The 60,948-nt window shown below is 42.8% G+C and overlaps 4 protein-coding genes across 6 annotated transcripts in view; all 4 read right to left on the bottom strand.

Moving 5' to 3' along the window:
* The window catches only part of LOC120049782 (FACT complex subunit SPT16), a 21,024-nt gene extending 13,858 nt beyond the window's left edge, over positions 1 to 7,166 (bottom strand). The window contains exons 1-2 of one of the 2 annotated variants that reach the window (XM_038996196.1): positions 6,731 to 7,166; positions 2,692 to 2,784 (exon numbers count right to left, since the gene is read on the bottom strand). In XM_038996196.1, the coding sequence (XP_038852124.1) occupies positions 2,692 to 2,784; positions 6,731 to 6,796 (159 nt within the window). In that variant the 5' untranslated portion in view covers positions 6,797 to 7,166. The remainder of the gene's footprint in view (positions 1 to 2,691; positions 2,785 to 6,730) is intronic. The other variant, XM_038996195.1, reaches the window with a different exon arrangement.
* A 5,467-nt stretch (positions 7,167 to 12,633) lies between these two features.
* On the bottom strand, positions 12,634 to 22,644 carry LOC120049283 (TOX high mobility group box family member 4-B-like). The gene is made up of 9 exons (XM_038995532.1): positions 22,042 to 22,644; positions 19,176 to 19,244; positions 18,576 to 18,872; positions 15,713 to 15,973; positions 15,200 to 15,517; positions 14,988 to 15,068; positions 14,179 to 14,823; positions 13,850 to 14,004; positions 12,634 to 13,221 (listed from the first exon to the last, which is right to left on the bottom strand). The coding sequence occupies exons 1-9, from the start codon at positions 22,138 to 22,140 to the stop codon at positions 13,167 to 13,169; spliced, it is 1,980 nt and encodes a 659-aa protein (XP_038851460.1). The 5' UTR covers positions 22,141 to 22,644; the 3' UTR covers positions 12,634 to 13,166.
* Positions 22,645 to 26,292: 3,648 nt separating this feature from the next.
* On the bottom strand, positions 26,293 to 40,791 carry LOC120049783 (H/ACA ribonucleoprotein complex subunit 3). 2 transcript variants are annotated; one of them, XM_038996198.1, is made up of 2 exons: positions 40,564 to 40,791; positions 26,293 to 26,955 (listed from the first exon to the last, which is right to left on the bottom strand). In XM_038996198.1, exons 1-2 carry the CDS (start codon positions 40,666 to 40,668, stop codon positions 26,815 to 26,817), a joined length of 246 nt encoding a protein of 81 aa, XP_038852126.1. In that variant the 5' UTR covers positions 40,669 to 40,791; the 3' UTR covers positions 26,293 to 26,814. The 2 variants fall into 2 exon arrangements, with proteins under 2 accessions (XP_038852126.1, XP_038852127.1); XM_038996199.1 differs by lacking the exon at positions 40,564 to 40,791 and adding an exon at positions 29,169 to 29,371.
* A 255-nt stretch (positions 40,792 to 41,046) lies between these two features.
* Positions 41,047 to 59,917, bottom strand: LOC120049784 (lysophospholipid acyltransferase LPCAT4-like). Its single transcript, XM_038996200.1, has 13 exons — positions 59,316 to 59,917; positions 58,646 to 59,009; positions 57,819 to 57,931; positions 57,244 to 57,304; positions 55,309 to 55,367; positions 53,365 to 53,399; positions 53,185 to 53,239; positions 52,911 to 52,993; positions 49,592 to 49,717; positions 45,953 to 46,106; positions 43,619 to 43,711; positions 42,904 to 43,039; positions 41,047 to 41,802 (listed from the first exon to the last, which is right to left on the bottom strand). Exons 1-13 carry the CDS (start codon positions 59,403 to 59,405, stop codon positions 41,585 to 41,587), a joined length of 1,587 nt encoding a protein of 528 aa, XP_038852128.1. The 5' UTR covers positions 59,406 to 59,917; the 3' UTR covers positions 41,047 to 41,584.
* Between the last annotated feature and the right edge of the window lie 1,031 nt (positions 59,918 to 60,948).

The following is a 60,948-nucleotide window of genomic DNA, read 5'->3' on the forward strand; positions in this document are numbered from 1 at the left end:
AGCTGGTGGTTCCTTTTAACATGAGTCTTCAATATTCCCAGGTAAGAAGTTTTAGGTTGTAGTTATTATAGGAATTATAGGACTATTTCCCTCTATACCATTTGTATTTCATTAACCTTTGACTATTGGATGTTCTTATAGGCACTTTAGTATTGCAAGTGTAACAGTATAGCTTCCGTCCCTCTCCTCGCTCCTCCCTGGGCTCGAACCAGCAACACAACGACAACAGCCACCATCGAAGCGGCGTTACCCATGCAGAGCAAGGGGAACAACTACTAGAAGGCTCAGAGCGAGTGACGTTTGAAACGGTATTAGCGCGCTAACTAGCTAGCCATTTCACTTCGGTTACACCAGCCTCATCTCGGGAGTTGATAGGATTGAAGTCATAAACAGCGCAATGCTTGACGCACAACGAAGAGCTGCTGGCAAAACGCACGAAAGTGCTGTTTGAATGAATGTTTACGCGCCTGCTTCTGCCTACCACCGCTCAGTCAGATACTTGTATGCTCAGTCAGATTATATGCAACGCAGGACATACATTTCTTTTCTTTTTTTACATTTATAAAAATACCAATTTCCGATTGTTATGAAAACTTGAAATCGGCCCTTCCGATTAATCGTTCGACCTCTAGTCGAGAGTTTCAAGTTCCTTGGTGTCCACATCACCAACGAACTATCATGGTCCAGACATACCAAGACAGTTGTGAAGAGGGCACGACAAAACCTATTCCCCCTCAGAAGACTGAAAAGATTTACATGGGTCCCCAGATCCTCAAAAGGTTCTACAGCTGCACCATCGAGAGCATCCTGACCGGTTGCATCCTCGCCTGGTATGGCAACTGCTCAGCATCTGACCGTAAGGCACTACAGAGGGTAGTGCGAACGGCCCAATACATCACTTGGGCCAAGCTTCCTGCCATCCAGGACCTATATAATAGGCGGTGTCAGAGGAAAGCCCATAAAATTGTCAGAGACTCCAGTCACCCAAGTTATAGACTGTTTTCTCTGCTACCGCACGACAAGTGGTACCGGAGTGCCAAGTCTGGGACCAAAAGGCTCCTCAACAGCTTCTACCCCCAAGCCATAAGACTGCTCAACAATTCATAAAATCGCCACCGGACAATTTACATTGACCCCCCCTCCCCTCCCTTTTGTACACTCGCGTTTGTTTGTTACCTATGCATTGTCACTTCGCCCCCACCTACATGTACAGATTACCTCAACTAGCCTGTACCCCCGCACACTGACTCGGTACCGGTGCCACCTATATAAAGCCTCGTTATTGTTATTCTTATTGTGTTACTTCTATTATTACTTTTTATTTTAGTCTAGAGGGTAAATATGTTCTTCTTCTTGAACTGCACTGTTGGTTAAAGGCTTGTAAGTAAGCATTTCACGGTAATGTCTACACTCGTTGTATTCGGCGCATGTACACATCGTTAGCATTTAGTTAGCATTCTCTATGGGATTTTACATGTAAGCATTGCTACCCTTCGGATTATAAAGGCTCAGCAGGGGTTGGGGGAAAAAGACAAAAAAACAACAAAAACAAAAACAATTCAGTGCCGTTATTACAGTACATCCCTGTATGGCACAAAGTTGGTATGAAGGTATGAGAATCTGGATTCAACCCAAGCCTCGTTCAGATACTGAAATCAAATGGCCTGCTTTATTTTTTAGAATGAGTTGACAATTCCTTCTATAAATTGTTTTTAATAGTTATTGCACATTTATAAAACACAGACTTGACAGCTAGTATAACAGTCTTTGGCTAAAATGCTGCTAGCCGTACGTGGTACCGCAATGCCACAAACTGAGCATACATTTTCCAGAATCAATGTTCAGTGATACTCCCATTTTCGTGGTGTCGGCTCTGCGCGCAATTTGATGAGTTGAGACAAAGGGTATCATTATAAAGGTTAACTTCTCCATTACAGTCAAATGATGTCTCAATGTGTTTCGGTGTCCATAATATGACCCATTCTGTTGGACTAAATCTCAAATGTAAATAGTGAGTTGAAACCGCTTGTCAGAGAGGAAGAAGTGATCTCTCCATCTTTGTTGTTGTGAGTGCCAGGGGGAGGGGCTTGGTGTGTATGTGAGTGTAAACAGAGAGGAAGAGCCGAAGTGAGAGGTTTCACGCTTGCCAAAATCTGTCAAAAATAAGCCCTACGCATTAATGGGTTTATTTTGGATCTAAGCTTATTGCCTGCCTTGCCGCCGTCGGGACAACGACTCCAATTGTTAGGGCAGAGACGTGAGCATCTCATCGTTATATACAGATATCTGGTGTAAATGGGAATGTGCAAAAAGCACACAAGGAGCGAAGGAGACGAGACCAAGAAGACGACAAGAGCTCAAACGCTCATTAAAACAAAAGTATTGCAGAAAAAGATCAAGTAGAATTAATCAAGTTATATATATATATATATCACCCAGCCTTATGCTTGAGTGTAAACTAGCTATGTTTCGTCATTAGACAAGTCATAACACACATGTAAATGCGCGCGCACGCACACACGATTTAAAGTCAGACTATGCAACAAGTTGTCAAGGAGACATATTTTCCTGACCGGACCCAAATGACTCCAGGCCCCAGCTACAGCCTACAATTGGGGTCCAGAGTTTTCCCTGATCAGCTCACACAGTTAGGAATAACTCCAGGATAGGGGTAAGGTTCATGAGTTTTACCTGCAGGGCAGTGGATTTGGCGTATACAATCTCCTCGTCCACACCAACAGAGACCACCATGGCATCCACTTTGCCAAACTCATCTTCTCCTTTCTGACAGAGAAAAATAACAAAATACATCATTGATTATTAATACAGGAATGTTTTACATAGTTCTAAGTTAACCAATGAGCAAAAAGGTACAGCTAGCCACAGTTGTGAGTTTTGGATGACAAGTTGCTGGTTGTTCTTTTTGAGTGCAGGTGTTAAGTACGGAAAAATTGCTAGCAAGCTACAACCTAGCTAGCTAACCAGTTAAGAACAAACTGAAGTTTATAGCCATCTATTGCTATAGATACAGTAGTATCTCAATGTTGCTAGAGAGCAAGTTGCTAGCTAGCTTCAAATGCAGGGGTTGAGCTTATTCATTGCATGCCCCAAAAATAATAAAAGTGCACTGTGCACGTAACAAATCAATGCCTTGGCGCGATAAAAAAAAGCTAGCTATTGCGCTAGCTTGAACATGTTGATGTTCGATAGTTATAGGGCCGGCACCAGAACGAATCAGTTGGATGGGCATTGACATTTTTTAAATGGGTTTTATAGTAAAGACATAGTTTAACTGTAAAAATGTATTATGTTTTAATATGGCATGAACACAACTAGTCATGACATTTTCACCTGATTGTCAAACAAATCACTTTAAAAAGCAGGTTACCTTCGCACGTTCGTCAAAAATAATTGCAGCATCCGAAGAGTGGCTGAAACTATCTCACCGGAGAAAGCATCCAAGGGAGCGAAACACGCCCCTCTGTTTTACTATAAATAGCCCATGTATCTGATGCTGTCTGGTCAAAAAGAGTACGACATGTCACTCTTTTTGTCCACACAGCATCAGGCTACACATTGAGACAGAGGGCTGCTGTTTCGCTAGCTCAGATTAGGGAAGTCGAATGAATGGGCTGCTGCACAGTCACTATGGGAGCTCTTTCTAGAGCCCCTGGTTAAAATTGTGCATAAGAGCATCTCTAAAATGGTTAAACTAGTGAGAAATGTTTACTATCATCCAAAATCAAGATAATTATTTCGCCATGGGCCTCCCTAGTGGTGCAGTGGTCTAAGGCACTGCATCACAGTACTAGCTGCGTCACTACAGACCCTGGTTCAATCCCAGGCTGTGTTGCAGCCGGCCGCGACCGGGAGAACCATGAGGTGGCGCACAATTGGCCCAGCGTCGTCCGGGTTTGGTCGTCCTTGTCCCATCGCACTCTAGGGACTCCTGTGGCGGGCCGGGCACAATGCACGCTGACAGTCGACAGGTATACGGTGTTTCTTCCGACACATTGGTGCGGCTGGCTTCCGGGTTAAGCGAGCACTGTCTCAAGGAGCAGTGCAGCTTGACGGGGTCTTGTTTTGGAGGACGCACGGCTCTTGACCTTCGCCTCTCCTGAGTCCATACGGGAGTTGCAGCGATAGGACAAGATTGTAACTACCAATTGGCTATCACAGAATTGGGGAGAAAAAGGGGGACATTTATTATTATTAAATAAATAAAAAGAAAATAATAGTTTTTTTGCCATATGTAATTCATGTATATTATGCTACTTTCCATGTCGACAGTACGTGTTACTACATTACACAAGATGACGTTTTGACCACTTCGAATTATGGGGGTTATTACACATTCTTTTTACCTCAGATTGGTGATGTTAGTATAAAAGTAAAGTCAACACGATTATACAAGATCAATTGCTTAAAACAAATAAATATTGTTGGTTTTGTACTGTTGATTTTGTCATACTTGCTCGAGGTGGGGTCGCAGGAGACAGAACGCAACTATAATTTTATTTCTCAAATGGCACTGATCATTCGGACGGTCTCTCTAAAAAGTCGCAGGCCACCACAGGAGGTTGGTGGCCCCTTAATTGGGGAGGACGGGCTCATGGTAATGGCTCAAGCGGAATAGGTGGAATGGTATCAAATACATCAAAACACATGGCTCTGAGGCCATTATTATGAGCCATTCTCCTCTCAGCAGCCTCCACTTCTGGCCACATACCAGTCAAACTATCACTTAAATAGAAGCCAACTGTTGTCTCTGTTGATATCCTATGGCGGGTCGTGATTCGTTGAAGTTAACAGAAAAAGTGGTTTGTTCCCTTTTCTGTGATGCCAGCCTCCTGAAATCAACATCCGCCATTACAAAATATAGATATAAGCCTTCTACAACACCTTGTTCTATTTCAGCGTGATATCGAGAGTTCCTCTGTCCAGTGTCTGTTCTTTTGCCCCTTTTAATATTTTATGTTTGATTGGCCAGTCTGAGATATGGCTTTTTCTTTGCAACTCTGCCTAGAAGGCCAGCATCCCGGAGTCGCCTCTTCACTGTTGACGTTGAGACTGGTGTTTTGTGGGTACTATTTAATGAAACTGCCAGTTGAGGACTTGAGGCGTCTGTTTCTCAAACTAGACACTCTAATGTACTTGTCCTCTTGCTCAGTGGTCCACCGGGGCCTCCCACTCTTTCTATTCTGGTTAGAGCCAGTTTGCGCTGTTCTGTGAAGGGCGTAGTATACAGCGTTGTACGAGACCTTCAGTTTCTTGGCAATTTCTAACATGGAATAGCCTTCATTTCTCAGAACAAGAATAGACTGACAAGTTTCTGAAGAAAGTTCTTTGTTTCTGGCCATTTTGAGCCTGTAATCGAACCCACAAATGCTGATGCTCCAGATACTCAACTAGTCTATTTGAAGGCAAGGTTTATTGCTTCTTTAATCAGAACTGTTTTCAGCTGTGCTAACATAATTGCAAAAGGTTTTTCCAATGATCAATTAGCCTTTTAAAAGAATAAACTTGGATTAGATAACACAACGTGCCATTGGAACACAGGAGTGAAGGTTGCTGATTATGGGCCTCTGTACGCCTATGTAGATATTCAATTTTTTTCCAGCTACAACAGTCATTTACAACATTAACAATGTCTACACTGTATTTTTGATCAATTTGATGTTATTTTCATGGACAAAAAAAAGTGTTTTTCTTTCAAAAACAAGGACATTTTTAAGTGACCCCAAACTTTTGAACTGTAGTTTATATTTACGTTTTTAATATATCAAACTGTTTCTGCATATTTGGTATTAGGAATATAAAATGGGGCTTTCAACATTAATTTCCAATGGGGTATTGTACTTAAAAATCAGGTAACAGCTGCTGAATGAGATTTATTATTTTTTGATATACCAGACATCTCCAAAACGGGTTTGCCCTGCCTTCTCAGATGCTTTATCTGGGATTGATGTGTCTTTCTTTCAGGGAGTGTCTCAGTCAAAGAAATGATTAATATTGAAATATTTTATTTGGATGGGCAAGGAGCTACGGTAGGGCGGGCAAAGAGCTACGGTAGGGCGGGCCATGCACCCTAAGGCCCGCCCTGGATAGTTGCTGTCTGGCTAGTTAGCTAGCTAGCATGTTTACTGATGCTAGTTAGCCATGTGAACAAGAAGCAACTAGTTAGTGAAGATAACCAGTCAAAAAATCCCATGGTACTTTGGCATTGTATTTGTGCCAATTTTAGATGTGCAACCCAGAATATTAATTCAAAATTTGCTAGCTAGCTAACGCTGGCTAGACTGGCAACGAGCTAAAGTGGTTGTGCCACACAGTGCCAGATACTGGGAACTGACTGGCTGGCTAGCTAGCTACGCTAATGAATAGATAACTGCCTGACTTGGTGAATAATATACAATGCAGAATAAGTGGCAATGTTGTAGATATCATTTTTAGGATGTTTAAGATCTCCTGAATGTATTAAATCCACAATAGTGTTTCATGCATGTAAGTCTACCTATATCATCAAAGTGAGGCCTTCCGCTCATTGTTGGGGGCTTTTTGCGCTTCTGTGCAACACCACCATGGCACTCACTCATGCCGAAAACAAAGTCAACCACGCACTTCAAAAACGCGGCTATCCGCCAGTATCAGCAACTAGGCTAGAGGATGATTTTACGAGTTTTACCCACACCTATACAAAAAAAAATATCGTTTCAAACGTGCCGTTTACCTTCCAATTGCCATATAAGCGCTTGATTCGGCGGTAGTACGCTTCCTTGTCCAAGTTTACCGCCATAGCGAGTCTTCTGCACCTTCAAACTTCAGCTCCTGGCTTCTCAGAGTAGCACAGGCCGGATGAGTGTTTGCTGTTTCACGCACTTTCCACGCCTTGAAACCTCTCTATCAAAAGACACTCTTCCTTCCTCCTCGATGTATGGACGATGGTTACGTTCAATTTTTCCCAAGATGTGTCTCTATGGCTATGTTGCTCAATTAAAAAAATCGCCAACAAATGTTTACATTAGATACACGTTTTGTTAAAAATCGATATTTGAAGTAAAAATGTCAAATTCATAATTTTTCTTGAGATGAATAATTGCATAACATCTAGCTGTTTGTTATCCACACTGGTCCCACGCATAAACGACTCGATTATAATTAATACCCCCCACCTTCTCCGTTTTCTCCTCCTTCTCTCTCCCTCCCTCTTCTTGCAGTCTGTCGAGCACTTTACGTGTCAGATAGGTCAATTCCAATACTCAGCCTATATCTGGCAAGCACATTATTTGGATAAAATAATGCGACATGTTTATTATATAATGGTGCACTAGTTTATGACACACACGCAATCTTGGTTTGCTCCTGTTTTCCTCAGGACCGCCTGGATTTCTATCTTTATTCGATGTATAAAAAATAATATCGGTGTATTAAATAGTTGGATGGGGTTTTCAATTTGGGGCATTTCATGTATATTGTTAGATTGTTACAGTGTATCATTTTATTGTTTTACATTACTCGACAGCGCCTCCAGAACTACATCTGAATACCCACCTCCAGTCGGATTGTGCCAGCGACCATGCGCCCCCCCACTACTGTATATTTTCCCGCCACCTCCAGAATTCGAAATTCCTGAACACGTCACGTTGGAAACAAACGTTTCATTGCACAAACATTTAAAACATCTTCTTACGGCTGGAATGAGATGTGCATGGAAGGCTCTTGCAAATAGTTATTTATCATGGTGATAAAATCATAATCTTTAATAGATTAGTTGATTGGATATTTTGCTTCTTTTTTTCTTTTCTTTTTTAACCTTTTAGGGATATAAACCAAAATTCAAACCAAAAATATTACGTTCTGATACATAAAACATTTAATTTTTCCATAAAACATTTTAATCACAATTAGGAGAACAACCTTTTCATTCATTTGTTTTTGCTTTTTTATTATTTATGAACATGTTTGTGCAATTTTTGTTCTGCACCCATAATATACTGACGATGACAACTGGTAAGAGATTAGAAATCAGAACCCATCATTTCTCTTTCACTAATCCAATGCCAAGCAAATCTATTGATGCACGTGGTGAAACCATATGAAAAATAATTACTATTGTACAGAATTACGATTTAATGAAATAATTATATTATCTCTATGGGTAAAACACTGATATTGCTTATTTACACGTCACTGCCATTTTCATAAAGCATCTCAGAGTAGAAGTGCTGATCTAGGAACAGTTGTCTTTTAGATAAAAATGAATAAGATTACATATGGCAGCAGGGGACATGATCCTAGATCAGCACCCCTACTTAGAGACGCTTTATGAATATGGGCCCAGATTGAGATTAAACAGGAAAAAAATAATGAGGTTAAAAAATCAACAACAAAAAAATTCCTTTCCCCTACTGAAATAAAAGTACAAACTGGTTAAGTGTTATTGTGTGCATTGTTTAAATGATTTTATGTATTTTCTTTCAAATACATTTTCCCAAATCTTATTTCACCACATAATGGTTTTTCAAAAACAAACTGTAAACCTGAATGTTCCTAATATGCATACTTTAAAGGAGAGAAGCCTTCCCATTCAACGGGAATCATTTTCAGTATAGAACAACCGACAGATAGAAATATATTATATGAAATATATGTCGTACAGACATGCTTTTGTCAGGTACTAGAGAAAGTAATCATGTCAGTTCTATACATAGCATTGCTATCTGCAACGTTCATAATGTTGCACACTCCTGAACACAGCCCAGAGGTTTATTTTAAGTCAAACCCGGTCCCCTGCTCCGGAAACCAACTGTCTTAACCATTAGACCGAGAGGAAATTCCCACTAGGGCTGAGAGTGACACTGATTTTAAGTTGCAAGCAGGGCTACCAAATCACAATGCATGATTTACAGTGCATTCGAAAAGTATTCAGACCCCTTGACTTTTTCCACATTTTGTTACGTTACAGCCTTCTTCTAAAATGTATTCAATTGTTCCCCTCCCCCATCAATCTACACACAATACCTGATAATGAGAAAGCAAAATTAGGTTTCGACATTTTTGCAAATTTATTAAAAATAAAAAACGGAAATATCAAATTTGCAAAGGTATTCAAACCCTTTACTCAGTACTTTGTTGAAGCACCTTTGGCAGCGATTACAGCCTTGATTATTCTTGGGTATGATGCTACAAGCTTGGCACACCTGTATTTGGAGAGTTTCTCCCATTCTTCTCTGCAGAGCCTCTCAAGCTCTGTCAGGTTGGATGGGGAGTGTTGCTGCACAGCTAATTTCAGGTCTGTCCAGAGATGTTCGATCGGGTTCAAGTCCGGGCTCTGGCTGGGCCACTCAATGACATTCAGAGACTTTCCCCGAAGCCACTCCTGCGTTGTCTTGGCTGTGTGCTTAGAGTCATTGTCCTGTTCAACAGTGAACCTTCGCCCCCCCCAGTCTGAGGCCCTGAGCGAGCAGGTTTTTATTGCGGATCTCTCTGTACTTTGCTCCGTTTATCTTTCCCTCGATCCTGACTAGTCTCCCAGTCCCTACCGCTGAAAAACATCTCCACAGCATGATGCTGCCACCACCATGCTTCACCGTAGGGATGATGCCAGGTTTCCTCCAGACGTGACGCTTGGCATTCAGGCCAAAGAGTTCAATCTTGGTTTCATCAGACCAGAGAATCTTGTTTCTCATGGTCTGAAAGTCCTTAGGTGCCTTTTGGCAAACTCCAAGCAGGCTGTCATATGCCTTTTACTGAGGAGTGGCTTCCGTCTGGCCACTCTACCATAAAGGCCTGATTGCTGGAGTGCTGCAGAGATGGTTGTCCTTCTGGAAGGTTCTCCCATCTCCACAGAGGAATTCTGGATCTCTGTCACTGACCATCGGGTTCTTGGTCACCTCCCTGACCACGGCCCTTCTCCCCCGATTGCTCAGTTTGGCCGGGCGGCCAGCTCTAGGAAGTGTCTTTGTGATTCCAAACTTCTTCCATTTAAGAATGATGGAGGCCACTGTGTTCTTGGGGACCTTCAATGCTGCAGACATTTTTTGGTACCATTCCCCAGATCTGTGCCTCAACACAATCCTATCTCAGAGCTCTACGAATAATTCCTCCGACCTTATGGCTAGGGCTGTTGTGATCATGAAATTTTGTCAGCCAGTGATTGTCAAGCAAATAACTGTCAGTCTCACGGTAATTGACCGTTAATTAACATAAGCACATTTAGCATCTCCTGGTTTCCACACACAGCCCACAAGCCATTTTAAAAAGTTGAATAAATCCATGTAATATAGCCTACACCTTCACAATAAATCCATTATTTATTTTAGACAGGTCTAAAGAAGCATGATAAGAAGAAAATGTAGTCTATTTCAGAAGAAAGGAATAGGATACTCTGAGTTGTCCTTGTGTTAGGTCCTGATGTGGCTATGTCAAATGGCTGTGGGCTACACTACTTCATTCAGCAGACAAGATTTGCTTATAATTCCGTGGCATTATTTTATATTATTTTATAGTATGAAGAATACAATTGAACAAAGCAGAATAAATATAAATATTCTCTCGATTTGAGGGAGTGAGCACATGCGGCTATTCTGTGTTGAGCGGTTAACAAAGAAATAGGTACTCCTATATGCTTAATTTAGAGTTATCAATGTAACTTTAGTTGTTCTACAAACTTTGTAAGGCTGCATGATGAGACTAATGGTGATTTGAAAAAAGTTGCTTGAATGGCATGAGCTCTGCTTTATTTTTTGCGCAGGCTGTACACACTCCAATAGTATCATTCACAATTTAACAAGCACTTGATAATGCCTCGAATTTCACGGTGGCATCCCCTTTGTGGCTGTAATGCACCCTGAAAAAAATCCATGCCTTTTGCGGCCCGGAGTGCTGCGTTGTGCCCTTCTCCCTGAGTGTGCTGCGCAATCTGTCACATGATCGGGTCTTTCTCACAGGCTACAAGTGAAGACAGACATATCAAGGACGCAGCTGCGCGAGTTCTTATCCAATTCCCAGGTACATATTGAAAATATTGTAAAAACTGTCCACATTTACTTTTCGTCAGCCAACAAGATGAGTAGGCCTAACGAACAGCAAAAGCACTAGACTATGTCAAGCTACTATCCCCCGTAGTACAAAAGTCAACCTATTCTATTCTGTGCGATAAATAAATATTCCAAACAGTCTGGGACAGTTGTGGGATGCTATAGAGCCCAAATTAATACAGCCACTAGCATCAAAAAAACGTTTTTAGTGCAATATGACTGACGCAACAGATCAGAATGTTTAGCTTAAAATGTTGATCAACTATTAGGCTATTTCTTCACATTATAAGCGCAGCAATGTGGACATAGTAGTAGGCTATAAGCGCAAATGTTCAATTAGAGGAAAACACCATTATCAAAAGTGACCGCAAAGGCAATTATGCATGTAATGCTTTTATTATAAAGGTGCATTTTTATGGTGAAAATGATCTTCCCCAAACTTGAAACTCACACGCTGCTTATATATGCCAGTTAGGCTCTACACCCCTTGTAAAGCAGATTAATGTGCTTCATTTTAAGAAGTTATTTGGCCACTTTAGTGATACAAATCTTATTAAAACATAGAGGCCTATGGCCTAGGCTACATGAGGTGTGCGACTATGATTCGAACAAGTCGCAAAAAAAAAGGCATTGTTTCTTATGCATCATTCACAAGTGACAGGCTAATATTGTCACCCATCAGACTATTCTTGATTTAATTTTGTCTTTACATATACTAAATAATATATGTGTGACATTTGTTTTGATTTAGAATGGACCATTATCATGCACCTGTATCGAAACAGGGCAGTGGGGAAAAATAAGTCATCTATGCACTTAAATAGCGAATGGAGGACGCTTTTCCCAGTGGTTTATTTTCAGGTAGGCTATTATCCTGTTGTAAATATAAGCAATGTGCTTAACATTAGGAAAGTTGAGAAATGACTAAATATAGTAGGCCTAGCCTTTAGAAAGCTGATGGGATCCTCCTCTTTTTATTAGTGACCATCACTCTGTTTTCTCCCACAATTGCCTAGTCTATAGAAATGTTGCGCAACATGAGCTGATGGGCTCTCATGAAGTTTGATTCGATTTTAGAATACATTTGCATTGATGTCAGAGTGATTAGAGGGACAATAGATTGCTGAGTACCAGGCAGGTAGCATGTTTTGTAGGCTACCAATGACCAGCAGCAGCATCAGAGCTTAGAGAATCTTAATTACCGTGACTAAACGGTCATGTGGAATTTGACTGCCTTCATGACTCGTGACTGCCGGTGTGGCAGTAATATGGTCACCGCAACAGCCCTACTCATTGCTTGGTTTTTGCTCTGACATGCACTGTCAACTGTGGGACCTTATATAGACAGGTGTGTGCCTTTTCAAATCGTGTCTAATCAGTAGAAAGATCTTAAGGATGATCAGTGGAAACAATTTCGAGTCTCATAGCAAAGGGTCTGAATACTTATGTAAATAAGGTATTCCTGTTGTTTATTTTTTATACATTTGCAAAAATGTTTTTTCTAAACTGTTTTGCTTCGTCATTATGGGGTATTGTGTGTAAATTGATGATTTTTTTTCTTCTTCATTTAATCCATTTCAGAATAAGGCTGTAACGTAGCAAAATGTGGAAAAAGTCAAGGGGTCTGAATACTTTCCGAATATACTGTACATACCTTGAAATCACTTGGATACGACAACACTGATACCATGGTCAGGAGAAAAACCGTCATTAGCCGTAGAGTTGGATAGATTAACACAGTCTATTTTTGCATGGACAGCACCATTTGCAAATATGTGCCCTTTGTCCAACTCTATGGCACGAGCTATGAAATGCAAGAGACATACCAGTGGTGCCTGTAGCGTTATATTACATATCACCTTAAAAACATTTCATATAAAATGATATTATTTAAACTTCATAATGTATCAGCACAGGAGTATTGGTCTTCTGCTTGATTATTCTATGAGGACATAGTCTGGTTGTGGAAAAAAGCCAAGTCCCTCTCTTCTCTTCTCCATTCTTCACTCCCCTCTCCTTTCTCTTTAGTCCTGGCTAATCCCTATCATGTCCATATATCACTCTTCTCTCCTCTCACTCCTCTTTGAAGTCTTTGTCCATCTATCACTCCTCTCTTCTGTCCATTCCTTACGTGACAGTGGAGTCCTGCCCTCGGATCGCACACCAGGCCATGAACACATCCCTATAAAGACAATAAATTGGAGAAGGATTTTTTTTTTTTTTTTAAATCGATCAACTAATCAATAATAAAAAAATTAAATCACAATTAGAGCAGAAATGTTGCTTTATCGACATTTTCCTTTCCTGGCTACCCAAACTCCTTGCTACTGCCAAACGCTACGCCACGCCCACGGACAATCGTTTCTTCTCCACAATGAGTCTGGATCTGAGCTGTCGAAACGTTGGTTATTAGGTTATAAATCTATTGCATCGGAGCTCCTAGAGTGTGCGGCTTTCCTTTTCTTTTCCAAGTGTTCTGCTCCGCTAGGCAGCACCTCAACCGCAGGTGTGCGGTTCTTTCGCCGCGAGACCATTCTTTGGGAAGAACATGATCTATCTTGACTCCTAAGTGTTTCAGGTGGTAATGTCAGTGTGTTCTGTATATGTGTCTGTATGGCTGCATTTAGACAGGCAGCCCAATTCTGATATTTTTTCCACAAATTGGTATTTTGACCAATCATCAGATATTTTCACATCAGATTTTTTTCAGCACTTATCTGATTGATCAAAAGTGAAAAAAAGTGAAAAAAGCACAGAATTGGGCTGCCTGTCTAAACGTAGCCTATGTCCAGCCATGTATCTGTTTGTACCTGCAGTGTGTGGCCACACACTCGTTGCTGCAGTATTCCCTGTCCCAGTCCTTGTTCTCTACAGCTGGGTTGGTGCAGCCGGCTCGGACACACAGGTTAGGGCTGCAGGTCTGGGTCACATCTGGCCCCGGAGACACATTCAACTCCACCTGCATCTGGGAAGGGAGAGGTGAAAGACCGGAGGGAGAGAGAGGTAGAGGAGAGAGAAAGACAGTGGTTGATATACAGTAGTGTGAAGGATACCAATCATTAGATGACCAGGGCCCTGAGTTTTCAGAGAAAATTATGAAAATATATGCTAAAGTTTTTCTATTCTATACTTCTCTTACCCCATCCTCTCCTTCAGCCCCGTCCTCGGCTTCCGTCGAACAGGCTGTTACTAAGGCAGCGGACTGTACCACCTCCCCCGAGGTCGGAGTGGCCCCCCCCAACACGGTTAACCCCCCTGCCGCCGTGTCGATAACAGGAGAGTCCAAATCTGAGGCGGGAGGGACGATCTTGATCTGCAGAGGGGGTGGTGCCATGGCACCCCCGCCTCTTGGTTTGGCCTGCAGTGGCGGTGGGGCCTGGGCATGTACCATCTGCTGGAGACGGGGCGGAGGAGGGGTGTTCTGCATCTGTTGGAGTGGTGGCGGCTGCCGAGTAGACAATACCGTACTACTTGACACCACCATTACCCCTGATGGCGACGTCTGTTGCTTGATGATGATTTTAGTAACGGTGGGGGGGCTTGGGGCCAGGGCGGGCGTAGGAGTGGGGGGTTTGTGCGCCCCTGTACGGGAGCGGGTGGTGACCTGAGGGAGGTCTCCACCTGCTAGGATGATGTTGGAGGTGCAGATGTTGGTGATGGTGTTCTCTTCAGGGGCGAGGTGGGGGACGGAGGAACGGGTGGAACGGGGAGCAGGGGCGGGGAGTGGGGCGACGGGAGGAGGAGAGGGAGGCGACGGGGAAGTGTCCAGAACCTCAATGGTTGGCTGGGAGAGAGAAGAGGAGGAGAAAGGTAGAGGGGTTGCAAGAGAGAGGAGTTGAGAGGGAAAAGAGGAGATGTAGTTTACACACTGACAAAGGGTGGCCATCATAATAAACCTACTCACACACATAACTGAAGTGCTCTCTAGGAATACTCGTCTTGCCTCACCTGGGAAAGCTGATTATCTCTGTAGGCTGCCAGAGCCTTGAGATACTCCTTCTTAGCTGCTTCCGTCTTCCTCTTGTACACCTGAGAGGAATACACATACAGGGATATCATGAACCCGATACCATTACATTATTCATATCTGCGTGTGCTTGTGTAGTGAATGTGATTGTGAACATGTGTGTTTGCACATGTGAATGTGTGTGTGTGTGTACCTGCTTCTGCTCCTCCCCCAGGCTATCCCACATGGAGGCCACTATCTTGGACACCTCTCCGAAGGTGGCGCTAGGGTTCTGGCCCTTAATGGCTGCCTGTGTGTCCCTGAAGAACAGAGCGTAGGCCGACACAGGCTTCTGGGGCTCGTTAGATTCTTTCCTTTTCTTCCCTTTCTTCCCTCCTCCGGCCGCTGCCCCTCTCCGGACGAGAGTAGGAGGGCTGCTGGAGGACGGAGCGAAGGAAGGAATAGGGGAGTCGGAGACTGGGGGTTCGAGGGAGATGACGCCGAGAGAGATAGGGGACTCCACCAACACACTCTGCTGAGTTAGAATGGAAGGAGGGGTGGGATGGGAGGAAGGGAGGAATAGTAAAAACAAGGATATCAGTTTCATATAAAGTGAAGTTTGAATACAAATTTGTGTGTGACTGTAATCAATGAAGAGACTGAGGCAGACAGACGAACCAATAAACAGACAGACTGACTAGTAGACAGACCGACCAATAGGACTGACCTGTCTGAAGTCGTCCATGTCGTCGTCCTGTAGCGAGCCGGCCGGCGAAGCAGCGGCCGACAGTGGTTGGTCAGGTGACTGCGACCTCGCCAGGATGGCCCCGCCCCCTAGGCTGAGCCCCAGCTGGGCGCTGAGCTCCGATTGGTCGATGGTGGTCAGCTGGTTGTGGCCCAACAGGCCGTGGTCCATGTCACTCAGCGGGGCGTCTATGGTCATGGGGGAGGAGCTGCTGAACTGGGAGCCAACGGGGTGGCCCAGATCCTGGAAAATGAGGCCGGGTTCATACATAGAAAAAGCCAAAGACAATGTATTACAGGCAGGACAGGCCCACCCATTAGGCAGGATTAGGCAGCCATCGACAGCAGCAGATTGAAGAGGGCGTCATTTTCCGAGCTAAACTGACCAAGACATACCATCAACAACACATAAAACCTCACATAATTCTGCACAAAAATAACTACAATTCCTCTCACCTAGTGGCATATGGATTATTTAGGTGAGTGCTGATGCCCTCCTGTGATAAGCAGAGCCCACTTTGTCAAAAGCAGGGGCGCAAAATATTTTGCTCGTCCATGCCGAATGCGCCTCTCCAGTGTGCTGTTGGCGAGACACACCGCTGCGGCGCTCCACCAACATTACTTCAAAAAAATCATCTAACATAAATAATTTAGCCTATGGTAGAAAGAGTATATGGCCTTTGCTGTAGCCTACAGGTAAAATGTATGTCAAGAGACACTTTTAACATCATGCACGCTTCTCCGATCAAATAGCCTAACCTAAATGGCACCCAATCAAATAACAAATGTGCTTCGATGTGAATATGGCATGTTAACAAACATCATATCCTTAAAACAGGACAGCTCAAAGTAAAATGGATAATATGGAATGGAAAAATCAGGCTACTCACAACTGCTGTCCAGGAGTTTCACACCGTGGGTTAAATTGTCATGATAATCAGTGGTTTCAAGTTTGTATCCATAATTGTTTTTACAAGATGATCATAGTGAAAAATAAAATGCTTCTGCATTTCCCGCTATGTAAACACATTGATTCTCATTGCAAATAGGCTCAGGATAACTCCTGATAAAGTTGGGTAGCTGATATTCAGAGCTTAAAACAGCCAAAATGATTAGTAACAGGAATCAGGACTAATAAAGCCAATGCAACTGCCTATTTTACAAATGGTAGGTCTACCACATGGATGAGCATTCATAAAATGTCATTGTGGGCTGACACTGTTGGCTACACCCCAGCATTGGAGGCTGGTGGGAGGAGGTATAGGAGGATCAGGCCCATTGTAATAGCTGGAATGGAATAGAAGGAAAGGAGTCAAACATCTGGTTTCCATATGTTTGATACCGTTCCATTTATTCCAGTCCAGCCATTACAATGAGCCCGTCCTCCTATAGCTCGTCCCACCAGCCCCCACTGCACCCCAGTAAGCACCGACCAACGAGGACGTCTTTTGGACATTTTTTGGGGGGTCCTGTCCGGACGTCTTTTTTTTGTATTGATTTGGTGTCATCCGGACTTGATTTCAACATCTATGGACTGGATCTAATCTGAACCAATCATAGACGTCTATGTTAAATTGAGATTTGGTCTGGTCTGGACCGGCCTTGATTTGGCCCAAACATAGATGTCTATGTTTGGTTCAGATTTGGTCCGGTCCTACTCAAGACATATTTTCAACTTTTATTCAGAACCGAAAATGAACCCCAAAATATTGTCTCGTCTAGGGCGGCAGAAGGGCCAGGACCGGGCCTGATTACAGGCAGCAACCATCTTGTTATCAAAGAATGGACTGTGGTGTGAAAAGGGCCCAATTCATATAATTTCATATTTCTGTCAAGAACTAATTGTGTCGGAAATGGCACCCTAATAGGCTATTACCTACAGTACCAGTCAAATGTTTGGACACACCTACTCATTCCAGGGTTTTTCTTTATTTTTACTATTTTCTACATTGTAGAATAATAGTGAAGACATGAAAACTATGCATAACACATATGGAAACATCTAGTAAACAAAAAAAGTTTTAAACAAATCAAAATATATTTGATATTCTTCAAAGTAGCCACCCTTTGCCTTGATGACACCTTCGCACACTCTTGACATTCTCTAAAACAGCTTCATGAGGTAGTCACCTGGAATGTATTTCAATTAACAGGTGTGCCTTGTTAAAAGTTCATTTGTGAAATGTCTTTCCTTTGAGCCAATCAGCTGTGTTGTGACAAGGTAGGGGTGGTATACAGAAGATGGACTTTTACCAAATAGGGCTGAGTCCATATTATGGCAAAACAGCTAAAATAAACAAAGAGAAGCAACAGTCCATTACTTGAAGATATTGTCAGTCACTACAGAACATTTCAAGAACTTTGAAAGTTTCTTTAACCGCAGTCGCAAAAACCATCAAACGCTATGATGAAACTGGCTCTCATGAGGACCGCCACAGGAAAGGAGTTACCTCTGCTGCAGAGGATAAGTTCATTAGAGTTGTGTAAGGCCTATTTGACCAAGGAGTGGAGGGCTGGATCAGATGACCTGGCCTCTAATATCACCTGACCTCAACCCAATTGAGTGAAGGAAAAGCAGCCAAGTGCTTCACATATGTGGGAACTCCTTCAAGACTGTTGGAAAAGCATTCCAGGTGAAGATATCTTCACTATTATTCTACAATGTAGAAAATAGTAAAAATAAAGAAAAACCCTGGAATGAGTAGGTGTGTCCAAACGTTTGACTGGTACTGTATATAGTGTACTACATTTGACCAGATTCATATGCAGGCCCTTTTCAAAAGCAGTGCACTACATAGAGAATAGGGTGCCATTTCAAAAGCATCCTCAACCCTTGCAGTCCTCACCATGCCCAGAGCAGACCCCAGAATAGCTCCTCCTCCACCGGGCTGACTGATGACCCCCAGACTCAGGTGGTGGTCCAGTCCCTGAGACCCCTGGTGGGGATTCACAAAGGTGGAGGCGAAGGACGGGTCGTCTCCCCCGACCACAACGTTCCCGGGGGTGGACAAGCCACCTCGCTCTCCATCCGACAGCTCTCCGAAGTGGGCCACCACATCGGAGGCGATGAGCGCCTGGTCTGGATCCAGGGAGATGGGGGGGATCTCGAACTCCTCATCTCCCAGACTGGGGGTGTGGAACGTCTATTGGGGAAGAGCGAGAGGGAGAAGAGATGGTAGGGGATGAGGGAGCGGAGATGGTAAGAAGGAAAGGGGGTATGGAGAAAAGAGGAAGAGGAGAAGAGAGAGAAGAGGGTAGAAGAGGGGAAAGAGGGTGGGAAGAGCAAAGGTTATTATTATTATTGATTGAGACTTCCTCCCCTGCTATATTGGGTGTGATGTGAGTAACTGCAGATTGTGTGTGTTGTAAAGAGAGAGAGACAGGATAGTGGAGAGAAAAAGAGAGTTTAGAAGTGAGAGAAGTGGAAGGAAGGAATGAGTAGCTACCTCAGAGGATGAGAGGAACGGATGGCCCTCCCCGCTGATGGTCAGGTAGTTATCACTGCCTTCCGGGAACTGAAACACACAAATGCTGCAGAAATGAGCTTGAAAGCAGTATCCAGATCCATCAGATGTAGTGATCACAACATAGTAGCCATGTCTAGGAAAACCAAAGTTCCAACGGCTGGGCCTAACATAGTGTATAAGAGGTCATACAAGAAGTTTTGTAGTGATTCCTATGTTATTGATGTAAAGAATATTTGTTGGTCCGTGGTGTGTAATGAGGAGCAAACAGACACTGCACTTGAAACATTTATGAAATTGCTTACTCCAGTTGCTAATAAGTATGCACCCATTAAGAAAATGGCTAAAAAGTGCTAAATCCCCGTGGATTGATGAGGAATTGAAAAATTGTATGGTTGAGAGGGATGAGGCAAAAGGAATGGCAAATAAGTCTGGCTGCACAACCAATTGGCAAACTTATTGCAAATTGAGAAATCATGTGACTAAACTGAATAAAAAGAAGAAGAAACTACACTACGAAACCAAGATAAATGAAATAACGATTGATAGTAAAAAGCTTTGGAGCACCTTAAATGAAGTTCTGGGGAAAAAGGCAAACTCAGCTCCATCATTCATTGAATCAGATGGCTCATTCATCACAAAACCAACTGATATTGCCAACTACTTTAATGATTTTTTCATTGGCAAGATTAGCAAATTTAGGCATAACATACCAGCAACAAATGCTGACACTACACATCGAAAACGGACCGAATTATGACAGAACAAGCATTGTAATTTTAAATTCCGTAAAGTTAGTGAGGAAGAAGTGGGGAAATTATTGTTGTTTATCAACAATGACAAGCCACCGGGGTCTGACAACTTGGATGGAAAATGACTGAGGATAATAGTGGATGATATTGCCGCTCCTATTTGCCACCTCTTCAATTTAAGCCTACTAGAAAGTGTGTGCCCTCAGGCTTGGAGGGAAGCAAAAGTCATTCCGCTACCTAAGAATAGTAAAGCCCCCTTTACTGGCTCAAATAGCCGACCAATCAGCCTATTACCAACCCGTAATAAACTTTTGGAAAAAGTTGTTTGACCAGATACAATGCTATTTTACAGTAAACAAATTGACAACAGACTTTCAGCATGCTTATAGAGAAGGACATTCAACAAGCACAGCACTTACACAAATGACTGATGATTGGCTGAGAGAAATTGATGATAAAAAGATTGTGGGGGCTGTTTTGTTAGACTTCAGTGCGGCCTTTGACATTAATCAATCATAGCCTGCTGCTGGCAAAACTTATGTGTTATGGCTTTACACCCCCTGCTATATTGTGGATAAAGAGTTATCTGTTTAGCAGAACACAGAGGGTGTTCTTAAATGGAAGCCTCTCCAACATAATCCAGGTAGAATCAGAAATTCCCCAAGGCAGTTGTCTTGGCCCATTACTTTTTTCATTCTTTACTAATGAATTGCCATTGGCCTTGAGGAAAGCCAGAGTGTCTATGTATGCAGATGACTCAACAATATACATGTCAGCTACTACAGCGACTGAAATGACTGCAACACTTAACAAAGAGTTGCAGTTAGTTTCAGAGTGGGTGGCAAGGAATAAGTTAGTCCTAAATATTTATAAAACTAAAAGTATTGTATTTGGGACAAATCATTCACTAAACCCTAAACGTCAAATAAATATTGTAATAAATAATGTGGAAATTGAGCAAGTTGAGGTGACTAAACTGCTTGGAGTTACCCTGGATTGTAAACGGTCATGGTCAAAACATATTGATACAGTAGCTAAGATGGGAAGAAGTATGTCTATGATAAGGCACTGCTCTACCTTCTTGACAGCACTGTCAACAAGGCAGGTCCTACAGGCCCTAGTTGTCACACCTGGACTACTGTTCAGTTGTGGGGTCAGGTGCCACAAAAAAGGACTTAGGAAAATTGCAATTGGTTCAGAACTGGGCAGCACGGCTGGCCATTGGATGTACACAGAGAGCTAATATTAATAATATGCATGTCAATCTCTCCAGGCTCAAAGTGGAGGAGAAATTGACTTCATTACTGCTTGTATTTATGAGATGTATTGACATGTCGAGCTGTCTGTTTGAATTACTGGCACACAGCTCGGACACCCATGCAGACGATGGGAAGGCGCACAGTACTAAATAGAGCCATGACTACATGGAACTCTATTCCACATCAAGTACCTCATGCAAGCAGAACATTTTGATTTAATAAACAGATTTGAAAAAACACCTTATGGAACAGCAGGGACTGTGAAGCAACACAAACATAGGCGCATACACACACACACACGATAGCATACGCACTATACACACGGATTTTGTAATGTATATATGTGGTAGTGGTAGAGTAGGGGCCCGATGGCACACAGTCTGAATGTATTGTAATGTTTTTTAAATTGTATAAACTGCCTTAATTTTGCTGGACCCCAGGAAGAGTAGCTGCTGCCTTGGCAGCACCTGATGGTGATCCATAATAAATACAAATACTGACTTGCCTAGTTAAATAAAGTTGAAATTAAATGTAAAAAATTGGGATGGCAGCACCTCATCAGGCCATAATAACCAACACCTAGATATAATGTTCACACAAATTTTACCATTCATCAAAACATTGAAAAGGAAAATCCCAATAACAGCTGAGCTCACATCACCTCCCCACACACATGTACTGGATATACTACATATTCAACCAAGCCCTTATATGCTGTTGTGAAATAGTTATTGTCCAGGATTCTGAGTGCATGTGAGAGTCAGTGAGTTTTCCATAGAGCACAACACACAGACAGACACACAGGTCGCTTGTCAAATCAATCTCGCTGTCAGTCACCTTATCGTCATATCCATTGAAAGACCCAGGGTCCAGGAATTCTGGATCTCCGTGTGGCCCAGTCCCATCCGTTAGATCGGAATAAAAATGCAGGTCCATTATCTAATGGCGCCTCGTATGACATTAAATCAATGCAATTGGTTGATATGCGGAATAAATCTATAATCTAAAACGTCTGTACCACTGACTTTGTTTTAGTACCACAAAATGTATAACCAAAAAATAAATCAAGACTCGAGGCTACACACAACGAATTCAGATTTCTGTCATGAAATATGCAGGATTTAGCGACTTGATGGTATGAAACGAAGCAGTTGTTAGCTATGCTCATATGGCCAAATAACTATTGTAGTGCACGCCAGCGCTCTCACTCACACCAAAAATAACCTGTCTCTTTACTAATTAGCGTGGCTATCCTAGCTGACGCAAGGCTGTGTGGTACCGAATCATGTGCTAGTGGTATGTCTGGTTAAAATTCTACAGCCACTACACCCGAAAAAAAACCAGACAAACTCATGTTAACAGATGGGTAATAGTACAAGTTATATGGAGTCCCGCAAATAACCGTATTTTGATGTGTCTTGAGTCATTTCAGAATTGAGCTCGTCTAGTTCTTTCTCACAGCTGCTCTGCTCTGCGCTCGAAAAAGGCTGCTCAATGGATCCCGAACTGTGGATTTGGATTGGAATCAATCACCATGGGTCGGGTTCCAGTGTGGGGAATGGTTGGGAATAGAGGGTGTCTGGGATTTCGGACTTTTGCTTTCACAGTTGCTTAAATTAAAAGATTTGTCATCATGTAACAATCAACGTTCTTGTGTAGATACTCATATGGCTGGCTCAAGTCAGTATACAACCAATCGCTAATTGAAATAAGTAAACAACTTGAGTAAACAACAAATCGCACATATTTCTCTCCCCCCAGGCCCCCATTTTTCACAAATGGTTCATCCCAATGGCCTAGTAAACCAAATGAAATAATTTTAAACGTTAATTCTCTGGAGACAGAATATCCCAGACCACTAACTCACTTTCAAATATTTGGTTAAGCCAATTGTCAACATAAATTTTGGTAAATAGCCATTGTCGCAGTTTTATTTGAACACTCGGAATATGGTACGAAAGGGATCATGACCGCCCTTTTCCTGTGTTGAGATCTTGGTTTTACTAGCAAGCGTTCTCAGCTTTTGAAACAAGGCCACGTGAAGCTCACTAACTAGTTCATCTAAGGCTTCAAGGACTTTTAAAGAATCAGAAGCTAACTGCAGCTCTAGTGACAAACTAGGAAACTGTAAACTATGCTCGCTAGCTAACGTTAAATCTGAATTGATGTTGGGCTGAGCGTGAAGTGTTCATTGTGTGTTGGAAAACCAAATATTGTGGACACTTGTGCGATCCAATCTGTACACGTTTGAAAATGCCGACCACGCCTGATTCCCCACTGCGAAACTTTCTACGCTTCTTACGTCCATTATTACCCCGAAATCTGCTCTGTCCCACTTTTCTGAATTTCGCCCGTGATAATTTTCCCCAAAAAATGTACATTGCACCGGCTTCCGTGATTGTCTCGAGAAGAGGAAGTGACATCATTTCGACAGAGCGACAAACAAGTTGAAGTTCCGCGAGCTCGAGTTACAAATGAGTCAGCTAAGTGGAAAAGCTATTTTTTTGTGAACTACAGTTTAACAATCATTTGAATGTTCTTGAATAAATATAACTCAATTTCTACTGTATCCTTTCCTATGCCATTATGTCAGAATACACAGAAAACGATAAGTCATCACAACTTAAAACATTTGTTTACCTCACATTTTCATATTAATCTAATGAAAAGATACAACTTGGGACGTTGTTTATGTACAAGCAAAATATTGGAGGAAAAACAATATCACACTGTAGAATCCATCCCTGCACAATAAAGTCAATACATTAAGATCAAAGACAAGCATTTAGCAGAATAAAATACCTCCAAGTTGGTGTCTCAAATGGCACCCCATTCCCTTTATTAGTGTACTACTTTTGACCAGGTCCCACTTTCACCTCTCCTATTTTCATGAGTTCACAAGCATTGCAAGAGGCAGGTGACATGCACACAGGCCCAAGACAGAGACAAAAGCAGGAGACAATGTGATAGAAATTGCACCCAATTACCTACATCGTGCACTATTCAAAAATATAACATTTACATAATTATTCAGACTTAAAGCAGTACTTTGTTGAAGCACCTTTGGCAGCAATTACAGCCTCAAGTGTTCTTGGGTATGACACTACAAGTTTAGCTACCTGTATTTGGGGAGTTTCTCCCATTCTTCTCTGCAGATCCTCTCAAACTCTGTCAGGTTGGATGGGGAATGTCACTGCACAGCTATTTTCAGGTCTCTCCAGATATGTTCGATCGGGCTGGCTGGGCCACTCAAGGACATTCAGAGACTTGTCCCTAAGTCACTACTGCATTGTCTTGGCTGTGTGCTGTCCTGTTGGAAGGTGAACCGTCACCCCAGTTTGAGGTCCGGAGTGCTCTGGAGCAGGTTATCATCAAGGATCTCTCTGTACTTGGCCGTTCATCTTTCCCTCGATCCTGACTAGGCTTCCAGTCCCTGCCGCTGAAAAACATCCCCACGGCATGATGCTGCACCACCATGCCTCACCGTTGTGATGGTGCCAGGTTTCTTCCAGATGTGACACTTGGCAATCACACCAAAGAGTTCAATCTTGGTTTCATCAGACCAGAGAACCTTGTTTCTCATGATCTGAGTGTCTTTAGGTGCCTTTTGGCAAACTCCAAGTAGGCTATAATGTGCCCTTTACTGAGGAAAGGCTTCTGTCTGACCACTCTACCCTAAAGGCCTGATTGGTGGAATGCTGCAGAGATGGTTGTCCTACTGGAAGGTTCTCCCATCTCCATAGAGGAATTCGGTCAGTGACCATTGGGTTCTCGGTCACCTCCCTGACCAAGGCCCTTCTCCCCCGATTGCTCAGTTTGGCCAGCTCTAGGAAGTGTCTTGGTGGTTCCCAACTTCATCCAATTAAGAATGAAGCCACTGTGTTCATGGACAATTCTTTTGACCTCATGGCTTGGTTTTTGCTCTGATGTGCACTGTCAACTGTGGGACCTTATATAGACAGCTGTGTGTCTTCCACATCCAAATCATGTCAAATCAATTCAATTTATCATAGGTGGCTCAAGGAAGATCAATAGAAACAGGATGCACCTGAGCTCAATTTCGAGCCTCGTAGCAAAAGGTCTGAATACTTATGTAATAAGGTATGTTTTTTATTTCTAAAAACCTGTTTTTGCTTTGTCATCAGTACTGTGTGTAATTAGGGGGGAAAAAACAATTTAAGAAATTTTAGAATAAGGATGTGACGTAACAAAATGTGGAAAAAGTCAAGGGGTCTGATACTTTCCGAATGCACTGTATATACTAGCTAGCAGATCCGACCTGCTTATTTACAGCTGCACTAGGGTCAGATAGGCTTCCTGTGTAGATTAAAAGCCAATTCGTGCTTGATCCGAAAATGTGTTCCGTGGCTCCGTATGAAGGGTGTAATCCCAAATCTGGTAACAACGTGGAGGTCTCTGTAGAGCACCGCATTAACATGATTGGTTGGCTACAGGTGGGGGCGGGAAGTCCTGTATAAACACAAACTCACTTATTTTACAACAGCTCTCCGAAGCGCAAGAAGTATGAACACCCCGACTTCCACAGAGGCTGTATCACCGGAAATGCTGCAGCAAATGCTGACGGTCGGATTGACCATGCCGTGCTTTTAAGACACCATGGAGCTGGCGTGAGATGTCTCGGGAAAACATGCCTCAATCCAGGGCTGAGAAATGCATTGTAATCCTAATTATCCCACATTTTACAGCGAGAAGATTGAACAACTGCTAGTTTAATTAATAGCAGTCGTTCAATCTTCTCTGTGTAACAGTTGGGATGATGGAACAATTAGGAGTACAATGCGTTTCTCACCCTAGGATTGAGGTACAATTCTGAGTCTGGCGCCAGCTCCGGGGTGTCTTAATCTACACAGGAAGCCTGTCCGACCCTAGTGCAGCTGTAAGCAAGCGGATCTGCTGGAGATTATAATATATACACAATCAAAATGTAATTAGCTAACAAAAAGTTGATTGAAAAATAGGGTAAAAATATATTCAATATCTACAAATCTCTGTCTAAGCAACCTCACAGCCCCATGGCACCTCTCTGTCCTATACATTTATCCAACTACATTTCAGTACACGTACAAGAGTAGTTCTCACATTTAATTTATTCTCCATCTCCAAAACAAATATCTTCAGAAAAATATTGACACTAGTACACATGTTAATTGAACAGCTGATTTTGACAGCTCTGAAACCACATTCATATGGATTAGGAGAATCACATAAAGCACTTCATGTCCAAAATGATGTGTTCTGTATACACACAGAAATAAAAACTCAATTAAAAAATTACATTCTGGCAGGGCAAATAGCCTATATAGGAGCCGGCCTGAGATTTTCATAAGCAGATTTCTCAGGCTAGCCCCTAGACATACATACTCTGGGCCCATACATCTCAAACAATTGTGCAGCGAGCCTCTTAAATCAATTGATGATAAATCAAAGCCTGAATCACACTTTAGGGCCATGCTGAGCTGTACTGTTTAGCTGTAACCATGCTAGAAAGGACAACGTACAAAAAAAATAACCAAGCTAACGCAGTAGGTCTACGGTTCGGGTCGGCCCTGGAGGGTGAATCAGGCACAATAGTTGTCATCCATGCTTCAATCACAGAACTGGTCTGGGCTGCTGGGTGAGGAGGAGGCCGAAGCGTTTCTTCAGGGTTACCCGGTGCCGGGAGAACTTGTCGTCGGGCGAGAAGCGAGCGGGATGGGCAGAGCTGGTGGGCTGGCCCAATAGATCCACCTTCTGTTTGGTCACAGGGTGACGAGAGGAGAAACGTATGACAAGAAAAGAGATAGCATGAACAAGTAGCTGAGTATATAGCTTGTCACAACGTTACAGGGTTGGACAGGCCCATTTTCTACAGAAGCTGTAGGGCCAGGAATTTTTTTTGATGTAAAGTTTGAATACGTGGACCACCTCTGAGAAGGTTATGAATTGCATCATTAGTTGATGTTTAGAGATGCCATCTAAGCAGGACCTAAGAACACAGTTACAATCAGGAACTAGCTACAATAAGAATAACACCATATACAAGTAATAATTAGGTGGGTGTTTATATTTGTCCTATTTCACACATGTACAAGTTTGTATTAACGTGTTTTTTGCATATCCCAACTCAGAGACCTTCGGAGAGTGGGTTCACAGCTGAACCAGTACCTGTGCTTGAGGAGACAAGATCTCCTCTGATGCACAGGATCCTTCAATTCAAAGTCCTATTAACCAGCTCCGTAAACATATAACGTCAAAATATGTTCGGCACTCACCAAAATATGGAGCTTCGCACAGCAACTATCATCATTACTGCAGTTACGCATGGTATGTGCTTCCAAAAATGGTCTAAATAAAAATGTATCGTTTATGACCAAGCGCGGATGCAAATTATCTACCTTCAGCACTGGCAATAAAATCACTCATTACTGCCACGCACAAGTCAGCTGATCCAGCTACAGTACTGTATCCTGAAAGTATCATTGATTTTATTGAGACATGTTTTGAAAGTACATACCCTGCGTAACCGCAGCAATGACGATAGCGGCTCTGCGGAACTCCATATTTTGGTTAAAGCCCGAACGTATGTGGACATTAAAACATTTGCAGAGCTAGTTAATGGGACTTTGAATTTAAGGGTACTGGGCGTCAGTCTCCTCAAGCCCAGGTACTGGTTCAGTTCACAGCCAGCGTCTGACATTATCAATGGCGACCCTGGAGCACTTAGGGGTTAAGTGCCTTGCTCAAGGGCACAGAAACAGATTTTTCACCTTACCGCCTCTGGGATTTGAACTAGCGACCTTTTAGTTACTTGCCCAGCCAGAGAAATAGAATGAATTATATTTCTATGGGCCCAATGGTCTTACCGCTAGGCTAATCTGCAAAAACGGCGATTGGAACTCCCATTCACCAGCTCTGCAAAGCGTTATAACGTTTATTTCAAGTTATAACGTTTATTTCAAAATATGTTTGCTTGTCACCAAATACTAGCTTAAATTTACTCCTGTTACGGCCAGTATGTACCGGAGCTGTTTTCGACCTGTAAGATGCTTGTCGGCTTGTAAGATGCGGAAAAAGCATTTTTTGGGGGGTTGCTTGTATATGTTTTGGGCAGTACATATTGGCCTTAACATGAGTACATGAGCATAGTTTCTCAGCAAAACTCCATATGATCAACGAACGTATTTTGACAATGCTTGCAGAGCTGGTGAATAGGAGATTGAATCTGAGCGTTAGAGGTCTCTAACCCAGATAGTGGTTCACCTGTCGCCCTACTTGACTGCCTACCGCTTAGCTTTGGGACACAACATCCGGAGTCTTTGTATTGGTTGGACTCCCTCTGCAAATAACCCATACCACAATATAGCCAGCTTCACTCCCAAAAGTTTCCAGTCAAAAAAGGGCATATATATAATATATTGCAACTCTCTACCAGACGTACAGTGAAATGTGTGCTTCGCTATCAAATAAACAGCTGAATCCAACTTCTGTTCGAAACGCACCATATTCCTGCTGTGTTGAGTAGACGGTGGTAGATTTCATGGTAGGAATTCTCACGTGAAGTGCGTGGTCTAATGGCAGCCCGCTGTTTAATAACTCGACATGAATATGGTGCTTTTCGGACAAAAGTTGGATTCAGACGTTTATTTGATAGCGAGGGACACATTTCACATATGTCAAGTAGAGTTTCTATATAGTAAATACATGGCTTTGTTAAATGAAACGTTTTTTCTTAGAGTGAAGCCCTAAGATATATTGTGGTAGCGTTATTTTCGATACACAACTAGCCTACCTCCCTAAAAAACACAATGCATTAACGCACTCCACTAAACTTTTCTTACAATGCAGAAGACAGACGTAATATTTATGTGCATAGAGTGGACACGATTCTATAACGTTACCACATCATTGAATATTGTTAACGGGTTTGCTTGCTAGTTAATTAGTTGTTAGCTAGCTAAACCTACCTTCAGAGTGTAAACTCTCTCCCCATTCTCGTTCAAGTAGAACTGCAGAAACATCGTGTCGAATAACTTGTGCTTTGTAAGTTATAAATAAGTGGACTTGTTAACTTTTATTTTACAGAAAATGTGCCTCTAATTGTTTCGTTCAGCGCTCCACGTGCTATTTTTCCTCCGAGTGTTGAAAGCGGATATACGTGAGGGAAAAAAAGTGCCTCTTGCACAAACCTAATCGTTTTTTTTCTTATTGGATGAGGTTTAGTTGGCATCCAATAAATGTTGCATTACCGCCACCTACTAGACTGGAGTATAACTCCTTTGCTTGAAAAAATAAATACAACAAATACCCTACCATCTAACACCACTTTATTTATAATAATAAAAACAATACCATACTTTGTCACATGCGCCGAATACAACAGGTTTAGACTTTACAGTGAAATGCTTACAAGCCCTTAACCAACAACACAGTTTTAAGGAAAATAGGTGTCAAGTAAAAAATAGATAGGTAAAAAAATAACAAAAAATGTAACTCATCTGATGTCAAGTCTCGAGACACCCAAATACCTCTCTGCAGCTACCACCACAACCTCGATTTTCTGCGACTTACGGATCCTTGCAGTACAGTTGATAACCATTGCTATAAATGCCAAAAATCCAATCTTACTGAAACATATCACTTGTTGGTTTATCCCTACTCATACCACTCCTCTCAGGATCCCTCCACCTTGACCCATCTTTCTCTATTTTCTTCACTGCCTCAGCATATGACTTCTGCACTACTCTAACCCGGGAAACTTCAACCTGCCTCTCTCGCACAGGACAGTTCTGATCCTCAGCCCCATGGGCACCCCTACAATTTACACATACCACTACTTTGTTTCATGCCCTCTGCACACTTCTCACACCTAGAAACCTCCCTCCTACACACTGCTGCCACATGCCCTTAAGTTTGACACCTGAAACAAGGTAATGTATTTGTCACAAAAGCTACAGGATAACTTATATATCCTAACATCACTTTGTCGGGCAAAGACTCAAAATCAAAACTCAAAAGAACAGACAATGACTCCTGTTTTTCCACTCACGCCACCCTGTCTGCGTTGCAAGAAAAAACGAGCATCACAAACACCGGGAATCTTCCCGTTCAGTTGTTCAGCTTTCACATTTACCGCATTTACCCCAGTAATCACTCCTTTCAATGGAATCCTTTTCTTGAGAGCAAAACAATTCACATCTCTTGCCCACATTCATTTAACACAGAGCGCCTGCTCCCTCTAACCAGCAGAAACACGAACAATTATCACAAGACCACTTCTGGTTACCCTCACCGATTCCACAGCACCCAACTCTGTTTTCACCCACCCTGAAACCACAAATGGATCAACAAAAAAGCAAGGGTCCACTTTTTCCAAAACTTCACTCCTACTGTCACAGACTCATCTTGATCCTGACCCTCCATACAAGCCCCGGGCTCCAAGAACTACACCACACCTCTAAAATAATGGCGCCGGAGGAGACGGCTGCCGTTTACGGTCTCATAACCAATTGTGCCATTGTGTCTGTTTTCTCGTGTTATTTGTAACTTATTTTGTACATAATGCTTCTGCCACCGTCTCATATGACCGAAAAGAGCTTCTAGATATCAGGACACCGATTACTCACCCCGTAATGGAAGAAAATGTTTTCTTAAACGAGTCGGACGCAAAGGATTTACTTCAGACGCCCGACAAGGCCCTCATACCCGTCATTCGCAGGAAAAAGAGACGGAGACATATCGGGGACATAGATCTGGGTCCCTTGTAAGGATCCGACGGTGAGTGGGTAATATGCCTTTACCATCGGTCCTATTGGCCAACATACAATAATTGCATCATAAAATAGACGAACTACGAGCACGTATATCCAACCAACGGGACATTAAAAACTGTAATATCTTATGTTTCACCGAGTCGTGGCTGAACAACGAAATTAATAACATACAGCTGGCGGTTTTTACACTTTTTCGTCAGGAAAGAACAGCTGCCTCTGGTAAGACAAGGGGTGGCGGTCTGTAGACCACACTATTTACCAAGAGAGTTTTCATCTATATTCTTCATAGCTGGCTATTTACCACCACAAACCGATGCTGGCACTAGGACCGCACTCAATGAGCTGTATACGGCCATAAGCAAACAGGAAAAGGCTCATTAAGAGGCGGCGCTCCTAGTGGCCGGGGACTTTAATGCAGGGAAACTTAAATCCCTTTTACCTCATTTCTATCAGCACATTAAATGTAGAAAAAAAACTCAAGACCACCTTTACTCCACACACAGAGAAGCGTACAAAGCCCTCCATTTGGCAAATCTGACCATAAATCTATCCTCCTGATTCCTGCTTACAAGCGAAAACTAAAGCAGGAAATACCAGTGACTTGGTCAATAAAAGAGTGGTCAGATGAAGCAGATGCTAAGCTACAGGACTGTTTTGTTAGCACAGATTGGAATATGTTCCTGGATTCTTCCAAGGGCATTGAGGAGTACATCACATCAGTCACTGGCTTCATCAATAAGTGCATTGATGATGTCATCCCCACAGTGACCGTACTTACATTCCGCTACCAGAAGCCATGGATTACAGGCAACATTTGCACTGAGCTAAAGAGTAGAGCTGCCGCTTTCAAGGAGCAGGAAGCTTATAAGAAATACCGCTATGCCCTCCAACGAACCATCAAACAGGCAAAGCGTAAATACAGGACTAATATTGAATCATACTACACCGGCTACAACGCTCGTCAAATGTGGCAGGGCTTGCAAACTATTACAGACAACAAAGGGAAGTACAGCCGCAAGCTGCCCAGTGACACGAGCTAAATTACTTCTATGCTCGCTTCGAGGCAAGTAACACTGAAACATGCATGAGAGCATCAGCTGTTCCGGACGACTGTGTGATCACGGTCTCCGTAGCCAATGTGAGTAAGACCTTTAAACAGGTCAACATTCACAAGGCCGCAGGGCCAGACGGATTACCAGGACGTGTACTCCAAGCATGCGCTGACCAACTGGCAAGTGTCTTCACTGACAGTTTCAACCTGTCCCTGACTGAGTCTGTAATACAATCATGTTTCAAGCAGACCACCATAGTCCCTATGCCCAAGAACACTAAGGAAACCTGCCTAAATGACTACCGACCCGTAGCACTCATGTCTGTAGCCATGTATAGCCAAGTGCTTTGAAAGGCCGGTCTTGGCTCACATCAACATCAACACCATTATCCCAGAAACCCTAGACCCATTCCAATTTACATACCGCCCCAACAGATCCACAGATGATGCAATCTTTATTGCACTCCACAGTGCCCTTTCCCACCTGGACAAAAGGAACACCTATGTGAGAATGCTATTCATTGACTACAGCTTAGCGTTCAACACCATAGTGCCCTCAAAGCTCATCATTAAGCTAAGGACCTTGGGACTAAACACCTCCTTCTGCAACTGGATCCTGGACTTCCTGACAGTCCGCCCCCAGGTGGTAAGGGTAGGTAACAAAATATCCGCCACGCTGATCCTCAACATGGGGGCCCCTCAGGGGTGCGTGCTCAGTCCCCTCCTGTACTCCCTGTTCACTCATGACTGCATGGCCAGGCACGACTCCAACCCCACCGTGGTAGGCCTGATCACCGACAACGATGAGACAGCCTATAGGGAGGAGGTCAGAGACCTGGCCGTGAGGTGCCAGGACAACAACCTCTCCCTCAACGTGATCAAGACAAAGGAGACGATTGTGGACAACAGGAAAAGGAAGACAGAACACGCCCCCATTCTCATCAACGTAGTGGAGCAGGTTGAAAGCTTCAAGTTCCTTGGTGTTCACATCACCAACAAACTATCATGGTCCAAACACACCAAGACAGTCGTGAAGAGGGCACGACAAAGCCTAAAAAGATTTGGCATGGGTCCTCAGATCCTCAAAACGTTCTACAGCTGCACCATCAAGAGCATCCTGACTAGTTGCATCACTGCCTGGTATGGCAACTGCTTGGCCGCCGACTGCAAGGCACTACAGAGGGTAGTGCGTACGGCCCAGTACATCACTGGGGCCAAGCTTCCTGCCATCCAGGACCTCTAAACCAGGCAGTGTCAGAGAAAGGCCCTAAAAAATGTCAAAGACTCCAGCCCCCCTAGTCATAGACTGTTCTCTCTGCTACCGCACAGCAAGCGGTACCGGAGTGCCAAGTCTAGGTCCAAAATGCTTCTTAACAGCTTCTACCCCAAAACCATAAGACTCCTGAACAGCTAATCAAATAGCTTACCAAACTATTTGCATTGCCCCTCTCCCTCTTTTACGCTGCTGCTACTCTCTGTTTATTATCTATGCAGTCACTTTAACTGTACCTACATTTACATATTACCTCAATTACCTTGACTAACCGGTGTCCCCGCACATTGACTCTGTACCGGTACCCCCTGTATATAGCCTCGATACTGTTATTTTACTGCTGCTCTTTAATTATTAGTTACTTTTATTTTTCCTCATCTATTTTTTCCTTAACACTTTTTTTTTTACTGCATGTTGGTTAAGGGCTTGTAAGTAAGCATTTCACTGTAAGGTTGTATTTGGTGCATGTGACAAATACAATTTGACCTCCAATACTTCGCCCTCATTCACTTCCAATTCCTTTCCTGTCTTCAACTCACTCCGCTTACACTTTCTACCATTCTTCTTTAACAAACCATCTCCCCTTTTCCCACCATTTTTAACCAACTCAAGCTCACCCTCTTCCTTCCTCTCTCTCTCTTAGACCTCCTCTGCCTCTCTTTTTCCCTCCATTCCTCCTCCGTATTCCATGTATAAGTTTCCTTACAGAGGGTAGACTGACTGCATCACTTCTTTTCAAAAGAAACATTGTGTTGAAAATCCCAAATTGTTTGCATAGTCAACTTACACACAGCTCTGTAACACACTTATGCCACCAGGGGTCTTTTCATAGTCCCCAAATCCAGAACAAATTCAAGAAAACGTACAGTATTTTATAGAGCTCTTACTGCATGGAATTTCCATCTCATATTGCTCAAATAAACAGCAAACCTGGTTTCAAAAATTCAGATAAAGCAATACCTCGCGGCACAACGCCTCTCCCCTATTTGACCTAGATATTTGTATGTATGCATTGATATGTGGGCTACGTGTGCCTTTTTAAAAATGTATGTAGTTTTGTCCAAAATACCAATAATACTGCACTTCTCCTGACATACATCTTGTTCTTGCCTTGTCAAGGGATGCCGTTTAACCGGCTGTCACAATCTCCTAAATTGAGTTTTATTTGCAGTTCTCATACTTGAAAGAGTTTTCATAGGATAATATTATTTCAGTCAATCATTAAATCACATGTAATGTTCTCTTGTTAGAATGTTTTTTTTTGTCCTCAGAACGTTGGATCATCGTCAGTGACAGAAGGAGCCATGGTAGTCTATTTTTAGCCTATTCAAGTTGTCCAAATGTTCAGTGCTGGCTAAAAATACAGCATATTTTCCAGTCTCCAACCAAAGTTGGCTTTATTACATAGCTTACATAGTTGTTTTTTTATGCAGCTAGGCTAGTTCTAATAGTACTATTGCAGGGAGAGATTGAGATGTTCACTGACTCAAATCCCACTAAATAAAAACTTCAAAGTTACAGTATGTTGGATATACTGTATGAAACCCCAGAGGCTGCATTAGAATGATCTCAGATACAAGGGAGGCAGACGCCGACCTAGCACAGATACTGTCAGATCAATCCCGTGTCTGTATCAGATCCACCTCTGATTCAGATAAACGAAGAGTCTAACCAAGTCCAGATACAGGCTAGTGCTACTCTCCCTCACTTAGATTATCATGGATTTGAGTCTGTTCCACCTCATTCACAAGGGTAATCCGACCCAGTCCTGTTACAGCTAGAACAGCCAGTCCCAGCCACAGACCTTACATTCAAGACTGAGACCAATCTCTCTTCTCCGGCTATATCATATCTGGTGTTTTACTTCGGACCAGAACCAGGTGCAGTGACTCTGCAGTCTGACTCAAGGACAGGGACAGAGTCATTGAAGGCTCCCACTTGCGACGCCTTCAACATCACCCTGTCCCAAACCTCTCACCCATACAGCCTCAGCAGCCTCCATCCATATCTAATGGCCCTTCAAAGATAATCTGTCACTCAACCCTTATCCCAAGGTGCCCACTTCTGGATATAGCTCTCCCCCCAGACCAAAAAAAGATTGATTTCAAAGTTTAAAGCTAGAATCCTAAGTCGCTCTATCCATTTTTGGGCTTGCAAATTAATGATATTTAGCCATTGATTTTTGAAGAGTATAACTTAGAAACGCCTCATGAGCTTAGTTCAACTGTCGTACCCGATCAGAACCTAAAAATATTGTTTTACTCCAATGTTTGTAAACAATGTAAATGTAAACAAACAATGTACAGCCTCAAAACATGGTTAAAACGATAATGTTGATATCATGGATGGTAAGTCCTTGCATCCATAGCTCTGTCTATGAATGTGAGTGTTTACATTTCTCCAGGCACATCCTTTAGCTTTTTACCAAAACCGAGGCGGGATGACCGCTTTGTTATTGTTTCATTAAGGATTCCAGCTTTAACAAAACCTTACAGCTCTATGCACAAGGACACATTTTAAACAACTCCCACTGAACATTTTACAAAAACGCATTTACAGGAAGAACTGTTCAGATGCAAAGTATGGTAACAGAATTTCTGTCAAATCTCTCAGTTTATGTGATTATGTTTTCCAAACACTTCAATATTTGCTCTGAATTCAAATATGTCTGCATTAAGAATTGGGTTTTTAGCTTTGTCATGACACCTCGACTTTGAAAACATCTCTTTTGGTTATTGAACTACAGTAAGTGAGGTGGATTTACATCCGGTAACAGAATTACAGTAACGGAATTACATTATGGGTCCCTGATCTGTACCATACAAAAATGCATTATTATGGATATGAATGTCATTCTCTTTATGTATCCTAAATGGGTACCCAAAAGTAGAAATATTCAATATCCTCCTTTAAACATCACAGCATACTTTAAAGATATATGGTGCGTAAAAATCAGCAGAGGGTGGCCAGCAGAGAAAGGTGGGATTGGCTGGGGGAAGCTGAGGGTTGCGATGTGTAATTGGAGACAAGTGGGGGTGGAGTTGCCGGGCGGGGGATATAATGACAGTCAAAGATAAAAGTAAAAAAATAAGGCCAAAATAAAACAAAAAGTATGTTTGAATGACACCGAGGGGCAACGTTGTTACAGCTAATACCTGTTTGCCTGAGGCTGATGCCGCGCAGGTGTTTGTACACATGCATATACACACACACACTCATTCAAACGCACAACCGTGCACATACACGGACACACACACATGTAAATAGTGCCATACATGTACTCAAACATATTCAGTTGGCCTTGCTGTTATGATTTTTGTTGTCCTTGATGTCTTTTGTTTTTTGTATTGTTGTTTTCCTTTGTCTTTTTTTTTATTTTGTTCATTTTGTTGGTTGTTGGGGAAGGTGGGGGGAGCTTGGGCCGGTGGCTGATGGGGACCCTAACCAGCGACATGTTTTTGACCTTGTGGGAGATCTGTCGATGTGCCGTTGAGCAGGGCGCTGACCCTGGTTGCTCCTGTGGGTCGCTCTGGATGGGAGTCTGTTAGATTACGGAATCTAATGTAAATGTTGAGCGGCTTCACTGCAAGTAGATTGTACGTTTTAATACTCAATAATAAGAAATAAAATATGCTCCTTTGCATATTTGGCTATTATTCTAATGAGCTACGCACCCAAACAAGACCACATTTGGTTGGTCTGGACCAGACCAAATCTGAACCAATCATAGACATCTATGTTTCACAAGTTTGGACAGTACATCACAGTAAAGCTCAGTAGAGTTCAGTACAGTAGTTCAGTAAAGTAGATACAGTACATTATACTATACTCTAGTGTAGTGTGCTCTACTGTACTTAACTCGACTGTACAGTACTGAACTATGGTCAACTTTTCTTTACTGTACTGTTCTCTAGTTTACTGTGCTGTCCAAACTTCTGAAACACAGACGTCTATGATTGGTTCAGATTTGGTCCGGCCAGGGCGAACGGACCAAATTTCAACTACTTTTCAATGTCTAAGGATGCCGTGTCGGTTGGTCGGTGCTCAGTGGGTGAGGATGCGTGTTACAGTAAATGGAAAGAGGGTAAGTGTTACGTGTCATGGTAGTCGCCTGTAAGAGCCATGAGAGGTGTCATTAACTGGAGAGAGAGTGAGAGGGAGGGGTTGTCCAGACTGTTTTACACTCTTGCTTTGACCCCCAGACGACAGAAAGAGAAAGAAAACAGTTATGACCTGAACATAACAGTATGCTAGTAGAAGGGAGGACAGACAGTAGCAGGTGTCTGACCCAACTGTGGTTTGTGACTACTATGATTCCCCATTGTAGCCATTTCAATTGCAGTAATTTGATTTGGTAACAGAATTACACATTTTAATCACTTAATAATTCATAAACTCAGTAAAATAAACTCAGCAAAAAAAGAAACGGCCCTTTATCAGGACCCTGTCTTTCAAAGACAATTCATAAAAATCCAAATAACTTCACAGATCTTCATTGTAAAGGGTTTAAACACTGTTTCCCATGCTTGTTCAATGAACCATAAACAATTAATGAACATGCACCTGTGGAACGGTTGTTAAGAGACTAACAGCTTACAGACGGTAGGCAATTAAGGTCACAGTTATGAAAACTTAGGACACTAAAGAGGCCTTTCTACTGACTCTGAAAAACACCAAAAGAAAGATGACTAGGGTCCCTACTCATCTGCGTGAACTTGCCTTAGGCATGCTGCAAGGAGGCATGAGGACTGCAGATGTGGCCAGGGCAATAAATTGCAATGTCCGTACTGTGAGACGCCTAAGACAGCGCTACAGGGAGACAGGACGGACAACTGATCGTCCTTGCAGTGGCAGACCACGTGTAACAACACCTGCACAGGATCGGTACATCCGAACATCATACCTGCGGGACAGGTCAGGATGGTAACAACAACTGCCCGAGTTACACCAGTAACGCACAATCCCTCCACCAGTGCTCAGACTGTCCGCAATAGGCTGCGAGAGGCTGAACTGAGGGCTTGTAGGCCTGTTGTAAGGCAGGTCCTCACCAGACATCACCGGCAACAACGTCGCCTATGGGCACAAACCCACTGTCGCTGGACCAGACAGGACTGGCAAAAAGTGCTCTTCACTGACGAGTCACGGTTTTGTCTCATCAGGGGTGATGGTCAGATTCGCGTTTACTGTCGAAGGAATGAGCGTTACACCGAGGCCTGTACTCTGGAGCGGGATCGATTTGGAGGTGGAGGGTCCGTCATGGTCTGGGGCTCATTGAACTGAGCTTGTTGTCATTGCAGGCAATCTCAATGCTGTGCATTACAGGGAAGACATCCTCCTCCCTCATGTGGTACCCTTCCTGTAGGCTCATCCTGACATGACCCTCCAGCATCACAATGACACCAGCCATACTTCTCGTTCTGTGCGTGATTTCCTGCAAGACAGGAATGTCAGTGTTCTGCCATGGCCAGCGAAGAGCCCAGATCTCAATCCCATTGAACACATCTGGGACCTGTTGGATCAGAGGGTGAGGGCTAGGGTCATTCCCCCCAGAAATGTCTGGGAACTTGCCTTGGTGGAAGAGTGGGGTAACATCTCACAGCAAGAACTGGCAAATCTGGTGCAGTCCATGAGGAGGAGATGCACTGCAGTACTTAATGCAGCTGGTGGCCACACCAGCTACTGACTGTTACTTTTGATTTTGACCCCCCCTTTGTTCAGGGACACATTATTCCATTTCTGTTAGTCACATGTCTGTGGAACTTGTTCAGTTTATGTCTGAGTTGTTGAATCTTATGTTCATACAAATATTTACACATGCTAAGTTTGCTGAAAATAAATGCAGTTGACAGTGAGAGGACATTTCTTTTTTTGCTGAGTTTACAACTAATTGGTAGGTCTACCTTTACTTGTTACTTCTATGAACTTTCATTATCCTCCCTCCCCATGAGGGAGATACATATGTGAGGTTTTGGTAACAGAATTACAAGGCACAAGGCAAATAATTTCTCCAAAACTAAATATAAGTGTAGATATTAGTTGGCAGGGGTCATTACTTAAACAATATTGTGTTTTGCTGTATTTCTAATACCCTTTAAGACTTGTTCTGGTAAATGTTGTCAAAGACCCGTATTTCCATCTGTTTGACAAGAAATCAAAGCCTATAAATCAAATTTGTATATGCCTTAATTTCTCAAAATTATAGACTCTTAGATTTCATTTGTAATCCAATTTGACACGCTCCTATGAACATCACGTTTGTGCTCATGGGTCCTTTTACATGGAAATTCCCATTTACATGACTTCAGTGACTCTGAATAAAATGAGATTACACACTTTACACATAGCTTGTCAAAACAGTGATGTTATTAGTGGTTAAAAAAGTAATGCCTGCATCACAAATGGCACCCTATTCCCGAATCCCTATATTCTGCACTACATTTGACTTGAGGCCCATATGGCTCGGGTCAAAATTAGTGTACTATATGAGGAATTTTCTAGTGTGAAAAGTGAGAATGGGACGAACTGGTAATTCAATTGCAGTAATTCGATTTGGTAACAGAATTACGAATTTTAATCACTTAATTCATAAACAAACTTGATATCAGTAAAAACAACTAATTGGTAGGTCTACCTTCATTGATGGTCAGTATGGTTGCGTTTTTAGTCACAAACATACTATGTGGCCGGGAAACAGGGCGTCATTTGAGATGTACCGTGTGTGTGTGTGTGTGTTCAACCCTAGATTCTTGAAGTTTGAAGTGACAGAAGAGCAGGGATAGAAAATTCAAAATAGCGAGTAAAGGAAAAATATTTAAAAAAGGAAAAAAAGTGAAGTAGCTAGTTATAGAAGAGGTGGAGAAAGTGATAGCAACCAAATACAAGACGGAACAGAAAATAAACAGAGTCAAAAGGAGGAGACAAGCAACGAAAATTAGAAAACAAACAAGCTGAAGGGAAAGTGTGAGTCCAAGGCGACTACTGTTCCTAATATTAACACTGATAAACTGAAGGCGATACTGAAAGAGCCTCAACAAGGACAAAGAAAACAGAGAGACGGTGAAACAACGAGTCGAGGCAAAGGCGACAGCAAAGCCAAGTCCCATGACGAGAGAAAAGAGGAAAAGCAAAACTGCAGAGAATAGGGGAAAGGAATTGACGAAAACAGCAACAATTGCCAAAAACGAGAAAGGGGATGAAGCAGAGGACAGAAAAGGCTAGTTATATTACAAGTCAGAGAAAGAAGGGTAACGGTTTAGAGAACTGACTTTGTGGCTGTGGTAACCGTTGTGCCTGTTGTTCACATGCGTATCTGCCCTCTCATTGGCTGGAATGGTCCCACCTGATCTTGCCACATCCTGACAGCCTTCCATTGTTAGAGCGGCCACTTGAGTATCTGGTCACGAAGACTGCAGCAGTTTGTGATTAATAAACAATGCCATGCTAGTGGGTGGTGACATTCAAATAAAATCCAGCCCTGAAACGAAATGTAGGCTTAAAATAATTATTACGTAATATCATAGAAAGACACCGCATTCACGCACATTTTCGCAAAGTGGGTAGTACGGATTTGTCACTTCTAGCCTAAATATATCATACTTTTGACTAAATCAACGACTTTTATTGACTTAAATTGTTGTGCAACACCATATGTAAACTTTCCAGTAAACTCTGGCCATTGTGTCTCGGCTCTAAAAAGTGGATTTCTACAGGTGTATGTGTATGTATAATACAATAAAAAATCTTGAGAATAGTCATTTCCATTTGGTTTATATATTTTGTTCTTTAAACAATACAAATTATTCACATACCACATCTCTTTCAAGCAGTACAAAATACAAGAACTCGTAATTTTATTAAAACATTACATTTATAAATAACTATTGTGATACTATTTTCACAGCATCTTGTTGATGAACAGAATCAGAACTGCGTGACATAATCATAGCTAGCTATGTACATTGTAAACAATATATAACTAATCTGAGACTCACACAAACTAGTCATGACATATTCCCTTTGACATCTATGGGGCTTACAGTAGATACTGTGGAGCTGCTTCGTGCAGGTTTTCTCCATTTCTCAAAACAGTGTAAGCACCATAGAAATATAATTCCAAGAAGGGAATTTGCCATCAAAGTCAATTGGGTGTCATTGGAGACGTAGCCAGCAGCAGACTAGCCTTCAAAGTACATAAATATAATTTCTAGAAGGGACATAGCCCTTCAGACCACAGCAATTAGACTGCCCAGTCAGGAATTCAATTACTATGCTTCAGAGTTCCTTCACTTAGTCATCCTTCTTCTGGGATAGAGCTGAGCTGTTATCAGCGGTTTTATAAAGCAAAGCCGATCTGTTGTCGTTAGGCAATCCTTCATTATTGTTTCCAACCTTCCCATTGATCAGAGGAGTCGATGGCGTTGTAGACTCTGCCCCCTCAGATGTGAGGTACTCGCTGATCAGCTTCTGATAGGTGGGATGGGTGGTCAGCACTCTGAACAGCTCCTCTGTAGAGATACAATGTAGCATTAGGGTTGTTGACAAGGATGTGGATCTCTCAACTTGTCTTTCCTTCAGTTCTCGCTACCTATCTCCTTGGCGCCTCAACTGTATTGGAGAAGGTCCACGGTCCCTCCCGTAAGACCTTCTCTAATGGGTTTTGAGAAGGAGGCAAGGAGAGAGGATGCGGGGGAATCGAGGAAAGATTAATTGAGAAAGAGCCAGTAGTTAGGGGCAGTCGGACGATCGCTCTTCTTTGAAACAGCTTGTGTCACTTGATCACAGACTTGGTTTCTGCTCAACAGCCACAACAAGTTTAATAATACAACACTAACAATCAAGGTAAGTTGGAATGGGCTGAAAGTAGCTGAGGGGTGAATTTAAAAACCCATGATCTATAATAGTTCTGACTGAAAACACTTTATATAATGTATACCGGATGTGTTTAAGTACCATCTATCCAGATGGACTCAAATAGCAAAAATATAGTTATGTAATTACGGTGTAAAAAAAAAAATACCATGTAAATAATGTGTAGAATATACATGTAACAAAAAGGATGGGTCCCCCAAAAAATAAAGATACGTTTATTTGATTAATCAAGTTGTTCATTCATGCTAGGGCACTGCATCGCAGCGCTAGCTGTACCACCAGAGACTCTGGGTTCGCGCCCAGGCTCTGTCGCAGCCGGCCACGACCTCCCGGTCCGTGGGGCGATGCACAATTGGCCTAGCGTCGTCCGGGTTTGGCCGGTAGGGATATCCTTGTCTCATCGCGCACCAGCGACTCCTGTGGCGGGCCGGGCGCAGTGCACGCTAACCAAGGTCGCCAGGTGCACGGTGTTTCTTCCGACACATTGGTGCGGCTGGCTTCCGGGTTGGATGCGCGCTGTGTTAAGAAGCAGCGCGGCTAGGTTGGGTTGTGTTTCGGAGGACGCATGGCTTTCGACCTTCGTCTCTCCCGAGCCCGTACGGGAGTTGTAGCGATGAGACAAGATAATAACTACTAACAATTGGATACCACGAAATTGGGGGAGAAAAAAGGGGGTAGAAAAAAATGTTGTTCATTCATTTAAATGTAAATTATGTTAATATAGATTGGTGTCTTGCGTTCAGTGGGCGCGCCTCTCCGGGACAGTTCTGAGTACAGCTCCTCTGTGTGGTATTGAGGACTCCCCACTAGCGCCCCCATCAGGTCAGACACATCCACTGCAGTCAGACTGCCACTACCCTCTCTGTCATACAGCTGCAGACACACACACAGCAGAGTTTATATTGGGTTAAAAATATACAGTTTATGTAAGTATATAAAGTTAATATACAGTTTGTAAAATATTCCATTTAGAAAATACAGTATACATACATACATTTACAGTGCATTCGAAAAGTATTCAGACCCCTGTATTTAATCCATTTCAGAATACGGCTGTAACGTAACAAAATGCGGAAAAAGTGAAGGGGTCTGAATACTTTCCGAATGCACTGTACAAATACACTGCATACAAACACATGTAAAATATACTATATATGTACAGTTTATAGGTTAAAGAGCCCTCTTTATACTGTATATACCGCCTGGGTTTGTTCCTCTGTTCTTAACCTGGATGCCAGTCTGTTTCTGCTCTCTTGCCAACTCCTGCTCGCTTGCCAAACATGTTGGAGTTGACAACCGCACAAACAGATCTGGGACCCAGGCTACGTACACACACTTTATAGGTTGAAATGCATAACTTCCTACCAGGTTTAACATGTACTCTAAACATTAACACAGGGGTTATGAATCCATTCTACACGTACACACACAAACACTGGGAGAGGTACTTACAGTGAAGGCGATGTGAAGGAGAGACTTGAAGTCCATAAAGCTGGAGACAGCAGCCACACTTAGATAGATCTGTCTGAGATCCACCTTGTCATCCTGCAACGCAACACACACACACACACACACACACACACACACACACACACACACACACACACACACACACACACACACACACACACACACACACACACACACACACACACACACACGTTTACATGCACACCAATATCCCGTTATTACTTGGGATATTCAAGTACACTGTTTTTGAGTTGACGCATATAAAACATCAAATCCTGTTTACAATAACCCGAAAAAGCTTGATCCCGGTTACGTGAAACCAGGATAAGATGCCTGGAATATGTTGATCTTAGACGGAATAGTGTGGCACGTTCGCCGTAGTCAATGTGAGTAAGACCTTTAAACAGGTCAACATTCACAAGGCCGCAGGGCCAGACGGATTACCAGGACGTGTACTCCGAGCATGCGCTGACCAACTGGCAAGTGTCTTCACTGACATTTTCAACCTGTCCCTGACTGGGTCTGTAACACCAACATGTTTCAAACTGACCACCATAGTCCCTGTGCCCAAGAACACGAAGATAACCTGCCTAAATAACTACCGACCCGTAGAACTCACATCTGTAGCTATGAAGTGCTTTGAAAGGCTGGTGTGGCTCACAACACCATTATCCCAGAAACACTAGACCCACTCCAATTTGCATACTGCCCCAACAGATCCACAGATGATGCAATCTCTATTACACTCCACACTGCCCTTTCCCACCTGGACAAAAGGAACACCTATGTGAGAATGCTATTCATTGACTACAGCTCAGCGTTTAAAACCACAGTGCCCTCAAAGCTCATCACTAAGCTAAGAACAACTGGGACTAAACACCTTCCTCTGCAACTGGATTCTGGACTTCCTGACGGGCCGTCCCCATGTGGTAAGGGTAGGTAAAAACACATCCGCCACGCTGATCCTCAACACAGGGGCACCTCAGGGGTACATGCTCAGTCCCCTCCTGTACTCTCTGTTCACTCATGACTGCACGGCCAGAACACCATCATCAAGTTTGCCGATGACACAGTGGTAGGCCTGATCACCGACAACATGCAGTGTGGTGCCAGGACAACAACCTCTCCCTCAATGTGAGCAAGACAAAGGAGATGATTGTGGACTACAGGAAAAGGCGGGCCGAACAGGCCCCCATTAACATCGACGGGGCTGTAGTGGAGCGGGTCGAGAGTTTCAGGTTCCTTGGTGTCCACATCACCAACGAACTATCATAGTCCAAACATACCAAGACAGTCGTGAAGAGGGCACGACAAAACCTTTTCCCCCTCAGGAGACTGAAAAGATTTGGCATGGGTCCCCAGATCCTCAAAAGGTTCTATAGCTGCACCATTGAGAGCATCCTGACCGATTGCATCACCGCCTGGTACGGCAACTGCTCGACATCCGTAAGGCGCTACAGAGGGTAGTGCGAACGGCCCAGTACAACACTGGGGTAAAGCTTCTTGCCATCCAGGACCTATATAATAGGCGGTGTCAGAGGAAAGCCCATAAAATTGTCAGAGACTCCAGTCACCCAAGTCATAGACTGTTTTCTCTGCTACCGCACAGCAAGTGGTACCGGAGCGCCAAGTCTAGGACCAAAAGGCTCCTCAACAGCTTCTACCCCGAAGCCATTAGACTGCTGAACAATTCATAAAATCGCCACCGGACAATTTACATCGACACCCCCCCCCTCCTTCTGTACACTGCTGCTACTCACTGTTTATTATCTATGCATAGTCACAACACCCCCACCTACATGTACAGATTACCTCAACTAACCTCTACCCCCGCACACTGACTCGGTACCGGTGCCCCCTGTACAACAGCCTTGTTATTGTGTTACTTTTTATTATAGTCTACTTGGTAAATATGTTCTTCTTCTTGAACTGCACTGTTGGTTAAGGGGTTGTAAGTAAGCATTTCACGGTAAAGTCTACACTTGTTGTATTCGGCGCATGTGACAAATAAAGTTACTTTCCTAATGCACTGTACTATTACATTTAACCAATATGAAAGTCAATTAGGAATATTCGGTATATTCACAGATTCCATGGATACTCGTGAACAGGATATCAAAAGGTACATGTAAACAGCTTATCCCGAATAAGACCTTCAGCGGAATATGAGTTAGTAGCCGGAATACTTTGTGCATGCAAACGTTGTCACTATTACACAAACACAGAAACAAAGTACACACAACACCAAGAAATACTCAAATGTACTGCACACACACGCTTGACGCTGGAGGACAATTTTACCTCAGAGTACTTTACCTTTGAATAGAGACCACAGATCTTAGCAGCAGTCTGTCTGTCAGTCAGTCCCATAAGCGGGACCAGCTCATCCACAACAGCCCTCCAACCCTGTTCTGACTGACACCGGTCAATCATCTGAGTTAGTGCCGCCTCAACCTCTGACTTTCTGAGACTGAGGATGGAGAGGGGGAGATGGAAGGAGAGAAACAGATTGAAGGGGAGAGAAATGAGAAAGGGAGGTTTCTAAATGACAATTTAAGAAGCACTGCACACAAGAATGGAGAGCACCTGCGTAGTTACGATCAAACACAAAGCCATAGATAAAATAGCCTACATATAGTGCATTCTGAAAAAGTATTCAGACAACTGGACTTTTTCCACATTTTGTTACGTTACAGTCTTACATGCTGACCAGACCGGAAACGTCGCGTGCGCGAGCGTCGCAAAATATATTTAGAAATCCATGTTTTTCAATTATTGCGCGCGCCAATGAGAGTCTGCGATGCCAAGGGCTAAAATAGAACTCCTTTCTATTTCTGACGCAGATCGCGCTGCAAGTCCTGCCTCTCCCATCTCCTCATTGGTTTATAGAAGCAGATACCCACGTGCCATCTCCTCATTGGTTATACCCATATGGGTGATTGAAAGACGAAATGTTTTGCCGGTAGTCGTGGTAATACTATGAAAGTTGACGCCAATCACCATATAAGTTCAAAGATGAAAAAGCCTGGAAGGAGGAGAGATGACTAGAAACGATTCGGTTGGCCATTTTATGTGTGGATTAATTGGCGGAGTAGAGGAGCTTGTGCATTTCAGGTAAAATAACAACTCGATGTTTATATCCCAGGACAAATTAGCTAGCAACAGCAAGCTAGCTAAATAGGACAAATTAGCTAGCAAGTGCAAGCTAACTAGCTAAATTGCCATACATGTTTAATGCTTTTCGACCTGTCCCCAAATAAATGTCATTGGTTCAGAGTTTGTTTTGCTATTTTAACCTGTGTGTCGTGATCGCGTTTGGTGTAGGGGGACAAAATAAATGTATGCACGATGGCGCACGCACGCAGCCGGTTTGGGTTCCGTGTTACTGTAAAATTTATTAAATTGTTGTTCTCATCAATCTACACACAGCACCCCATAATGACAAAGCAAAAACAGGTTTTTAGAAATGTTTGCAAATTTCACTAAAAAAAAATCTGAAATATCACATTTACATAAGTATTCAGACTCTTCACTCAGTACTTTGTCGAAGCACCTTTGGCAGCGATCACAGCACACAGCTGTGTCTTCTTGGGTATGACGCTTCAAGCTTGGAACACCTGTATTTGGGGAGATTCTCCCATTCTTCTCTGCAGATCTTCTCAAGCTCTGTCAGGTTGGATGGGGTGCGTCACTGCACAGCTATTTTTCAGGTCTCTCCAGATACGTTTGATCTGGTTCAAGTCCGGGCTCTGGCTGGGCCACTCAAGGACATTTAAAGACTTGTCCCAAAGTCACTCCTGCGTTGTCTTGGCTGTGTGCTTAGAGTCGTTGTCCTGGTAGAAGGTTAACCATCTCTGTACTTTGCTCTGTTCATCTTTCCCTCGATCCTGATTAGTCTCCCAGTCCCTGCCACTGAGAAAAATCCTCACAGCATGATGCTGCCACCACCATGCTTCACCGTAGAAATGGTGCCAGGTTTCCTCTAGACGTAATGCTTGGCATTTATGCCAAAGAGTTCAATCTTGGTTTCATCAGACCAGAGAATCTTGTTTCTCATGGTCTTAGGTGCCTTTTGGCAAACTCCAAGCAGGCCGTCATGTGCCTTTTACTGAGGAGTGGCTTCCGCCTGGCCACTCTGGCTGTCTGGCCTGATTGGTGGAGTGCTGCAGAGATGGTTGTACTTCTGGATGGTTCTCATCTCCACAGAGGAACTCTGGAGCTCTGTCAGAGTGACCATCAGGTTTTTGGTCACCTCCCTGACCAAAGCCCTTCTCCCCCGATTGCTCAGTTTGGCCGGGCAGCCAGCTCTAGGAAGAGTCTTGGTGGCTCCAAACTTCTTCCAGGCCACTGTGTTCTTGGGGACCTTCAATGCTGCAGAAATGTTTTGGTACACTTCCCCAGATCTGTGCCTCGACACAATCCTGTCTCGGAGCTCTACGGACAATTACATTGACCTCATGGCTTGGTTTTTGTTCTGACATGCACTGTCATCTGTGGGACCTTTTATTGACAGGTATGCGCCTTTTCAAATCATGTCCAATTAATTGAATTTACCACAGGTGCACTTCAATGAAGTTTTAGAAACATCTTTAAGATGATCAATGGAAACAGGATGCACCTGAGCTCAATTTCAAGTCTCATAGCAAAGGTTCTGAATAGTTATGTAAATATGTTTTTGTAATACATTTGCAAAACCTGTTTTCACTTTGTCATTATGTGTGTTGAGGGAAAAAAAGATTTAATCCATTTTAGAATAAAGCTGTAAAGTAACAAAAATGTGGAAAATCCTTTCCGAATGTCCTGTATACAGGCAACTCACAAAATAATGGAAACACCTGAGTCAATGAGGGGAACAATGTATTTTGAAAGCAAGTGCTTCTACACAGGTGTGGTTCCTGAGTTAATTAACATCCCATCATGCTTAGGGACATGTATAAAAATGCTGGGCAGGCCATTATTTTATCTACCATGGCTATGCCCCCATTGAGGACAATAAGTCACTGAAAGGTTTGATGAGCATGAAAACGATGCCGTCTCAGTCGCCAGATGTCAACCCAATTGAACACTTATGAGAGATTCTGGAGTGGTGCCTGAGACAGGGTTTTCCACCACCATTAACAAAACACCAAATTATGAAATTTCTCGTGGAAGAATGGTGTCGCAACCCTCTGATAGAGTTCCAGACACGTGTAGAATCTATGCGAAGTTTAATTGAAGCTGTTCTGGCTCACGGTGGCCTAACGCCCTTTATGTTGGCGTTTTCTTAATTTTGGCAGTTACTTGTATGTGTATATTGTCATGGCTTCAGTTCCTAGATTCTAAAGTAGCCATTTCTATAGAAGCTTTGCAGGCACGTTTCCAACGTGAATTCGCGTTAATGACTTGAGAGAGTTGATAGATATGTATTACTCACAATGTACGGGTTGTCACAGTTTAATATATTTTTGTAAATATAAAAATGTGATAAGACATTCGTAAACTGTTTTTCTGTAGCATCTTCCAAGGCCCGTCACACCTGTTCCAACTCAACACTAACAGCATCTCCCCATAATCCCTTTATTCTACTCCTACAGGTAAGCCACACAGGTGACCACCAGGTGTAACTAACAAAATAGGAAGTTACCATATACAGAAGTTTTCATACATTCTATACACAGTAACAAACAAGTTCTATACATTTTCTTTTCTAATACAAAATGGTTATTGTTATATGACTCTGCACACACACACACACACAATTGATAGAACACATATGTATGACTCCACACAGGCACACAAACCACAGGTGACTGGTGGCACTTTAATTGGGGAGGACTGGCTCATAGTAATGGCTGAGTGTACTTAACGGTATAAAAACAAATCAAACAGATTGATACCAATTCATTTACTCCATTCCAGCCATTAATATGAGCCGTCCTCCCATCACCAGCCTCATGTGACACACACGTCTCTTACCCGTCTTTGTGCAGCAGTGAGAGGGTTTCTCTGGCTGGGGGTTCTAGGGGGAGGGAGAGCCCCCCTAGCATTCTGGTAGGAACACGCCCCTCCATCACATGGTCTGTAGCTGGGATACCCAGAGTCCTGAAACACATAGGAGATGATACTGTTAGACCACACACACACACCTCTCGTTCACATCAGCAGTGCCTACTACTTACTTACACTGCATATTGTTTACCAATCGTACTACATATTTAGTCAAAACTAACGCAGTAAGCAACAAATATCAGCATATTAGGCTGAGCCTACTGAGAATGCATCATCTAATGCGCAATTCTACTAGATGAAAAGCGTAAATGAGCATGACATCCTGGCATTTAAACCATACTTATTCTTTTCTTCTCAAAAAGCCTACAATTTAAAACGCAAGTACAGGTATTCGTACACAGCCATAGTCTTTAGCTGTGATACCCAGGACCCTGACAAGTTCAAAGAGGTAAACTCAATACTGTTAGAATTTTTATTTTTAAACTTTATTTAACCAGGAAGGGCTCATTGAGATTTAAAATCTCTTTTTCAAGAGCGTCCTGGCCAAGATAGGCAGCACCAAGTCATTACAAAAATTACAGACAGACAACATGAAAAACTACAAGTAATCTAGTAAAAACCATTGAATTCACAAGAGTATAACAATATCAAAAACAGCACATTAAAAACATTGACAGGTCAGGGAATCAGCCTCAAAATCCTTCATCAGTGATTTAAAAACACCAATCGGGACAAGTTCTTCCAGTTTAAAATTATTTTGTAAGGTGTTCCAAGACGATGGCGCAGAGTACATAAAAGACCTTTTACCAAATTCAGTTCGGACATTTGGAACAGTTAGCAGGATAAAGTCTAGCGAACGAAGAGAGTACCCACCACATTTCTGAACAATAAAAATGCCCAAATAAAAAGGTAGCAAACCCAAAATGGCTTTGTAAATAAAAGTATACCAGTGACTGAGCCTACGAGTGACTAGAGAAGGCCAGCCAACCCTGGTATACAAAGTGCAGTGGTGCGTAAGGGTTTTGCAGTTTAAAATAAATCTCAAAGTGTCATGGTAAAGAGTGTCAATTGATCTCAAACACTGAGCGGAAGCATTCATATATAAAATATCCCCATAGTCTAGTAAAGGCATAAATGTAGCTGATACTAGCCTCCTTCTGGTTTCAAAAGAAAAACAGGCCTTATTCCTAAAATAAAAACCCAATTTCAGCTTCAATTTTTTTGTAAGTTGTTGAATATGCAATTTAAAAGAGAGGCCGTCATCAATTAGAATTCCAAGATATTTATATGAGGTTACAACCTCAATCTCCTTGCCCTGACAGGTAGTAATAGGTGAAAGGTTCAGAGGTCTATTTCTTGCATTAGAAAACACCATTAGTTTAGTTTTGTCAGTATTGAGGATAAGCTTCAATTGACACAAGGTATGTTGAACAGTATAAAAAGCAGTTTGCAAGTTCTGGAAAGCTTTTGTAAGAGATGAGGCACAACAGTATCATCAGCATAAAAATGAAGTTGTTCATTTTGGACATTTTTGTCTAAATCATTTATATAAATAGTGAATATGAGAGGACCAAGTACAGAGCCTTGGGGCACACCATTCAGGACAGACAATTTAACAGGCATAAGCCCATCAAATTGAGTCCACTGAGTTCTATCAGACAGATAGTTAGCAAACCATGCAACTGCATGCTCCGAAAGACCTACACTCAACAATCTCTGCCTTAGTATAGCATGATCAACTGTATCAAAAGCCTTAGAGAGATCAATAAAAAGTGAGACACAGTGCTGTTTTTTGTCAAGGGCTTCAGTGATATCATTTAAAACCTTCATGGCTGCTGTAATTGTGCTATGCTTCTTCCTGAAGCCCGATTGGTACATAGATAAAATAGAGTTAGTAAATAAAAACTAATTTAGCTGTTCACTTACAAGGGTTTCAAGTATTTTCACCAGGGGTGACAGCTTTGAGATTGGCCTATAATTATTTAAAAGAGTTGGATCTCCCCCTTTTAAAAGTGGTAGGACAAATGCTGATTTCCAGATATTTGGAATTTCATTACATATCTGTTCAATCTAACCCTGGAATGTAAGTGGTTCAGCTATGAAATCAGCTGCCAGATTTAAAAAGCAGGGATCCAAAAGATCAGGACCTGCAGGCTTTCTTTGATCTAAGGATTTCAGTGCTTTATGTACCACCTGCACTGAGAATGGCAAAAAGCTAAAAGTTTGACCAGCTCTCACTGGTTCATCCACACAGGGTTGTACAGAGACAGAGGACACTGGTTCATCCACACAGGGTTGTACAGAGACAGAGGACACTGAATCAAACAGCCTACCAGATGATACAAAGTGCTCATTGAAACAATTCAGCATTTCAGTTTTGTCATATATAGCAACAGAGTCCTTCAAAACACATGACGGTAATTCATTAACATTACTGTTACCAGACATAGACTTAATAGCATTCCAAAACTTTCTAGGGTCATTCAGGTTATCAGTGGTAACAGACATAAAATATTCAGACTTGGCCTTCCTGAGAAGAAAAGAACACTTGTTTCTTAACTGCCTAAAAATAAGCCAATCAGCATCAGAACAAGATTTCCTTGCTTTAGCCCAGGCTAGATTACGGTCGTGAATAATACAAGACAGCTCAGAAGAAAACCATGGATTATCCCGCCCTTTAACCCTGAACCTGTGGAATGGGGCATGTTTGTTTACTATTTGGAAAAAAACATCATGAAAGAATATCCAGGCAGTTTCCACATCAGGGATAAGCTCAATCTTGCTCCAGTCAAAATAAAACAAATCATGAAAGAAATCCTGCTCATTAAAACACTTCAAATTTCTCTTACGAATAAAACGTGGATTTGTCTTTGGAACCTTAGTATTTCTAACAGCAACAACAGCACAATGGTCACTTAAATCATTACAAAAAACACCAACCGCAGAATATTTATGTGGAACATTTGTCAATATCAAATCAATCAGGGTAGATTTATCTGGGCATTTAAGATTTGGGCGAGTGGGTGAGTTAATCAACTGGGTAAGATTCATAGAATTACAAAACATTTTTAAATCATCATACACCGGCTTTAACCAACACCAGTTGAGATCACCAATCAAGATCATTTCACTGTAAAGAAGTTTAGACATAAGGTGCATCAAAGAAGAAAATGCATCATGAAAGAAAGTAACACACATACAGCAACAACAAACACACACCTCAAGAAGACGGAGCCCAAAGATGAGATACACATACATTACAAGCAGAAATTCTGTGTAAACTTACTTGGCCATGAGTTTCTGGACGTTGTCTGCATACAGGTTAGGGTCATCCTTCTCTTCCTGAGAGGGGGTGTATACTGGCAGATACTGTAACCAAATCAGAGTACAGGATATTAATACAAGTACCGTAGCCAATAAGAGAACATTACATTTATAATTTATAGTGACAGGTAATACAGGCAATCAGAACAGGATATTAATACTGACAGGTAATATCGCCAATAAGAGAAGAGGACATTTACACTGACAGCCAATCTGAAAACAGAACACTATCATACCTCAATGGTAACGTTAGTGTAGAGCTGAGAGCAGGTGTGCCACAGTGTCTCAATCCTGGAGGGAACAACACCCATCAGTGAAATAACATTCAGAAAAAGCTTATTTCCAATATTATAGATAACGAAGTTGAATGATTATCATATTTAAAAAATATATATATAATTTAGATGATGCCTTACCAGGTTGTGCCCTTGTGGGTCCAGCGCACAGTATCCTAGAAAAATAAGCAAGTTTTCTTTTAAACTCACATGTGCAGACAGTACGTCACCTGATTATGTTCAGATCATTGCACAGGTCACCCAGTTCAAAGCACACCCTGTACAGGCATGCTGTTGCACCATTGGAGTTCCAACATGCACAAAGATTAACAACAGTGCCCTCCACTAATATTGGCACCCTTGGTAAATATGAGCAAAACATCTCTGCTATTTATCCTCTTGGTCTTTCATTCAAAATATTCACAAAAATCAAACCTTTAATTGAAGTACAATTATTGAAAAAAATAAATGTGAAATAAATGACAAATATTTTTATCCGAAACAATTATTGGCACCCCTAGAAATTCTTATGAGTAAAATATAACTGAAGTATATACCCATTCATATTTTACGTTTTTAAGTTCACTTGAGTGATTAGGAACACTTAAGTGGTAAGCCATGACTTTCCTGTTTCACTGGGGTATAAATATGAGGTGACACACAGGCCAAGTTCCCATAGTCATCCATTACTATGGGAAAGACCCGAGAATACAGTAATGATGTGTGACAAAGGGTTGTTGAGCTGCACAAACCAAAAAATGGCTATAAGAAAAAAGCTCAACGGTTGAAAATGACCATTTCTACTATCAGGGCAATAATTTAAAGCAACTGGAGATGTTAACAATCGGCCTGAAAGAGGACGTGTGTCTATATTGACCCCACGCACAGTGAGGAGGATGGTTCGAGTGGCCAAAAAATCTCCAAGGATCACAGCTGGAGAATTGCAGACGTTAGTTGGGTCTTGGGTCAGAAAGTTTCCAAAACTACGACCACCACAAGTTGTTTGGGAGGGTTGCCATAAAAAAAAGCCTTTGCTGTCAAACAAACTCAAGCGCCTACATTTTGCCAAATGTTACTGGAACTTTCAATGGGACTGGGTTCTATGGTCAGATGAGACCAAAATAGAGCTTTTTTCAAAACAAATACCAGAGGTGGATTTGGCGTAGACATAAAGACAGCCACGCAGAAAAGTATCTCATCCCCACTGTGAAGTATGGTGGCGGATCTTTGATGTTGTGGGGCTGTTTTTCTTCCAAAGGCACTGGACAACTTGTTAGGATACATCATGTATCAGCAGATATTAAATCAAAACCTGACTAGGAAGCTTAAACTGGGCCTTGGTTGGATCTTCCAGCAGGACAACGATCCAAAGCACATCTCAAAATCAACACAAACATGGTTCAATGACCACAGAAACAAGGCTTTGCCATGGCCATCCCAGTCCCCTGACCTAAACCACATGGAAAACCTGTGGGATGAGCCGAAGAGGAGAGTCCACAAGCGTGGACCTTGGAGAATCTGAAGGATCTGGAGAGATACTACAGTATATGGAGGAATTGTCTCAGATCCTTTGTCATGTGTTCCCCAAACTCATTACACATTATAGGAGAAGACTCAGAGCTGTTATCTTGGCAAAGGGAGGTTGCACAAAGTATTGAATGAAGGGCTGCCAATAATTGTGGCACACATATATTTGAGAACAAACATGTATTTATTTTATGATAATATATTTTTTCTTTCAATTATTTTTACTTTAATTAAAAGGTTTGATTTTTGTGAATATAAAGATGTTTTTCTTCTTCCCCACAGACAGTTTTGCTCACATTTACCAAGGGTGCCAATATTAGTGGAGGGCACTGTATCTATGATTAGAAAGCAAACAACATGGTATTTTCCCACGACCAGAACACACTGTAGTCCTTAATAGGAAGGGTGCGCTCAGGCCCAATTCCAATCCATCAGCAAGTTAACTACTCTGTCTGGAGCTGGTCTAGTGGTAGTGTTGTCATCCCAGACCATATATGCTCCCGGAGGCAGCGCTTCGTTCCACCACTCACTTTCTATTTCATTTCCCTCTCTACTCACCAGTTTGTTGGGGTAGTGCAGCAGAACTGGTTGGACTGGGACTCCAGCCAGGAAGGCACCTCGAAGGGAGAGAGAGAGAACAGTAAACCAGTCAGCTCACACCTTTCTTTCTCCCCTCCCTACGTAACACAACATGCCATCCATTTCTTCAGGTTCAGCATAAGTGACAGTTTGTTGATTTAAGCCAAGATATTTTTTGTGTGCTCACCAATACCAGGTTAATATACACTGCTCAAAAAAATAAAGGGAACACTTAAACAACACAATGTAACTCCAAGGCAATCACACTTCTGTGAAATCAAACTGTCCACTTAGGAAGCAACACTGATTGACAATACATTTCACATGCTGTTGTGCAAATGGAATAGACAAAAGGTGGAAATTATAGGCAATTAGCAAGACACCCCCAATAAAGGAGTGATTCTGCAGGTGGTGACCACAGACCACTTCTCAGTTCCTATGCTTCCTGGCTGATGTTTTGGTCACTTTTGAATGCTGGCGGTTCTCTCACTCTAGTGGTAGCATGAGACGGAGTCTACAACCCACACAAGTGGCTCAGGTAGTGCAGCTCATCCAGGATGGCACATCAATGCGAGCTGTGGCAAGAAGGTTTGCTGTGTCTGTCAGCGTAGTGTCCAGAGCATGGAGGCGCTACCAGGAGACAGGCCAGTACATCAGGAGACATGGAGGAGGCCGTAGGAGGGCAACAACCCAGCAGCAGGACCGCTACCTCCGCCTTTGTGCAAGGAGTAGCACTGCCAGAGCCCTGCAAAATGACCTCCAGCAGGCCACAAATGTGCATGTGTCAGCATATGGTCTCACAAGGGCTCTGAGGATCTCATCTCGGTACCTAATGGCAGTCAGGCTACCTCTGTCGAGCACATGGAGGGCTGTGCGGCCCCACAAAGAAATGCCACCCCACACCATGACTGACCCACCGCCAAACCGGTCATGCTGGAGGATGTTGCAGGCAGCAGAACGTTCTCCACGGCGTCTCCAGACTCTGTCACGTCTGTCACATGTGCTCATGTGCTCAGTGTGAACCTGCTTTCATCTGTGAAGAGCACAGGGTGCAGTGGCGAATTTGCCAATCTTGGTGTTCTCTGGCAAATGCCAAATGTCCTGCACGGTGTTGGGCTGTAAGCACAACCCCCACCTGTGGACGTCGGGCCCTCATACCACCCTCATGGAGTCTGTTTCTGACCGTTTGAGCAGACACATGCACATTTGTGGCCTGCTGGAGGTCATTTTGCAGGGCTCTGGCAGTGCTACTCCTTGCACAAAGGCGGAGGTAGCGGTCCTGCTGCTGGGTTGTTGCCCTCCTACGGCCTCCTCCACGTCTCCTGATGTACTGGCCTGTCTCCTGGTAGCGCCTCCATGCTCTGGACACTACGCTGACAGACACAGCAAACCTTCTTGCCACAGCTCGCATTGATGTGCCATCCTGGATGAGCTGCACTACCTGAGCCACTTGTGTGGGTTGTAGACTCCGTCTCATGCTACCACTAGAGTGAGAGCACCGCAGCATTCAAAAGTGACCAAAACATCAGCCAGGAAGCATAGGAACTGAGAAGTGGTCTGTGGTCACCACCTGCAGAATCACTCCTTTATTGGGGGTGTCTTGCTAATTGCCTATAATTTCCACCTTTTGTCTATTCCATTTGCACAACAGCATGTGAAATGTATTGTCAATCAGTGTTGCTTCCTAAGTGGACAGTTTGATTTCACAGAAGTGTGATTGACTTGGAGTTACATTGTGTTGTTTAAGTGTTCCCTTTATTTTTTTGAGCAGTGTACTATTAAAAATTATTTAAACTATTAGAATAGAAGCAAAAGTGCAAACACCGCCAATCTGCCACCCTAGGCAGGCTAAAGCAAAGGCTAAAAGCATTTGAAAGATTTCAAATAGTATTTGAACCAAGGTCTGGTTCTCACCACGCTTAAACTTGATGAGAATGGTGCCGTTCGTAGTGGTGCCTTCTGGGAACATCAGCATCTGAGAGAGGGAGGGGATAGTGGGGGGATAGAGGGAGAGAAAGACCGTGATTGATGAATAGAGACAATGACAGAGATGGGGAGTGAGAAAGCAAGGGAGTTAGTAAAACCAGTCCATCAGCAAGGTTCATTAGGAGGAGAAAGAGGGAGAGAGAGAGAAAAAGATGGAGGGAGGGATAGAGATTGAGACAGTGATTGATGTATATACAGAGAAAGAAGGCGTTAAACCAGTTCTATAACAGTCGTCCATTCATCAGTAATGTTAATTGTCCTATATTTACATCATTCTATCGTGCCCGTTAACTCAAGAGTCATTGCGCTACATGACACAAGACTGATGCAGTGAGGTTACATGTGTGTAACTGGTTGGATGTGAGCCCACGTCGCCTATGTGGTAACCCAATGTATCAACCATAGGAAATCCTTGAACAATTGGGTTTACATGTCTCGGACAAGACTACTCCGTTTCACCCGTTACCTCCATTGGCCTAATATGACCTTTGAACACTGCTTACCTGTGGCCAGTAGCCGTTGGAGGTGAGCCTCTCTATGATCTGCGCAATAGCTTGTTTCCTGGACTCTGGATTCTTCCTATTTACCATCACTGACTGGTTAAACGCCAGGAGGGCTAAAGGGAGAAAAAAAGAAACCATACACAAGGCTGTTATAATGTGACATGAAAATAAAGGAGGGCCGCACACTCTAGGAGCTCAGATGCAAAAATGTAATATCCAACGTTTCGACAGGCTTCATCAGGGTAGGGTGACAACCATAATAACATGATTTTTATATTGTTTAGGACACAAAAGCCACTGAAGGCCTGTGCTACTGAAGAGATAGGAAAGGGAATACGAAGGGAAAAGGTAAGAGAGAAAGAAAGCGGGAAGGACAGGAAAAGATAGCGGGAGAACACAAACAAGAGAAGTGATGAGGCAATAGTTTGTTTTAGAAGTTTGTCAACATTTCTCAATGCTCCCTATTCTCCAATCCCTCCCCCATCTCTCCCTCCTTTCCCAACCTCGACCCCCCCTCTCATTCTCCATCTCACCCCAACAGAGTAGGATGATGTTGCCCCCAGTGTGGTATTCTATCCCCAGTGATTAAGGTTACCATTTGAGGACAGTGATCAAATACTAGATCTGTTTCTTTTAAAGGTAAACTTTGACCCAGTCACTCCAAGTATCCCGCATAACACCCACCCCCTATTACTGGCAGGCTCTGGTTCTCCAATCTGGACACCACCTTAGTCAACTGTGTGTGTGTGTGTGTGTGTGTGTGTGTGTGTGTGTGTGTGTGTGTGTGCACGCGCATGTGTCCCACTCCCAGTTACCCCCACACTCACCCCCTATAACAGGGATTTTTTGGTTTTCCGATCGGGACACCACTGTAGCTAGCTGGGTTTCCGGCAGCACCAACATGTCCAGGAAGCTACTGTGAGGCGCCACCGCCAGCACGGGAGCCTCCTTACACCCCGCCCTACGACCTTTAACCTGGACCCAGAACCCCAGGAAGAAAAACGCTGCCCGGCTCAGGAACCGGATGATGGAATGTAGCAGCCACCAACGCCACCCCGCCACTACTGGCCGGGAGCGTTCCTCCTCTGACAAGCCGGCCAAACGCAGCCGGGCAATAGGCCACATCAACAGGAAGCAGAGGGCGACCAGGAAGATTCGTATGGGGAAGAGGATGGTGCCCAACACCATGCCCTGTGGATTGGAGGGACATGTTAATATATGGAGAATAGTAAGTTAAATAGGGTAGGTAGCCTGCAATGTATAATATTCATCACACACACAGATGCACACATTCTGGCACAGGCTACAATGTATCAGATTGTATCACATAGTTCCTAAACAAGCTGCTACATGCTACAATGAATCCAGAAAACAGATGCGTGCACAGTTGATAATCAACAATAGGCACATGCATGCAGACACACAAATCATTCAAATGTGTCCTCTTTTCAACTTAAACTCTTACCACATTTCCTCAAGCATAATAAGACAACTCACCCGTATTCTCTGTGCCCTGGTCAGTTTCAGTTTGTGTATAAATGGGTGAGGGTAATCGGATGTTGCTTGGCGACTGTCCCGCCTCTCCATGGCGACTAGGCAAGCCTTGACAGACTCAATCTGTAAAAAGTAGGTCAGACCCAACCAGATTTCAAACTAACCCTTTGAGGTTTGATGTGCGAGGTTTTCACTGAATGGCGATGAATATCCCCGTGCGTCGACAGTTTAATTCCGCCGCAACTATTTGGCGTTGCGTAAAAAGTTGTGATATAAAAGTTATAAAAGTGCCTCTCAAAATGTAACGTTATCAAGATGCAGAGAGCCAAAACCAGGCCGAGGGATAGGAGTGCGACAGTTGGTTGGATCAAAAGAAACAAGTTCAAAAGTGAAAACGATCCAAGTGAAATCGAAGATGTGAATACGAATCCGAATTAAAAAATTCCAATACGTTGATTTATTGTACTCTAATACAAGGAACTTTATACGAAAGGTGCGCTCGTGTCAATGCATATGGCGTAAAAACGAAGAACAACAACTCGCATTGGTGATCTTCTTCGGTGGGGTTTTAGGGCGGACTACATCCTGAAAAGTTATATTCCCGCCCACTTTTTCTTCTCCTTCCTCTTGAAAATAAAATATTCCATTGTGGGAAAGGAGGGGGGGGAGAAAATAATATATAAATAACTCGAAACCCGTCCCACTCCTTCAATCACAATCCAATCATGTTAAGGTGGTGGGCTATCTGCTTTCGTTTTCGAGATGATCGATCTGCCGAGGGAGGAGCTATTTATTCTGAAAACATTTCCGTTTGTTGGCAATGTCAATTCTCGGAAATGTTTTCAAAATACTTACTTTCATATTCGCTAAATAGACAGGCAAACGCCACCGAGTACTAAACTGTACACCAATCAAAACTGGTGTACCATGGCAGTATCTCTGCTGTTCACGTCTGCCAATCACGTTATACGTCTCTGAGGTAGTAGACAATTGGTGACATCTTGAGAGCAAACTAACGTAGCAGGCGCTTGATAATATGTACATTTTTTTTTTTAATATTGGGGGAGTTTTTCTTCTGCACTGATCAGATTTGTTGAACAGTGCAGAAAACCTCCCCCGACAGTTTTTTTAAATTGTCGTCAAGCGCCTGCTATGTTATATTAGTCTCAAGATGTCACCAGCTGTCTACTACCTTTAGATACGGATAAATTGATTGGCAGAGGTGATCAGCAGAGATAGTACCACGGTACACGAGTTTTGGATGTAACCTGATTTCTAAGCATTTCGTATTATTCTGTAGTAAATCCTAAACAATAAATGTGGTATGACATGTTACGTTTTGTATGGTATTTATTAATTTGTGGACGTCCATCACCCATTTCGTAAGATATGTTACACATTACAATTCGCATTATAATACATGTAATACATTTGGGCCAGATAACTCACACGGGAATCGGGCCAAGCGCCAAGTAATACATTTGGGCCAGATACCTCACACCGGAATCGGCCCGAGCTCAATCCCCGCATCCTAGCCATAAGTAATACTGCCGAAGGCGGCCCAGACTCGGGCCACATGACGTCATGACTCAGCCGAGTGCCCCGACTCGCATCCGGAATCGGCCCAGATCTACTG

Source organism: Salvelinus namaycush, chromosome 6 (genome assembly GCF_016432855.1).
Source record: "Salvelinus namaycush isolate Seneca chromosome 6, SaNama_1.0, whole genome shotgun sequence".
Lineage (NCBI taxonomy): Eukaryota > Metazoa > Chordata > Actinopteri > Salmoniformes > Salmonidae > Salvelinus > Salvelinus namaycush.

Excerpts from the sequence above, each read along its gene's own strand:
- LOC120049283 (XM_038995532.1), bottom strand. The coding sequence starts at position 22,140 with ATGGACCTGCATTTTTATTCCGATCTAACGGATGGGACTGGGCCACAC. Across the intron at positions 18,873-19,175 it reads CGTTCCTCTCATCCTCTGAG|ACGTTCCACACCCCCAGTCT; the intron begins GTAGCTACTCAT and ends CTTCCCCAATAG. Across the intron at positions 13,222-13,849 it reads TGTGTGGCCACACACTGCAG|GGATGTGTTCATGGCCTGGT; the intron begins GTACAAACAGAT and ends TTGTCTTTATAG.
- LOC120049783 (XM_038996198.1), bottom strand. The coding sequence starts at position 40,668 with ATGGAAGGCTGTCAGGATGTGGCAAGATCAGGTGGGACCATTCCAGCC. Across the intron at positions 26,956-40,563 it reads ACGGTTACCACAGCCACAAA|AAGGTGGATCTATTGGGCCA; the intron begins GTCAGTTCTCTA and ends GTGACCAAACAG.
- LOC120049784 (XM_038996200.1), bottom strand. The coding sequence starts at position 59,405 with ATGGAGAGGCGGGACAGTCGCCAAGCAACATCCGATTACCCTCACCCA. Across the intron at positions 57,932-58,645 it reads AAAAATCCCTGTTATAGGGG|CCCTCCTGGCGTTTAACCAG; the intron begins GTGAGTGTGGGG and ends TTCTCCCTTTAG. Across the intron at positions 43,040-43,618 it reads TCCTTCACATCGCCTTCACT|CTGTATGACAGAGAGGGTAG; the intron begins GTAAGTACCTCT and ends GTGTGTCTGCAG.